The sequence below is a fragment of the Zosterops lateralis genome (assembly GCF_965231275.1).
Source record: "Zosterops lateralis genome assembly, chromosome: 3".
Classification (NCBI taxonomy): Eukaryota; Metazoa; Chordata; class Aves; order Passeriformes; family Zosteropidae; genus Zosterops; species Zosterops lateralis.
The window spans coordinates 27,166,611-27,237,235 of record NC_139764.1 but is presented as its reverse complement, the minus strand read 5'-3'; the positions used below and the strand labels follow the sequence as shown (position 1 = coordinate 27,237,235).

General features: G+C 39.9%; 1 protein-coding gene across 2 annotated transcripts; it reads left to right on the top strand.

Moving 5' to 3' along the window:
• The first annotated feature begins 27,245 nt into the window (after positions 1–27,245).
• On the top strand, positions 27,246–65,001 carry KCNK5 (potassium two pore domain channel subfamily K member 5). Of its 2 annotated transcripts, none has more exons than XM_083858419.1 (5): positions 27,246–27,369; positions 56,054–56,165; positions 57,570–57,736; positions 58,813–58,981; positions 59,805–65,001. In XM_083858419.1, exons 1-5 carry the CDS (start codon positions 27,367–27,369, stop codon positions 60,620–60,622), a joined length of 1,269 nt encoding a protein of 422 aa, XP_083714545.1. In that variant the 5' UTR covers positions 27,246–27,366; the 3' UTR covers positions 60,623–65,001. The 2 variants fall into 2 exon arrangements, with proteins under 2 accessions (XP_083714545.1, XP_083714544.1); XM_083858418.1 differs by lacking the exon at positions 27,246–27,369 and adding an exon at positions 29,756–30,185.
• The last annotated feature ends 5,624 nt before the right edge of the window (positions 65,002–70,625 follow it).

Below are 70,625 nucleotides of genomic sequence, written 5' to 3'. Positions count from 1 at the left end.
CAAACATATTTATAGGTATCTATCTGAGAATGACTTTGCTCAGTTTGACTGTATATTTTGGCTAGAAGAAATCCAATCTTTATGAAGTGCAAAACACCGAGAAATGAAAAAATGGACAGTAGAAAATCTGGAGGTATTCTGCACAGTTCCAGATTTGTGTAAAGATTGTTTACAGTTTTAGCTTCCAATCACATGTGAGAAATGGCAGGGTCTTGATCAGTACTGTGTATACTGCTTAAGTTCCTGCCTTGCAAGTTAAAACTAAATCTCTTGTCCCTACCACCTATTGCAGAGCTAGGGACCTTTAGCCAACACACTGAATTAGTGTTTCAATGGCCTTCCATAGAAGGAACTCAAACATCAAGCCTCAAGCCCTGTCTAAGAGGTAACAAAACACCTTTTCCATATGCATAACCCAGGATCATGATTAACTAACACAGTTAACTAACTGCTACTTGCCCCTTTGGACATTAAGAATGATGAGGCTGCAGTAGCATTTACTAATTGCACACTCCCATTGCCCAGATGCACTGAGTATCCTATCCTGGAGTTCATCTTCCAAACTTCTGGGCTTTTAAGCCCTTTTCAGACTGATAGCACAGAAGGACCACAGCTGCACTTGTAACAGGGTTAAAATCAGCCATATATATTGTCTTTGACAGTGTCTGGAAATATTTCCATATTATGGCTATGAACTTCAAATATACTTCACAATTTAAAATCAAAAGCACCTGATAGTATTCATTAATAAGAATGAGCCAGATAGTGACTCTTTAGGAAACATTTTCCTCAAAGATGAACAGTGATACCTGAAGGAAAAAAACAGAAATAAGAAAAAGTGGAAACTTATAAAGTACTCCATAAAGTGAAGCATCAAAAGAAAAATATGTTCTTATTTTTCCCTGTTGCTTTCCTCAGCCCAGGAACTGTTATTAGTGTGTGTGTGTGGTGCTCTGCAAGGCAAAAAGAGATAGTTCTGTGCCTGTTAAACAAGCTGATGCTGACCTGCCTTCCTGACCTCATTGTTCCAAAGATGGGCTATTTGAGCAGCCTGTGGTCTGCTACATGCACAGGTGCTGTCTGTTCAGAGACATTGCTGAGGGACAATTGCCCTTCAGAAAGCTCCCCCTGGCAAAGGGTAATTTAGGCATCCTTGGCTTTGAGTAAATTAGAGATGCTGAATTGGACTTGCTTTGGCTCCAGGTTTTGTCTTGCTTTAGGTTTGCTTGAGAGCTTGTGGCAACGTAAATAGGAGAAAAACAGGGATCAGTGGCAGATTAGGAACTTAAAAGGCTGAAGGAGAGGCTTTGAGACCCGTAATCCAAATCCCAGTTAGAAATTCTTCATGCAGTGTAATGCGGTAGCCAGCCTGAGTCTGGCTTTGTGGAAAAACTCTATCCTGACTGTTGGTTATTGCCTCCCTTGGGAGAGCTGTGCTGGGAAGCTTTCACCCTGCCTGGTCCCTGGGGGTGCTTTGGGGCTGGTTGGGCTGGCAAAGGTTAAATGACCGCTTTTATGAGCTAGAGAGGAGAGGAATGGGGAAACAAGCATCCAATAGCTGTGGAAAAGAACCGAGGACAAAACTGAGAGCAATGGGGAATGGCTGTGGCCAGAGCAATGGTTACTGTTCGAAAATCCGCAGAATGAACTGAGGGGTGCAGGGTGGGCTAAAGCAGAAATCTGACTTGGAAACAGACTAAAGAATAGAGTCACCATGGTGATCGCTTGCTGTAAAAATATGGTGCAATGCTGTTCTTATTAATGAAAACATGAAGAACAAGTCAGGAGGAGTCACAATCAGAGAAAATGTTAGGATCAGAGTGATTTCCAAAGAGCAAAATGACAAGGAATGGTGGCCATATACAATTTCATTCTTACCCAGTACAACTAATAGTAGTAGAGATACAGATCAAGTATTTGTGGATGGAAGTCAAACACCTAACTGCAGACAGCTTGCTTTCTTTGTCCTAGAAGCTTTGGTTTAGTGAATTTGGCCTGGTTGCCTGAACAGCACTCAGGCTGGACTTTGTGTGCAGGTACACATGCATGACACAGCAGTGCACCCACCAACCCCAGCACCTGAATCTCACAACAGTTATGCTAAGAATGATAATCAACTGGGGTATCTATTGACAATTTTTCCATCAGGGATAACATCAGAAAAACACATGGATTTTTACAAGAAATACAGTATAATATTAATGTCAGAAAGTCCATTCAGATAGGAAAGTAAAGAAACTGTTAATATAAAAATGCAGATTCAAAAGAGTAAGACCTCCAAGCAGGAGTGAATTGCCTTCATAGTGTATTTTAATACTGGTAGAGCCTTTTTCTCTCCCTCAGATCTCAGTAAAGAGCTACAGCTGATGAGGGTGGGTAGTGTCCACATCGCTTGAAGTTATGGCAGAACAGATTATTAGCTATGGCAAATAGGAAGGAAAAACAGTTAATTAAAAAAAAAATAAATAAGGCAAGCAGCTAAATAGTGACAATCAGACAGTTTTGCTAATATTGTCATGGATTTTCCCATGGATTTTCTCTGCAGTGATGACTACAAGAGCAAAGATGTTGTAAGATGGTCTTTAATTCATAGTATCTTGGTTCAAGCCAGGAAGTTTTAAATCCTTGCTCTCTCTCTTTTTTTTTTTTTTTTTTTTTTAATAAAAAAACAGACGCAGTTCTGGCTCTAGAGAAAGCCAGTAGAGGTTTGAGAACTCTTCCTTAAGTTTGATTTTAAGAAACAATAGGAGCTGAAAAGCAACAGCATTCTACCCAAAGGAGCTTCACATTGTGGGCTGGATCTGAAATGATACTCAAGTCAGTGGATTCATAATAGGTAATGTCTCCCTGTGTGCAAAGAGGAGCAAGACAAGGCAGACTCCAACATTAACACTCTCAAATGTGTTCTGAAAGAAAGGATAGTGCTCAGAACCACATAATTACTGACAAGTCAGGTAGGAAGGTACGTTTGAGTTTATACCCACTCTTGTTTATCTCCACTGAAATACTGGGTTTGCATGTGTGCCTTGTAGGAATATATCATGATCACCATAGCAAGCAAAGCCTTTTGTCCATGTGGAGTTTGAGTGTCACACAAGATCAGTTATATTCCTACTTCTTTGCAAACCGAAGTGATTGGTGTGGCTGGCACAGACATTATATGAGAATATCAGGTGGTGTAAACTGGAAATGAGATAGTGTCATTAAACAGGGTGAAAAAGGTGAGTGCTACAGGATGCTCTGTTGATATCCTGTTGATATCAGTTGATACTGGGCTACTATGTTCAAACCCACATAATATCAGGTCTAATCCAGGCATATATTCTCTGGAAACTTTGCCAAATATTTAGTAATAAAACCAGCCTTCCTTATATGTCAAATAAACATATAGACACCAGTGAAGCAAAAGTGTCTAGACATCAGTTTCTTTTTCTTCTCACAATATCTTTTTCTTTTCTGTTATACTTTCACACTCAATGTAGCCACTTAGAAGTGCCTATTAAGAAAAGGGATTTTTCTTTTCATTTCTATGCACAGATACAACTACAGCTCTTAATCCTTACTTAGTTACTAAGTTTCTAAAACTAGTGAAATCTCATGCCTGAAGGTGTCCTGTACATTTATCACACTTGGTGTCTAGCTGTGATCCCATGAGTTTAGGCATCCATTTTCAAAAGCAGGTGAAGCTTTCCTTGGTATTTGTGTCCAGCTTGAATGCCTATTGCACAGTGAGCAGGTGAAAGGGTAGTGACAGTGAAGTGAAGGCACTGCCTCAGGTATCAGGATATCTGGATATCTGGATATCTAGATATCTGGATTCTGTGCCTGGCTCTGCCAAGCCTTCTTTAAATAAGTTGCATCATTTTTGAGCTTCATTCTTTCCTATCTACAGAACAAGGAAAACAAATCCCAATTTACATTGGCATTGCTTGCATCACAAGAATTAATTAATTGCTGTCTGTAAAGGAGATCAATCCTCTGATAAAAGGTGCTAGAGGAATGCAAAGTATGTCTATAATACAAATATGAAAATGGGGATACTGTCAAGGTTTGCCTTGGCTAAATCAAAGGTTCCATTATCAGCTGCAGTCCCTCTGAGAGCTGAAACTGTCTGGTCTTTGGATATGTGGCAGTGAATTCTAATGAGGGCAGGAATAATATTTAACACTAGTGAAGATTGTCTTTAAAGGTGAAGTTGCTGTTTCTTGGTAACAGAGAGGACTTTATGGTCAAGCTTGTCATGGTTGTGTGATTTGTGTTGCAAAGAATGTGCTTCATCTCTGCACTGTATTCCTGCTGGCTTCTGTCAGCCAAGGGTACATCCAGGTACTCAAGGATCTGTAAGTGCTCCATCACAGTTCAATAGCTCCTTTTATTTCTTACTCTCAAGTCCCATAAGGTTCTAGTGACAGCCATTAAGTCTTTATGACATGTTATAGCAGCAACATGAAAGGAGCATTTAGGGAGAGACTGAGTGAAGCAAACAAATGTGAAGAGAAAATTTCTATTCAAAATTCACCTCAAATGAGGGTCAATGTAGGACACACAAGTGCACAAGCCAAATGTAAGTAATAATAAAGGGACTGTTTCACAGAAACAGAACATCCAACTTCTGGACAGTGGCTGGAGTCAGCTATACATCAGACATACATGATTCTTGGTGTATTAAACTAACCTGTATGGATTTGTAAATATTAGCAAATGCTGTTCTTAACTGCAAGAATGCAAATTTAGAGACAAAATTCCTCAAATGGTCTGCTCCCATGGGTGAAATAACCACTAATAAGCATATGAAGAACAGTAGTTCCTTATTCAGTGGAGTCAGGGGTAGGGTAAGGATTCTGAGCATGGTCTTGGCCAGCCTTTTGAGGCCTTTTACTGTCAACCTCACCACTTAGTCCTTCATCATCACACACTGTATTTCCAGTGTGTACCTCCCTTTTGGCATCAGCAATATTTTGTAATGATTCCAGACCGCAGGCAACAGAGACTATTTAAGCACCACAAACAGAATTGCTTCTTAACTTGGTTACAACTTTTTCCACAAAACACATTTTCCAGACAATAACACTTTTTCACTGGCAACTCCATAGCTACTTTTTAAAATTATTTTCCCTCTGGAGACACACTGGTACTTTGAAAGCTCTTGGCAGAAGTCTGTCAAGTTGGCTGCCTTGCTAAAGGTGTGACTGCCTGATGGACTCAGAATCTGGCTGAGCTTCTTGAGGAATCAGCCAAGTCCCTTGGCTTCCCTACTTACAAACGAGCAGGTATTTTGGCTGGCCAGTGGACTGAGTTGTTCCCATTTACTGGAAATTTGGCTGTTGGCATTTTGTCATAAGTACAATGTTAGCAGCCTGGATTTCTAGACAAAGCAGAAGCTGGTGTGGTTGGGTTTTTCCTTCCTGCTACCACTAGTCAACAGCACTAAGTGATGCTCTTTTATAACATATTGCATCCAAGTACAAAGGTCTTGATATAATTTCTGATACAAGTTTGTGTTTTAGCCCTTGCCTAACATTGGTGGCAGAAGACTGCAGTGTGTCTGCAGTGACCAGACCAGATCTCCAGTGTGGTCTACAATATGACTTGTTTTCATTAGCTGATTCATTTTTTCCAAGAGTAGCAAAGAAGATAAAAGCTGTTGTGTGCCCTCCTTTTTTCTACTCATCTTGTGATCTGTCAACATATTTTAGAAAGTCTCGTGGCTTAGGTCCTTGACCTTAAAAAAGTATTAGAATTTTTTCCTCATTCCTGCTACATGTGAGTGCATGTGATGGTCTTGTCTATTTTTGTTTACGTAATGAAACATCAGTGCCCCAAAGGCACTGGTCATTCATCTACTCATGCCAGCATTCTTGGCACTGTCTTGGCTTTTTCCAGGCACTCTTTCTGTGCATCAGCATCTGCACATGAGACAGCATGCCTTCTTACATCTTTTTCAAGGGGCCTCTTAAAAGCTTTCCTTATTTGTCTTCTCCATGCATTTTTTGAATTTGAATGTAGCTAACAGACAACCAATCTGACAAAGAATACAGATGTCATGTTTTTAGAGACTAGCTAGGATCACTATGTTTCCAATGAATTTGTATGAATATTTTTTTTAGGAGGTATAACTTTGTAGGTCTGAAGTGTAAAAATGTTTAATGGCAGCCAGTTTAATACACGTTACATTCAATTTTTCTTGTCCAGCCCAGCCCAGGAATATCTTTTCTATCTCATTAGTGTAACTCGTATATCCATGCAGACTATTGCATACTGCACACATTCAGTGCAATTACAATTAAACCTTTGGACCACAATCCATCTTCTCGGATCCTCTGAGTTTTCCCATGTCACACAAAGTATAAAACAAGCACGCCCTCCTCAAGAGTTTGCAAAGAAATGATTTGAGTTAGACAAATTTTGAGCAAAGTTTGTTTGCATTATTTGTCCCAGTGTTATTTATAAATCCAGTTTGAATTCAGTAGATACCTTTGTCTAGATCCTAGTCTTTCTCTTCTTTTACCACAAAGATAAAGGTAGATGTGACAGATACTGGATTTATGTGACAGCCTGGAAGTCGAGTGCTTTCTTGGGATGTGAGACACCCTGGGTTAGCACCACAACTCCACATTCCAGTATTACAAAAGAAAGACCACAGAAAAGTGTCCAGGAATGAGCCTCCACCTGTTGTGTGAGAAACTCCCTGGAGGGCTGGGGCTACAAATGTTTGTCCAAAGTGAAAGTGCATCAGCAGATAACTACAGGGTGGCTCTTTGACCACACGTGCTGATTATGTCAGTTTTCTGAAAGGTGAGCAATGGAGACAGAGAATAGAGTTGAATCTAGATAGTCCTTTGCAAGGGCCAGAGCTCTTGAGGTACTGAATAAAGGGGCAACTGTCTCTCCCAGAGCAGTTCTGAGAACTACTGCTGCTCTGTATGTGTATATTTGCGTTCTGTGAAAATTCTTGAAATGAAATATTTTGTATTAGCCAGAACATGACATGTCATATTAAATAATTTTCTAATAATTTGTTTGGCAAGAGGAGTCAGATTCCACTTTTTATTTGGCTTCCAAGGTAAAAAATCAATTATTTGACAGCCATCTGGTAGATGTGTCTGATGAAATTGCTCAGAACAAATTTTACTGAAAATTTTCTGTGTTTATGTAAACATAATTTTCTGTGTTTATGATAACCTCATTGCTAAGCAGATATTTTAACCATTTACCTTCCCTTTGGCTCCCCCATTTCTGGAAGGTTTTCAAGCACAACTAAAACATCCAAACACAGCTTATTCTTTTCTGTGAGGGTTTCCATGTTCAATATGTGGCACCCTTGAAAGACCTATGAGGAGAACAATCCATTTTTTTATGGATATTTTCTAAAAATGTATTTATTTTCTCATTATGTTGCACAGACCACTGAGGAGCAAGATATGTGCTATCCTTTTATTTTGTAAGTAAAGAAAATGAGACACAGGTAGGCAGATTGTTGGCTTGACTTTACCCAGAAGGGTTTCGGGTCAGAGGTTCTCTTATCTTTAGTGAATTGAAGGAGTTAGGTAAGGTACAGATAAGGGACAGTAACTGATCACAGTCATGGTCACAGCACTGCAAACTAAGGAGAAAGGTCTAGATGTTTTCTAGAAGGTGTCTAAAGCTGTCCACACTCAAATAGTTGTACTTATTCAGCTGAATATGCAGCAGCTGCTGTTAGTGGGGTGGTAGTTGGAAACTGAGCTGTGAAACTATTGTACAAATGCATGCACCCTAATGTCGGGTCTCAGATTCTATACTGTACTAGCAGAAGGAATTAATATGGTCACGTTATTACCAGGAGCACTGGCTGGAAACATCAGCTTTATCAATCCAATAACTGCAAGAAAAGTGGGTAATTCAAGCTTCTGTTGGAATGATATCTGCTTCCTCAAACCTATGGTGCTCCACCCACATTGTAAAGCTGACCATCTGTCCAATGTCCTTGTTTAAAAGACTGACCTCAGGAATTGTTTCAGATAGTTACACAGATTATCTGAGCAGATGGTTTTAAGTAAACATCCACCCAAGTGGTTAACATGTGCTTATCAACCCAGCAGAGCTAACAGTCATGTGCCTGCATCCAGAGTGATCAGAGGCTCCTCTGAGCAGTGCAATTCCTGCAGTGCCAGAAGAAGGTACCAACATAAACTCTGATTTAGCAAAACATTTAAACCTGTGTTTGAATAGCACCACAGCAATCACACTTGAATCTTGAATTAAGAACCTTGTTCAATTAGGGAAATACAGGAATTTCCATGAGAAATCAGACTGACCATCCAGCTAGTCCAAGCCTACCTGAGACTGTGGCCAGACAAATGGAAATCCATCCGTCCATCAAAAATGGAAATCTCCATTCTTGATTCCCACTGGTAAGCAGAGGGGTCAGGAAGAGACATGGAATTTCTCAGCCTTTTGTCACCATGTGTCATCTTGTTGCTGCAAGCTTTGAACTTGAGAACTGTTTGTAGTTAAATGTGTAACGGGTTTTTGAGTAAAGTGCACATCAGTGATGGATCACTAACTTGAGTAAAGTGTGCATTGAAGGGTGCTGGGACCCAGGGAAACGAATGAGGTTTTATTGGTGCAGTTACTAGAATTGCAGACAAGTCAGCTCAACAAGCATGTACAATTTCAGTTCATTTTGCATTGGTCTCAAAGCAAATACATGTCTTGAAGGCATATGCTGAAATTCTAGGTAGGGTTCCAGGCACCTTGAGCTAATTTAAATCTGGGCAGCCTTAATCTCACCTTCTCCTTTTCCTCCTTTCCAGCCTCATATTCCTTCCTTCTTCCTTGTGCCAAATCTAATATTTATATGTCTGCAACATGATCTTATTTGTGACATCACAGAATGGTTTGGGTTGACAGGGACCTTTAAAGGGCATCTAGTCCAAACTCCCTGCAATGGGCAGGGACATCTTCAGTGAGATCAGGTTGCTCAGAGCTCCAGCTCTTGAATGTTTCCAGGAATAGGGCATCTACCACATTTCCAGGAAACCTGTTCAAATGTTTTGCCACCATCACTGTAAATAATTCTTCCACATATCTAATCTAAATTGACCCTCCAGTTTAAAACCAGGACCCTTTTTCCTATTACGACGTTACGATGGGCTCTGGTAGAACATTTGTTCCCATCTTCTTATAGGCTCCCCTTGAGATGATCTGGTTTACAAAGGATGACTTTTTGAAGGTTTGGTGTTGTTTTGTTGTTTTTTTTTTTTTTCTTTTTTTTTTTCTAATTGCCACAGCCACTTCCAAGCCTGTGGACCATTTGCACCCTTTTCCCATGATAAATGGAATGTAGAAGTTTCATAGGCTTTGAATTCACCAGCCACAGACAGACATGTGCCTCTCATCTCTTCCACTCAGCTGTGGGAAGATTTAACCTTCTAAAATTCCCTTAGCAGTATATCTAAATTATTTTCTCTTAGTGTTTGGGAGCACTGTATCTGCAAAGCCAACGCCCATAGCCAGGATCAGACCATGCTTTTGGAGAGAGGCCACCAGAGCAGGAGAAGCAACAAACATATTTATAGCAAGTATTTTGTCCATCAGAAAAATGTCAACAGACAAATTACTACAACCTGCCTGAACCAGCTCAGCGCTCCTGCAAATGAAAGCCCAGATTGTATTGGGAATGTTTGTTTTGCCATTTTTCAGATACATGAAGAAATCAATGGTATATTCATGGCAGTCAGTAGAGCAAGTAGCTATTTTAGATGGACAATCCCCAAACCCTCACTGCTGGCACTAAGGGACTGCAGTTCTGGCTGGTATCAGCATTAATCCTAACTGGGTAAGCACAGATTTGCCTGAGTCACAAATTTAAGCTGTATTAGCTGCCATGCTTTCATCTATTAGTTTCAGGAATGTGGTTTTGAACCAGATCCATCTGGAAATTACCCCCTCAAGACAGATTGCTTGTCAGTATCTCCTTAGGACTTGTCTTCAGTGCTGAACTCTGCTTTTTCTATCTGTTGTTTTGGGGGTTTTTTTTAGCCTTGGGGTAGCTGATGTACATCAACTTTCTGAAGATAAAAAGAAAGATAAAGAATACCTGCAGCCACAAGAACAGTTGCAGTGGGACAGGAGAGAGATTCGGGTTGTGGGTTAGAACCTTAGTACAGTAGGACTTCACAATCTTAGGTACACCTGGGAGTTGTCTACCCTGTCATGTCATTCCTGCTGGCACACCTGCTGGGCAAGGGAGTTTGGGGATTGGACTGTGCAGTGTGCACAAGAAACACAGATTTTTTGTTTCTTTGTTTTAAATCTTGATTTTGGAGACCCGATTCTTCCATTCTATTAAAAAATTCAATTCTTTACTTTACACACTGTTTCACACACAGGTTAGTCTCTGTTTTCAACTACATTAAGGTCCTTCTGAACCTTCATTTTAGTCATTTTATTGGATGATAGTACTTTTTTATTGACAGGGAAGTAGGTTGTTGTTGTTTACATTTTCAAGGTGGTGCACTGGAGACCAGGGAAGCATTGCCCAGCTGTCCCAGACAGAGCCTGGAACAGAATCCCAAAACTTCACAGGCAGATATAAAGGGCTGGTGTGGTCAAGCCTCTAGGTCCATCTGCAAGCCCTAAAACATTTGGCTACACTCCCCTAGCAAGGCACAGAAAGAGGTTATTCTATGAGTTTCTTATGTACACATTTAGATGTTTTTCTGTTCAAATCATCTTCCCTCCTCATGGAAAATATTTGCCTCTTGAAAGCTAGGATTAATGCTAAAACTGTTGTTATTCACATTACAAGGCGAGGTCTTCAAGTTTAGCCAAGAATATATGATGATGATGATATACCTTCGTGTCTCAGATTTGGAAACTATGCCACCATGTCCAACAGAGGTAGAAGATTTAAGTATTCAATGTCCTTGGTTATATTAAATTATCAGATTGATGAAAGAGACAGGGAAGGAAAATTAGGATCATGAAGCTGTCTTAAGCCATGCTAACGTTTTGCTTACTTGGTGTACTGACACTGCCAGAAGCTACATCCTCATTCCTAACTTTTTATGAATCCACATATTATAGGATAGTTTAACAGCTGTGTTTTTCAGCCTGCATGTTTGCAGTTCTCTCTCTGACTTCAGTTTCACTTTGCATGCCTTCTTTCTCCCTTCCACACCCTGCTCTTTTCCCTCAGTAAGAGATGCAAATACCAGATAACTGACAGTTTAAGAGCTTGTGATCACCACTGGCTTTCATGATTGGAGATCATTATTAAATGAGACATGGGAAATCCTCAGGCATGGAAAAAGTGTAGCTAGCTTAGAGTTCAGAGTTCTCCAGGGAACTTATGTCTGGAGACCTAGGATGGCTTAAATGTTGAAGTTCCTGTCATTTCTGAATGTGAAGGTGACCTCACTGTTCCTAACTTGGAGCTGGGCAAGCTTAAACAGTCCTGGTCAGAAGCGTGAGTCCTCTCTTTGATCTCTCTGAACTGTTAATTGTTTATCCTCAATTAAATATTTACTTTGGACTTATTTTCTAATCTAGAGCTTTATGCTGCCTGATGCAGGTGGAGACTCTTGCCATTTTAAGATCGCTGATATAATTTTCAAGATAAGCTTAAGTTTTAGTGTCTTACAAAAAGTCTGAGGTTCCTGAACATACAAGTAATTTCTAAGAGGAGTCTTGAACTTATAAGTCACTTTACAGAAAAGAAAACTATAATGATTAGACAGAATATATCCTGATACATAGGAAGTTATGAGTAGATTTAAGGATTTAGCTTAAGTCAGTAGGCAATTACCTAAAGCTAAACCAACACAGAGAATTCTGTGTCCACTCAGATTATATCAGGTCAACATCAGTTTCTATACAAATATAAGACTTACTTGCCTAATACCTTTATGGCTGTGTGAGTGCAACTTTTCACAAGGAACTTCTCTGAGAAGCATGAACGTGTCTTTCAATGACTTCATTGCTTTAATGCCATACTGCACCCTAAATTAAATAGTGACTTGGTGTCATACATTTAGATGAGAATACTGATGTGGTACAAGATAATCACCCATCACCTCTGGGTATCCTGAAGTTGTTCCCACCAGAGAGACCTCATTTCACGCAAACTCCAACATTCCCAGCAATGGCACTCAGAGATAAGAAACAAGGAAACATTTGGACCACTGATTTTGAAACAACCCATATGGCAGGGCTGATGGCAGAGGTATCCTTGGAGGATAAATGTGAGACACCAAGTCAGCAGTGTGACACTGACACTGAGCTATGGACTTGGAAGCTCAAGCTCTTGGTTATGTCCAGACTTATAGGCTGGACTCAGAACAAGCTGCACATCCCCAGTGGATCCAGCCTGCATTTTATCAGAAGTGCACTGAAAATATTCTGATACATTTTGGGGTTTGAGTATGTATTTTTAAATAAAACCCTTTTAAATTGCAAGTTTCTCACTAGTCTCAACTGTTAAATTTTCACAATCACCTTTTGTCGTATTCACACAGTTTGTCCCAACATATTTGATTCATTTGACTCTGATAGTGTTTGGAGACTGTCTAAAAATTCATTTACAAGGAAAAATGACAAGAAAAAATCAGAAGAAACCTTCACAAATATTTTTCTTTTGAGGCCTAAGTAGATAAAATTATGTATGTTAATACACTCTTTTCTTCAGCATCACATCACCTCACAGTGATTTTATGATTAAAATACGCTATTTCTCTCCTCATTTTTCTTGTTTTCCTTCTGTTTTTGGACAATTGCTTTTCCAGAACAAGCATATTCTTTTTATGAATTCTGTTCATCTAACATATGGGGGGCATACAGTAATAATAGCTTAATATATTATTAATGTAATAAACATTTTTAAATAGTTTCTATTTTATATTTGTGTGGTAACATTTAACATATTTTCTGGCAAAAAAATAGTATAATAATCATTGTGCTGAAATAGCAGTAGTTCTTGAGCTTGAGAATGTGTAATCTAAATGAAGAACTTCTAAAAACCATGTAGCTATTCATTTACTCACTGGACTCTGATTCATCAGAACTCTTAAGCACTTAGCTAAATTCCTGTGCAGCAAAGCATTTAATCTTAGATTAACTTAATGTTTTAAATACATTTTCCCCAAGAAAACACTTTAACTAAATGCATCCGTTATATAACATTAATGAGGACAGCCAACTGGGTTTAAAGAGAACCATGGAATTCCTTTGGGCCATATTTCCACCCAGAAACTGTACTGTTCCAACTATGTTCTAAATTGAGGATGAAGATATATTGAGAGTCAAGTGTTTATAGGAGAGCAGTTCACTACCTTATGAGAAGCAGAACACTGTATCTGCTCTTTTCAGCTGCATTTCTCCTACAGGTTTCAGCTATACAGTTATTCTATAACAATAAAAGCCATACCTCAGACCAAAATGCTAAACAGTCCACACTGAAAATGACAAAGAAATTAATAACCTTGTCTGTCAAAGACATCTTTAGTTTGTGAAGATAGGGCTGGATGGAAAAATACCTGCTGTGCCTGAAAATGTGATCCTACTACTTAGTTAACCAAACAGTTCCCAGTTGATCAGGCTTTTTAAGAGGGTAAAGACAAACCCAGCATACCACTGTAATAAGATAAAATACATATTGAGGATAGTAAAGCCTGAAGTAGGACACTAAAAGAGGTTAGAGATTTATAACTTAATCTATATTGTCAATTTCTTTCATGCCTTGGTTTCTGTTTTCATTCACATGTTGCAAATGGCACAAACAGTGGACAGTAATTAAAGAAATGAGACAGGAAGACACTGGTAGGAAGCAGCAGCACTGTGACATAGCAGCCTCATATGATAAAGCTATATTCCAGCAGCAGGTGAGAACAAAGGCAGCAGCTAAAATGCAGCAAAGCACAGAGAATGCCTGTAACAGCACGTCTGCTGCAAAAGTTAGTGGCCAGCATTAATATTATTTTTGAAAATTTCTTTCTTAGGGTTGAAATTTTCAAGTAACATACCCTGATGTTAAAGTGACTTATAGAGAGAAAATAGTTTTTCTAATTCTCATGAGGCTCTGGAACTGAGAGGATTTCTCAGTACTATTTTTAAAACACCAGTTTACCTAAAGGACTCTCTGGATGTTTTATAGTAAGCTTTTTATTTCTATTTGATCTGCTGTCATCAGTGGCTGATTAAATGATATGAGAGCATAGGAAAGAAGGAAACATGAAGTCTTTAGCAAAGACTTTTTTCACCTACTAAGTCTTTATGGGACATTAGAATTGTAAATTTGCATAGTAGAAACTGAGTTTTAAGTAGGCAGAAAACAGCCCCTATCACTTCAGATGATCAGTTTCATTTTCCTAATTTGCTAACATCCTGTACCAGTGTTTGTTTACTGGTATGATACTTTTTCTAAATTTTTTATCATTCTTAAATTTCTATTAGTATTTTGTTCCTAAAAAATAAGCCAACAAGGTAGAGAATCCAGGTATTCAGAAGTATCCTTTTACTCTTTTTTTCTCCAAGAGGAAGAACTGCTGAAATATTTTTTTGTGTTATGACTTAAGAAGAGTATTACAGGTTTTGGGTTGTTTGCTTTTTTTTTTTCCTTTGTTTCCCAAAATTTCCTGGGAATCTTTGAGATTAAGACTTTAAAGGTGTTATGGAATAGAATTTAAGATAAACATATTTCATTTAATCCAAAAGCGGATCAGTATGAGGGAGATGTTCCCAGAGGATTACTCAAGAGATTTATCAATTCCTAACATCTTACATTGATTTATGTTCCTTTATCTGACAGGGAATATTCAATATACAAACCTATAATACTGTAATATAAATCTATGCCTACAGGCATGTAGGCAGAGTCCCATTCTTGGCTCTTAGTAGTAGCTCTGTGGTTCCTATGAGGAATTTGAGAAGTCTAAATGTGCCATTACTGTTACCCAAACTTTAATCTGATCCCTAAACGCGAAGTGTGGGACAACTTCTAAAATTACCTTTCTTGGAATTGCCACCCATTTAGAAACTAAAAATCATACTGGGAAACCGTTTTGTAAACATGCGAGTGAGAGATGTATTTTTAACTAATGAATATCTGGAAGATGTTTCTGTTTTCATCAAAAATTGATGAAAACTGAATTCTCTAAGGTTAAGTGAAGCATTGATCATTTTAACCACTCAATTCTTCCCTGGACTGATCATGCAAAAAAATACTTTCATTTTGTGTTATACTACAGAAACTGATAATACTGACAGAGCTGGTAGTTTTAAACTTTAAACCAGCTTATTTTTCTACATTCATTTGCGTAGGTCAGAACTGTGTTTGTCTATTCCCTAAAGAAAAAAAAAGATATTAAAAAAGGTCAGTGCCAGAAACTGAGCACTCAGACAACACTTTGTTAATGACTTGGTGCCAGTAAGTAGCCAGTGGGACTGGTGACACACTTCCTTTCTGAGTACTGACAATAAAGAATGTGAATAGTACATTGCATAACCTGAAGATTTGCATTCCAAAAAATAGAGCAAGAGTTGAAATGATCTACAAACTGAAATCCAAACACCCAGAGCACATGAAATCAGCTATTCTCAGAGGCCACCACAGTTTGAAAACAATTGCCAGTCTTGCTGTCCTGCTCACTTTCCCAAAATGTGACAAGCAAAGACAGCCTTGTATGAAGCTCTGCCATCACATTTTGAATTGGCTGAGCACTGCTACAGCTCCAGAAGTGAACACACAGAGATACATTCTGTGCATCTTTATATATAGATATATCTCAACATATAGATTTATAATTTGATGTGATAAAATCCCATTAGGGAAAATAAATACTATAGAAAAGTTTTCCAATTCCACTCTTAACTATCCATAATGCACATAGGAATCCATCTGTGAATGCTAAATTCATTTACACATGCAAATTGCATAACTGGTTGAACAGTTACCAGACTTGTGTGCTCAAGTGGGATTATTTTAAGATCTACCTCAAATTGTGTGGATGCAGTGTAGGTGTTCTGCCGAGTTTATGACTAATATCCCTCAGGGGGGACCTACGAAAGGGGGAATATAATCTGTCAAGAACATACTTAATTTGATTAGTTCGAGCTTAAATATTTGAGCAGCCTTTGAACCGGAGCAGAGATGGTTCCAGGAACCTTCTTTAAGACAAGCACCTCTGACTGCAGGTTCAAGATTGCATCTCTTCCGTATCAAAGGAACATATTGTACATAAAAGGGTATTATGCTGGATGTGGAAAATATTTTTCAGGCATGTACTAAGACTGTATTTCGGTACTTAAATACAACATGCACTACTTTCAGACACTACTGTGTATTTAGGGCATGACCCTGGCTCAGGAGATTACATATGGCAGGGTTTGTTTGGTTTTTGATTCCATTGCATTTTGTGTTTCTGCTCACCGCTTCTTATCTAATTGTTCCTCTTGCTTTACACATCCACTGACTGCGGTCTTCTTCTAAGAGACAGTCCATCTCCGTGCAAAGAAGTTCTAGCTGGTTTGTTGGGTTTTCAGGGTTTTTCTGAAGCTGCCTCTCCCCATATGTTCCTTCTTTCTATTTTAAAGTTGTTTCTGCCCATATGCTGGACCTTGAGAGAAGAACATACCTTCAGAAGTAACCAGCGCCCTTCAAATTCTTATCTAAAGAAATCCCACAGGAAACCTTGGAGCTTTTACAAAAATTTGGACTGTCTGTTATTTATCAGATTTACAAGGACACTAGTCTTTGGCTATCAAGCCCTCCTGAAGCCACTAACTGTTCTCTTCCCTTCTCCTTGCTTTTAACAGTAGGGGTAAACATTGACTTAAGTTTGCTTTGTGCCATCTATCTGTAATAAAAAGGTTAACTATAAATGCTGACAAGATCTTAGCTCAGTATTAGGACTTGAAGCCCTGACATCAGCACTATGTCAAGTTACAGGTTCTCTAGCAACTGACAACAAACATTTGGACCCAGCCTTTCCTGGGTGGGGAAACTCTAAGAACATCTTTCTCACAGTAACCAGTGGTCTGCCATCATTTCCCTGGTTTGTTAGTCAGAGACTTTAATGGGTGCACATCTCTCAACATCTTCTTAGTTACAAAGTTCCCAGTATTAATTTTCCCTCATGTGAAAAGGCCAATACTTTTCCTATATGGCTGGTACTTGTGACAAGTCAGAAACTGAAGTAACCTCACTTGAGTAACAACACAGAGACATATTATAAAACTATCTTTTAAAGTGTATTTCAATTGTGTCATTGCAATTATATGCACGTAAAGAACTGCACAAACACCCAATGCTTGGGAAAATTAAAAGGGATGGCTTGACAGATACAACCTGTTCTAATGTTCGAGGAGCAACTGGGTTTAGAAACTGTTCTGGGAGTGCAATAATACAGTTTGGGTTTCTCTGAGGGTAGACTTTATTATCCCTCCCTGATGAAACCTGATAAGTGATCAAAAAGGAAGTAAATAAAAAATGTCAAAAATAACATTGCATAGAATCATGACAGTGTGTAACTTGATATCCCATTGGTAGATAAATTAGTGAGAATGATGGTGACAGAATATATTGTTCAGCAGGAATAGGAGGCAAAAGTTTAATTCCAATCTGGATTGATTCCCTGGTCCTTTTCTTGCTTCCCTGCCCCTGGTTCCTTTTGTTTACTCTTTGTTTTTTGTTGTGTTTAAATTTTGTGAATCTGGGTAAATCACATAACCGTATCACAGCTGCCTGTGACAACACATTCCCACAACAGAGAGCTGTAGCTAGTGCTAAATAGTACTTAAAAGTGATTTGGAGACTATTAGGTAAAAGAAATAAAAGCACTATATTCTATTATTGCCTTAATTCAAAGAGATTATGATAATGCATTTTTTGGGCCAAATCCTGCTCTGCACCTCAGAACACAGCAAAAGCCTTTTCAGTCTATGATTGTTTTGTACTACTTCCAGCTTCCTGAATTATATTCTGTCGGCAGCTGAAGAGTTCCTGATGAATCCAGCTAGTTTAAATCTACGAGTGCTTGAGTTTATGGTGTGGTTATCTGTATAAATGTGCAGACCTACAAGGCTAAAGTTCAGTATTTTAAGCAGTATATCTTCACATGTAGTTGTCCTCAGCTTTCTTAAGCATAATATTTAAAGCATTTTAAACAAAAATTATTACAACCACTGCACTCAGAACTAATTTTTCTACATTTTCACCTAGAGGGATATCTTGAGCACACTATTTTGTAATAAACAATCCACAACAACAGAGGATAAGTGAGTTGACAACAGAGATGGGTCTGCTCCAAAACTCCAGTTCTGAACGCATCTGAACTTCAGCCAGTTCAAGTGCAATGAAACTCAGCCCATTGTAAAATATTTTTTTTCCTGACATTCTTTTTCTGTCACACCAGTTAGTTCTCACCTGTGGCATTTGCATTTACTTCTCTGAAAGACAATTTTAAATTGAAGCAGGGGCTGGGAGGAGCATCCTGCTAGCACAGAAAAGAGACCAGGCGGTTTAGAGACAGAGTTGGTGGTTCCTCTTTTCCTTGCTGGTTGAAGGGGCACTCTTCATGCCACTGCTGCTTCTTCCCTCAGCTGGAGCCATGAGACTTCCTCTCCTGTTCCACACTTCTGCAATTGCTGACACCCTTCTGAGAGTACAGAGTGCCGCAGTTTCTATCCTTGAGCAGATGTGCTTTTCAGAACTTTGCAAAACACAGGAACCCAAAGAACTTGTGTATTCTCTGACCTTCTTGCTATAATTTTTATTTTTTAGTTCCTTAACATATCCCTTGATAATTTCAATGTTTTTCTAGGGGAAAGGACACATTTGCTTTGTGAGGAAGCTACAAGGAGCTTATTAACCTCTATATAACATATTCTCTTAACAGAACCTCTCTAATCAAGCATGCACAAACTAATCTTTCAGCAATAAGATACAAGACACAGCATTTTTAGGCCTTGGGCTGACCTAGTAGAAAGAAACTGAAGGCTGACAGGTTAACGGCCATTTGGCAAACCAAATAACATCCAAGAAACACATAGTTCACTGGATGAAATTTCTCTATTTTTTAAAGGAAGTCAGCCTTCTTCAGTATTTCTGCAGTTATGAAGGCAGTGGCACAATCCTTTGGCAATGCCAAGAAGAGTCCTGCTGAGCCTGAGGCAGTTCGAGGGAAATTCCCTCTGCTGCCACTCCTCCACTTCCAGTAGCATCCTCCTGCACCCATCCCTGCAGTCATTCCTGCCAGTAGCACTGTCCTCCTACACTCATCCCTGTAGTAGCACCATTCTCCTGTGCCCATCCCTGTCAGTAGTTATCCCTAAGGCAGGAGGAATTACCAGCATTGTGGCTGTGGAGAGGAAGCTCTCCAGCCTGGGGCTGGAGCAGGTGGAGGAGAACCTGCAGGGGCCAGCACTCAAAGCAGCCTTGTTAGACAGCACACACCTGCCAGCTGTGGCATGCCCTGTGCATCTCCTCCATGCATGATTTGACATGCCCAGTGTCAGAGCAGGATTAAGAGCTGAGATGTGGGCATGCATTCTCAAGTGATGATTCCCCTCTGACCTCCTCCCCTCTCACGTGATGCAATCGCTCCAGTCTCGCTGTTCCAGGCTTTTGACAGTTCAGAGGTCTGCAAGGGGTTGAGCCAGACTTGTTTTGTATTGCAGCTGAAATACATCTGGGACAATGGCTAAAAGGAGACCTGTCTGTCTGCAAGAGTTGAAGGTTTTAGAGGCTTCTATCCATCTCCTACATAAATGGAATTTCTGAAAGAATAATTGGGCTGGAAAATCTCTTTTCCAATCAGAGGCCTGTTGCTTTTTATCTTATTTCAAGACTCTATCTTTAAAGCAACGTTTTTGGTTCAGCAAGTGCACTTGGGAGCCCTCACCCATGTCCTCACAGCCCCTGTGTTCAGCTGAGACCTTTCACAGCATAGCATTTCCCTGTGCCAGGCACCATCTATGACACAACACTCTGTTAACAAGGCAGACACTCAAGCAGGAATATTTCTGAATAGAAACTGCACTGTCCAAGCATGAACAATGTATGGAGGTGGACCACTCAAACAGGATAGAGCGGTGGTGTAAAACCTTTCCCTTTCCCCCATATTAGTTGTAATCTATATTCTTTGTTTTTAGAGTTCAGTAGGCAAAAGGGCTTCAGTGGTCCTTTCCAGAAAGAGAAGAAGAAAAAAAATACCCTCACTCTTCCCAAATAATCTTTCATTGTCTTTAAGCAAAATTTGGCTATGTGCAGAAGTGTAACAAGAGCTACTTCTCACTTAGAGCCAACCTGAGCATTAAATAGAAGTCAGGTGTTATAGAAACCATGTGCTGGCCCTGTACACAGGGTTGAAATTCACTCAGTGTTGTGCTGTGCACAGTCCTTCAAGGAGAAAGCCTGGAATTCTGAAAGCCTTTATTCAAGGAATAAAGAATATATAGTATTACTGTTGTTATCCTATATATGTGTCTGATTCCACTGTCTTCCCTGTTGGCCCAGCAAGTGTTGTTATTACAGCAGAGGCAGCTTATCCAGCTAGAAAACAAGCTGGCTGCAGGACTAGCCATAGAGAAGATACTGGGAGAAGAACCAAAGTATGAGAAACTGCCAGAGCTCAATAGGAATAAGTTATGTGCTTAAAACTACCCTCAGAAGAACAATAAATCTTTCAAGTTTGGAGGACTTTCTATTATAGAGGACTTCATAGCTCAGCTTTGTGAATGTGACTGTCTCAGCTGAGGGTTTTGCATGTCACAGGTGGCCTGTGTTGGCTTCGGTGGTTTTTTACAGGTGCCTAAAAGAGGATTTGTGAATTCTGATATATTGACTCCCATATGTGAGACAATACTTAGCGTTACAGAAAGATACAACTTTTTATGCCGTGCATTCCAGTTCATCTGTAACCTCCCACAGTTTTACCTACCTTACCGACACAGAATTTGCATAAGAAGCAGGGAAAGTTCTACTGACTTTCTGATCTATGGCTGTGTAATATCTGCCTTTCTGGGGAGCTGAGTTTAAAAGTTGGATCAGGTGTGCTGGAATCTCTTCTACTACCCAGTCTGTTTAAAAGCAGGCATAAATGGTGTAAAGAGACTGACCAAAAAAGGCAGAGAACTGGATATGCAGCTTTGAAATTAGTTCAGGAGAATATCAGAGTCATTTTTTCCATTGTTATTTGAACGCACTCATTACTGCACAGTACAGTGTATTCTTTGGAAAAGGAGCGCATATGGGGGAACAGATTGGACAGTGTTACGGTCTAAAGTTATTTGCTATTCACTCCGCAAGGTACAACTGAAAACATAATTCACTGCAGGGACTAACTGGAAGGTGCCTATTGCTTGTGTGTGCTTTGGCAAGCTGTCGAGGTGCTGCTGTGAGCTCTTCCCTACTCCTGCTCTTTGGTCCTGAGCTGGGTATACTCAACTGTCCTGAAAAGCCTATGCTGAACTGCAAAAGTCACAAATGAAAAGACCACAAGGTTATTTGATTTGCCCTCTTAGCAGTGCTAGATCTCATCTTTTATATTATTCAAGGCCTTTTTACTTTTTCCTTTCTTTCTCTCTCAGCACTACTCATTGAAGATATTCAATCCTTCTATCCACATAGGACCGAATTCAAGCTTTATGTCTAAACCACAATCAGTGTAAACTATATTAGATTTCTAATATGGAAAACTGCCAGACTCAGAGGAATTCTGCATACAGTGGGGACCATAAGGAAAGGTTCAGATTTGAATTGGATCTTAAAACTTGCAAGCTCTGTTCAAAAACAGACAAGGTTGCATCAGGGTTAATGGAGAAAAAAGTTTTGTTTAGTCACCCCATACAGGAAAGCCAACTTTTTTCTGGAAAATAAAAATGTGGAGTATGTGTTGCTGGAGTATCAGTGTGTCCCTGTTACCCCCAATATGGCCAACAAAGGCCTCCCATTGCAGCTAGCCTGCACAACTCTTCCCATAGGCTCCATCCCACCCTTCCTAACAATGCCCAGCTTATGGCACTGGCAGCCTCCCCTCTATGTCTTGCCAGTGAGGCACCACAGCAGCTTCTCCTGTTGTTTTGTACTAATGACAGGTATCAAAATCCCTTCCCTTCTTTACCTATGAACCCCAGCAATGTCCTTACCACACTGCTCTGCTAACAGCTGTCAGATTTCCATACATTATCACAATAATAGATAGCCCAGTTGTAATCTTCCCATGTTTACCAAGCAGCAAGCCCTACAAGCAGTCCAGGTATAAAGAGAGGCAAAGGAATTTAATCTCTCTAAATTTAATACAAGGCATTTGTACACTCTGACAGCTGCAAAATAACTCACTTCCCTCTGCTGAGAATAGTATTTGTCAGTTAAGGCATAATTGTGTAACTAGGGCTTTTCTCAGCATTAGAATGAAATTTGGGAGGCATGTCTTCAGTTGATACATGCAGGATTAATGATCTTGTCCAAAGTGCTTGTAAAGGACTAGTGTTGAAACAAGCCCAGAACTAAATGAGGCCACCTTTATTAAGTAAGGCTGCTGTATTTGCACTAGGCAGCACAGCAGAAGAAAGACCTCTCCAACAGCTCATTTATTTATCTGGCTTAGACATTACTTATTTGTCATGTTTTAATAGCTCTGTGTCGATTATCAGTTCCTTTAGTCAAAATGGAAGTTGCATTGCCATTTGTTTATAATAGACACACATTGAAAAAACATACAACACAGTTAATGTCAACTGGCAAGTTCTGGCCACTTCTGTCTAGTGAAAGCAGCACAATTTCCTTAACCAAGCTATGGAAAATGATGTTTCTGGTAGGGCAGAGACAGACGTTGTGTGATCTGTCGTAGACCTGGTACAATAATTTCAGCAAGGCAGCCCAAGCTTGTCTGTGTGATTGTGACACAGTGGCAGTAATGCAAGATTGTAAGCTCCAGAGTACTCTCAGACTTATCTTGGAAAAGGAGGAGTGAAGGGTTGGTGGAGTGTAGTTTCTGCAGGACACATTTCTGCATTCAGATATGGGCTGCCATAATAATCAAATCTCTCTTAGGAAAATTAAGGGCTTCAGGCTTCTTGGTATATTGCCAGGGTAATCTTTACTTGGACAAAATGCTGCTCCTCCTCCTTCCCCTGTGAAATTTCATCACAAAAGTGATGATGCAAATTGCTTTACAGGATCACAGACACACCTTTATTAACTCTGATTGTCACTGAATTGCAAAAGATTGGGGGTGAGAGTAGGGAGTAGCGAAGCAAGGGTAGAATATGGAGCAGACCTAAGAGCTGGGTTCCTCAGCCTGGAGTCTTTATTGTTACAGGCACCCACAGTCAGTGTGAGTTCATGGCTGCTGAGCTGAATGAGCATTTTCAGATTGGTCCCATTATTTGCATACACTTCCTTGTTCCAAAAAAATCTCACAAAAAAACACATGCAGGGAAAACACTGAATTTTCTGTCTTGACTGAAGCAATGCCATTTGCAGAGTTCACCCATCTGCTTATTGACTTGATCTTATAAATTAAATGAACTAGCTCATTTAGTTTTTATTTCCTCCTCCCTTTTTCACCTCTCTTTGGCAAAAGAAATAACTAATATTCAAAGGAAATGAGTTGTGAAACCTCTAACAGGCTGCTAACCATTAGTTTCTATAACCCATGCTGGCAATGCAGTATTCCCTGGGAATGTTCAGCCTCAGATGGTTCTCTTGAATGAACAAAAAAGTTTGGGATGTTCACATCTGTTTGGATGCCCTTAGAGAGCACCATAGCTCTTTATCTTAATGGCATCAGTGTTCCCTCCCCCATATTCTTCTCTCTCCCAACTGCTTCAGAGATTTTTGCAGATGCACAGGTATAATTAGGAGTTGTCTATTCCTATACTCTGTGCCTTCCCTCAACTCTGCTTCCTGTCAGGCCTCCCCCACACCTCATTGTTGGCACTACTGTGAGTCTGACCTGAGTTACCAGGACTTCCCCATGAGCTCCCAAAGGAGAGCAGCAACATGGGCAATTTGAGTCTGTTTCCATTCACTCATTGCTTCTTCACTTTCCCTGGACTGTGTTCCAGTTGTGAGATAAAATGATGAACAGAGAACTGCTGAAGTGCTAGACAACAGGGGGAAAATATCCAGCATCAGACTTGTTTTTCCACCTCAGTCATGGGTTATCTTGCAATTGACTGTGACAATGCACACACACATCCCTACAAAGGCACTGAGAGCCAAGAGCATGGTGTTCACTATGAGACCTGGAAGTTAAGGACTCGCAGGCAGCTTCTATGCTTAGAGCAATGTCAACAGTCCTGCTATTGACCAAAGCACCAGACCAGGTGGACTTTTATCTGATGCTCTAACCCAGTCACTTTTGTGCTGAATTACCTCCCAAGAGTCATATCTGCGAGTCACCTAGATTTGCTTGCCACTTTTACATTGTGTTTTGGCATGTGGGAGGCACCACTGGAAGGCAGTAACATTGAAATCCAAGTTCCTCCAAACTCTCTTAACACCTCTCTTGATGATGGCCTAGGAGAGTACAAAGCATAAGTTAAAAGCCACTAACAGCTTTGCAAGCCCTTCACTTGCAGAACAGCTGTGGGTGATATTGCTCAGCCCTTGTTGTCTTCTTTCCCAATCCCACATGTGATGGAGGAGGGATCACAAAGAACCATGTGACAGGCGAAGGGGCTGTGGAGGTTGACTATGCCAGGAACTCTTGTCTTCTTCCAAAACTCCTTTAAAAACATAGCGCAGAGGCACATGCAGCATGGGCCAGGACCCTTCTTTCATTCCAGGATACCAAGCACAAAAGCAACTCATGTGCACAGGAAAGAAAAATCTTAAAAATCCATACTCCTTTAACTGCATGTAGCTAACTCTCTCACTTACTCAATCTTTTCTTTCCCTAAATAAGACCCAATCTAACCTCACAGGCTGTTGCTGCAGGGTTTGGAACAGGAGAACAGATGATAAAAATATGATCCTTTCAATGTTTTTTTGGTGTATAGCTGTTTTCATTTTTATCCACGAGGCTCTATTCACCCAAGAGAGAAAAAAAAAGTCATCAACATTCCCTCTGCTTTCCCACTGCCAAAATTAATGGGCTGACTTTTTTTCTATAAAGGGAAGAGTTAGGTGGGAACAGCTCTTCCGGCACCTTGACTAACAAAACGTGAGTGCTACACACCGTGCATGGAAGGGAGCCCAGTTTGGATTTGGGAGCTGCCCAGTCACATACAAGGCCCTTCATTGCACAACCTGGCACACAGACATGCAGCTGTGCAATCCAGCTGGGAGACAGACAGGGGAGGCTCACAGCTCCTTGAACACCCCCCTGTAATCCAGCACTGTCACATTCAGGCAGTAACACTGGGGAAGGTATGCACTGCATGACACCAGACTGATAAAAGTTAAATTAAACTGGTTTGGGGAACAAGTTTCAGGACGATGTGCAAACATTCATCCATATTAGTATACACAAAATTTAATTCCTTCCTAATGACACGAAAGTAAGCTTGACAGTGATGTTTTATGTAACAAAATAACAGATTGTTGCATATTCACTGACTCTGTTACCATGGTGCTCAGCTATCCTTGAGCATATTATCTAGAAGAGTAATGTCCTCTGGGTATCATGGTAGTAAAAGCCAGTCCAGGACTGACATTGTACGAGTTGGTCTTTTTTTTTGTAGAGCTGTATTCTGAAATGCTTAGATCATTGACTTGAATGTCAGCATGAAGGACTGCCATAAAGCTTCTGGCACTACCAGTGAGGTCATGGTGGAACAGAAAGAGAAGGCCAGAGTATTTCTTTTTAAAATATTTTGAAGGAAAAATGTTTCATCATCCAGTGACTGCTATGGATGGCCGAGGAACAAGGCAGTCAAGGAAACAGATGCAGAAAAACTGTTGAAATACTTAGGCTTCTTCCTGATGAAGACATTTCTCTCAAGCACTGCAGGTACCTCAGTGAAAAACAGATGATCCAAATGCATATTTTTCCTTGAACATATTACAGCCATTTCACACAGGTATTGTACTCATCACCAGTTATTCATTAAGCAGCATGACTAACATCTGTCATGTGGTGTTTGTTCACTCATTATCTGTCCATGGGTGAAAAAGTCTGTTGCAGTGGTATGCAGGTTGTTTTGGTAAAGGTTTTTATTATTTCTATTATTTTTATTATGATTTACTATGTGTTACTGTACAGTCAGAGCATAAAATGTGCTTTTGTAAATACTTAAGCCAAAAGGTATGAACAATCCCAGGGAGAATTTCTGAACTTTCCACAAGCGTATACAAAATTCTGCCTCATATAAAATTCTGCATCATCTGCAGACCATCCTTACCCTCTCTGTGTGCATTGGACAGAATCAAAGAAGCAAAACTGCTCATGATAGTCACGACAGTGCACCGCTCAACTTAGTTATGGCTGGATGCATAACACTTGAAGGCAGTGTTGGAGGTGTCTAAATTTCAACAGTTAAAAAAAAATGAAAGATGCAGAGTTGACAGGGATTGAGAACCAGCCAAAAATAGACTTCTAAGTAAAAAATGGCAAAATGGCAGAGGCTTGAAGAGAAGCCCATAGTTCATACTCGGTATAACATGCAGTCTTTGCCACGATATGACAGGTTTCTTTTGCCCAAATAACATCTTTTTCTTGCTCCATCTAAAACATTTTCCGACATTTATTCATTCATTCCAGGCTGTCCTAGGAAACATCTGTACAGCAAATGTGTCTTAGACATACAGCTTGGATGAAAGAGATTTCCTTTTGGACTGGACAGTCTGAAATAACGTCCTATGCAAATAATACAAATGATTGATACTTGTGGTACTGCTCACCACAGTGCTTTCTGCTGTTTGTCCCTTGATTTTTAATGAGATTTAAAAGCCTGTGAGTGAATAAACCCAGCCTTTTGATTAACTTAGCTAGCATGAAAAGCTATGTGGGGCCTATGTGGCAGGTGCTGTGGGTTGACAATAGGGATACTGTTTAATCCAAGAGAAACAAAGAGAAGAAAAGGGCCATGAATAAAAGGATATGGGATCTTTTCTGAGGTCAGGAGAAGCATAGTAGATCAGGAGGTGCAAAGAGAGGCCAGCTACACAAAACATTCCTTCTTGCCACACTACTTGGACAGCAGCATGAAAGTATACCTTGTAATTTGTTCGGCAAAAGACAATGGAATCAAAGTAAAATATCTAAGTGCCTGAAGCTTGTTGATACTCAGTGGATCACCTCTACTTGCAGGAGTAGTTGGTTATCATTCCTTGGGGAATAAACTATTCTTCTGGATGCTGCTCCTTCCCAGGCTCACCTCTTTTAAACGCAGAGAAACACAAGGAGACAGTCTAACAAGTGCATTTCAACACAGGGGAAAATGGTATGTGATCTACAGCATGTGTTTGTTTTTCAAATACCGACTGACTCAGTTACTGAGAGTACTAATTATGCAATGAGTGATTGGGAGTTTAGAGTGGAAAGTAGAAATGTTGAATCAAAATCACAAACAAACTTTCTGTAAAATGCCTGAAAGTGCTTTTGCTCTTGTTTTGTGCTCTGTAACTGCAGTGGGTTGAGGGTCATTCGTGTCATTTCTAGCGCCTTTAAGATACTGTTTCAATGTATAAATGGGCCTTTAGAGACTTAAAGACAGATGGAGAAGAGTTTCAAAATTTAATCAAATACCTTCCAGTTACAAAGCACAGATGTTCAGGGTCAGGAACACACAAGTGCAGCATTGCTGTAACGTGTCAGGCTACCGCTGCTGCTGTCAGAATAACCTAACCACTTGCAGGTGACTCAGAAGTGCAAGAGTATCAAAAGGAAAATTATATAATAATTTGCCTACTGAATAGGCAATACATTTGGTCACTTGCCGTAAGTACTTACATACAATTTTTAACTTTATTTTTAAATTAGCGAGTGAGACAATGACAGATGCTCACACTATTAATTTATTTGGCCAATGGCTTTTCAAGTTTTGCAAAGGTCTTGGGCCAAGTGATAACACCTGGGAATAATTTTCATGGGGTAATTGTGCATCATGAAATTCTTTTCTTTTAATTAAAAGGAAATTACAGCCTTTAAACTTCATGAAACATGCCCCATTTTTGCCTTAATGAAAAAGATTAGCATAGTTTCTTTGTAACGTTTTAAAAATGTTTATTATGCTTTTTTCTTACTATTTTCTCTAGTATATATGTATATTTTTAAGTACTGCAGTTTGAAAATCCTTTTTTCTTTTTAATGTTTCCTTTAAATAACTGGGAAATCCCATGCAAAGACTGATCACTTAATGTGCTTGTGGATTTTGTGGTTTCTCCAGTCCTGCTTTTAAGCTGCTAGGAACCTCTTGCAGATGTATTTTATTGAGCACTATATACATTAGAAGGAAGGACTGCTTAAGGACCATGTGATTTCCTGGGGGCAATCTCACACGAGCATCCATTGGGCACGATTCAAAGTTTTATACTCAAAGGTATTCATATATTCAAAGGTATCTCCGTATACCTTCTAACCTATGCATGTTCCTCTGCCTTACGTGCACTCTCTTTTTTGTTTTCTCATACTCTCTTGCATATTTTCTACCTGTCTCCTTTGTCTTTCCCATTCTCCTCCATTGCCCCTCTTCCCATTTCAACTATGTCTGCAGGGGCTTACCTTAGCCCTTTAGTTTGTGTACTCCAACTGAGTACCTATACAAGTCTCTTAGTGTTGATGCAAACTACTCTACTTCTTGAGTGTTTACTTCCTGTTGAGGGGGCTGGAGGAGGAAGAAAATAAGTTTCCCCCACAAAAAAAAAAGTATGTAAGATGAACCGTGTCCACACCAGGAGCACTTTGCCAGCGTGCATAAAACAGCACTGTATCTCTCCCTGACCCACTTAACCCCATTTCCAGCCCAATTCCAACACGGAGGGGCGAGGGCTTGTGTGCAGCTCTAAGCGGCTCCTGGAGAAGGCTTCACAAACAGAGCGAGCTTCAGGAGAGCTGCACCCTGGAAGATGTTTGGAGCATCTTATGGAAAATCACTACCCGGTGTCTCTCCCTCCCTCCCAAACTCACAGACAGCACACAAAGCGATATTTATTGATGGCACCAAAGGCACGAAAGAAACGGAGATGCAGTTTCTGCTCCCAATGATCTCTAATGCCCACGTGTGGACGTCTCAGGGAAGAGGTGAACTCTGCATTCGGACACCTCCTTTTGTCCTCAGAGCTCCTGCTCACCTTCCCCTCAGGCTCCCACGCCTCCAGCAAAGCCACACACCTCGCTTCACAACCTCCCGGCGTCGAAAACGAGGAATTCCTCTGAACCTGCCGGCATGAGGAAAAAGTAAAACGAAGTAAAATGCCACAAGTAAAACAAAATTGAGCGAGGCTACCCCGAGTTACCCTGACTTTGGGGAGAACGCGGAGCGGGACGCAGGGACCGGCCGCGCTGAGGGGGCAGAGGCCGGGGCTGCGCTCTCGGCCCCACAGCGGCTCCGGGCAGGCAGGGCGGCCAGAACAGAGGTGGCGGCCCCGCTCCCCTTCCCCCGGGTGGCCCCTCGGGGGCGGTGGATGGCGGTGGCCAGAGCCCATGGCCGCCCCCCGCCCCTCAGGGACCGCCCGCGCCTGTCCGGGCCGCGGGCCGGGTCCGGCGGCCTCTCCCCGGCGGCAGCGCCGCATGCGCGGGCGGGGGGGCAGCAGGGGAAGCGGGAGAGCACCAGATTCAAATCGCCGCTTTGGAGGGAGGGGAGAAAAGCGGGGGAAGGAGACAGCCCGGGGGGAGTGGAGCGGTGCGGAGGAGGGAGGAGGAGAGAGTGGGAGGGGAGTGTGGAAGGGGAGTGTGGCAGAGTCTGAGGGAAGGCGGCAGAAGCCGGGAAAGGAGGCACGGCGCACGGCCAGGGCAGGCAGGGGTGTCAGGGGAAGGACAGGGCTTTGGGATTTGGGCTTTGGGCACCCACGGCCGCAGCGCGGGGCACCGGCCCGGCTCGCCCTCCCGCCCGCCCTGCCCAGCGCCGGCACCATGGTGGACAGGGGCCCCTTGCTGACCTCGGCCATCATCTTCTACCTGTCCATCGGCGCCGCGATCTTCGAGGTGCTGGAGGAGCCACACTGGCGCTCGGCCACCGACAACTACAAGCGGCAGAAGACGGAGCTGCTCAAGCAGTTCCCTTGCCTGGGCCAGGAGGGGCTGGACAGGATCCTGCAGGTACGGTGGGCTGGCCGGGCCGGGCTGGGGGTGCCGGCAGCAGCAGCAGCAGCAGCAGCAGGTGCTCCGGGCCCTGGAGCGGAAAGCCCCGCGGCCCGGGGAGGGCGGGCGAGCTGAGGAACCGCCGGGACCGGCCGTGTCTGCGCCCTCACAAAGCCCGGGGCCGAAAAACTGCCCCTCGAGCGGGAGCCTAGGGAAAACCTCCTAATAGTTCCTAACTACTTAATGATAGAGCCTTTAAATGCGTCCGCGGTGCCTTCTCTTTCCCCCCGAGTCCCAAAGGGGTTGATTTCAGCGTTAGCCCGGGGTGCGCTCCCGCCCGCCGCTCCACCCCGCGCTCTCAATGCGCCTCTTGTTCGGCGCCCGGGGTGGCTCCTTCTGCCTCCTCAAAAGATGTTGTGTTAAGGGGAAGGGAAGGTGAAGCCGAGTGTCTCGGTTCTCCTGTGTTTGGTCTGATTTTCTTCCCTTACTCTTTTATTTTTTATTATTATTTCTTCCCTTACTAAATGCTGGAGCGGTGCTGGGGGTCCCGGAGGTCACTCGGGGTAACCGGGGAAAAGGCTCGCACGGAGGGGGATGCTCGCACTCTTGCGCTGTTATAGTCCAGGAAACTGACTTTTTCCCGAGCCATAAGGAGTTGGTAATCGTCCTGTCTCGCTCATCTGGCAGAATGCCTCTTCAAAACTAACTATCATTACAGCTAATCGATACCGTGTATTAAATCCGAGAGGAATAGTTAGTGCCTTGTGGATGTAGATTCCGTTAAAATGCCGTGGTGGGCAATAGTGAACTGTGAAACACAGGCTGCCCGGGTATGTGGGGCTCCAGTGGTGAGAAATGAACCATTTGGGACTTATTTTTTTCAGATATGTTTATACTGACTAGATTTTTTGGTCATTATGTTTTGAATTTTTTGAAAATTATTTTATTTTCAAATTCACTAAAAGTATTAAAATGGTCAAATACAGAGGAATGGCAAAGTGGCTCATTAGTTTCTTGATGTAATCGATACTGTGCAAGCTTAGAAGAGTATAGGTTCTTTATCCTAAAAGTTTATGGTTTAAGTTCCCTTTCTTCAGTTGGTGACTTCCTTCTGTCTGCTTCAGATAGCAGAGCTTTCTGGTGGCAGTGTCCTTACATCTTAGTGCCCTGTTAAGTGTCTTTGTGGTATTTAGTGGAACAGGTGGATGGAGGCTTGAAACTATAAAGAAATGTTGGAAAATGAAAGACATGTGTTTGGAGCATGTTTTTGCTGTTCTGGAGTCTTAATGAAATCTTATTCAAGATTATATCTCAAACCTGTTTTAATGTCCTCAAGAAAAAAAACTTTCTTTGGATTAGGATGTGCCTGGCATGCTTAACTTGATGCAGACATAATGCAGAGTCTACATTCTGCCTCAATTTAGGATGAAAATTATGTTGGTATGAGGGAATCATTAGGGGGTTTTATGTTGGTTTTCTCCCGTGATTCGTATCACAATGAATCCTGAAGCAGCAGAAAGTTGGAGGTTTTTTGGTTTAGAGTTTTTTTCCTTAAAATACAAGATGACAGTGAAAAAAATGTGGAGGGCTTTCCTCTTCAATGCATTAGCCCCTGGTGATAGTCTCATACGTGGTTTGAGGCTTCCCTCTGCACTTCTTCCAGTCATATCCTACTTTCCATGTCCAGTCTTGCTGGTCTGATAGATATTCTGTTATCATCTTAAGCCCAGGTTAGCACAAATGTAAATGCCTTTATTTCACTTTGATTACCAACTGCAAACTTTACTGCCTGCTTTCTTTTAGACTTGTAGTTTTGTGCCTGTTCATATTCTTCTTCTATGTAAGAAGTGATGGGAAAGAGGGGAGTGTGTCACTTGTGACAGAGGACGATGGCAGGGTGAAATCTAACCCAGCAGATGCTAACTGTGATGAGGGAAATCATGTAAGGACATCAGGATTCTGTCCTGAGTAAGCTGTAAAGTGTATCAGAAACTGTCTTTGTAGTTGTCCTTTCTCAGCCACTCAGTGCTGCTTCTGTTGGGTTCTGCCAAATCTGTAAAGCATTGCTAGCATCTCTTTCACGAATCCTGATCATCCTCCTCTCTTATTAAACCTCCAAATTTATTCTTTTGTAATAAATCCAGAATGTTGTTGATTTGAAAAATGGGCTTTTAACATCTCCCCACCCATCCTCATCCCCACTTTGGTCTTTTTCCTCTGAGCCTCTTCCTCTAGCTTCTTCCATGGACTCCCTAAACTTCTTGGGATTTTGCATGGTTTAACTCGTTTTTCTGCTGTTGTCTCTGTTTTAAAAGGGTGATTTCATCTTGAATCCCTTTCTTTCACAGTTTTTGGTCCTCACTGATACTCATGTGACTTTACAGAGCCGTGTTGAGCTTTGCTGTTATTTCTCTGATGTTCTCTTTAAGACCCCTATTTAAAACATACTGGATAAAGTTCTTCAGCAAATATCACCAACTGTAGAATTTTAAATGGGTGTTGGTAAAATGAAAGGATGCCAAGAAATGTTCAAATTGAACTAACAATACCAATTTTGTTTCCAGAAGCAGCCTGAAAGGTGACAAGGACTGACTTATTCAGAGACCGGTCTCTCTGCTGCCCTTGTTCCCCACCCAGGTTAGCTCATGTGTTCCTTTGAGCTTAATGCTAGCTGTAAGTGCAATGGAAACTGTGTGGAATGACTACAAAGCTAGATCTGTAGCTTGAAAGGACACGTAGGTTATCAGCAGAGATTCTCAGCTCACATACAGACCAGGATCCCTGTACCAACAGTTCAGCTGATTATTAAGTGGGCTGTACTTGGTCAAATGCTGTCTAAAGTTTATTTTCCATAATAAAATTTCACAATGTATTACAGTAGAAATACACCACAATAAATGTTTATTGAAATCTGTTTAACACACTTGTGGAAATTTACAAGCTGAGTGTTGTAGGATATGCTAAAAAGAAAGCCTTTTTCCTCCATCCTGAGAAATGCCTAAAAATAGACTTGCTTAAAAGCAACTTTTAAGAGTCTCTCTTGTGAATAATCCATTTGCTTTTTATTGTCGAGAGTACCATATTACTTACCATAATTGTAAGAGGTAAAGAAAATACTTAAACACTTCTTGGAATAATGCTACGTGGACCCTGGTTTTAGAGGTGACTCACCTTGGGCAGTGTATAGGCTGGTTTCTGCCTGTCCATGTTCTTCTGGGTAGAGATGATTGTTCAAATATAAATGTGGTTGAGATGCCACGTTATTCACATTATTTAAGCCTCCAAAGACCCTTAACCACAACCGTGTATTGACACAAGGAACTGTGTAATCTCCCATTTCTATGTACAATTACTCTGGAAGAGAAATGTCTCATAACTCTTTGGAATATATGCAGAAATTAACATTGTTAGTACTAATGTCACTATACCATATTTATCATCATTGTAAAATCTTAAAAGTAGTGTAACAGCTTTGTCTGTTGATACAAGTCTATGGCTTGTCATTGCCACTTGTTTCAGTGGCTTTAAGTCCTGGGACTCTTTAGGAAGGGCAGCAAAACAGGGATCCAGTGATGACACCTTAATCTACCCTGCTGTAGGAGGGAGTTTGGAAGACTGAACCAAATATAAGGTGATTTAGTCATTTCCCTCTTTTCCAGTTCCTTACTTTTACTCTTTATTGCTCCATTGTGGTTGTGAAACATCAGCTTAATGATAAAGGAGCTATTCATGCAAGGAGGTGCCCTCTTGACCCTCATGTCTATTCACATGAGCAAAGGTTTGCCTACCCTGGACCATGTCTTATTTACCAGGAAATCTTTTGCTTGCCCACCAGAGTCATTGAAAAATTATATGCTTCCCATTGATAAACATCAGGGCTAGTGAAAAGAAAGGGAATTATTTGCAGATGAGTGAAAATGGTTACTTTCAAAACAGCAATAAAATGAAAAGAGAAACTGCTGGCTGTGTTTACGGGAAGCAGACAAACATACTGAGTATGAGAACAAATAGTTGATGTCTCCATTTGAAAAGCCTACAAGACTCTAAACAGGCCTGAGATATAACTTGAGAAACCTAAATGTTTAGAACTTAAAGCCCAGTGCTGTGAACAAACATTTTAGAAGACTTACAAGGATAGCTGCTGGAATATACATGGCATGTGGTTTATGCTAAAGGAGATACAAGTTAAGTAGATTAATAGTAATTTCTCCCTGTTTCTTGAAGCGTCTTCACTTTCCTCAAGTACCTACAGGTGCATTTCCATGATTTTGACTTGTGTTTGAAGATGGTGAAGCTTGCTTCTAGATTTGAAATTCTTGGAAATCTTCAATTGTGAAAATGTAAGAGTATCCTCTGATTTTCCGAACGCTGTTTCCCATGTTGCTTTACTTTCAAGCTTCTATTTCAAGGTTTAAATCTATGTGCAATACTTTTGAGAGAGTCTGCAAACTAGTTTTCTTAAAAACTTGAACTAGGTTTTCAGTATTTTGTTCAACATTTAACAGAGATGATGGCTTTTGCTTAGACTTTGTAGAGTGATTTGGTTTTCAATGTAAAGTTAATAGGGGCATCTTTTTCCTAATATTTTCCCTTTTTTGTGCTCTTCAGGAGATGCCTAAATGAGATTCTAGACTTACTTGGGTTTGTTTACTCTTTACCTTCCTGATCCCTTCCATTGAAGATATTGAAGGTGGGGTGGATAAATAGGGGACTGAATTAATTATCTGGAATACCAGTTGACTTGTCTCTTTCAAGGCTAAGCCTTTTTCATCGGCTGAACAAAGTAAAGCTGAGCATCTTTCAGACAAGTGACTGCCAATAAAACAAAGTTTGTTAACGTCTAATATCTTTCATATAAAAACTTGACAATGTAAATTAAGTCTTATACTTGTGAAATAGGTATTCCTAGATTTTTAAATTTTTATATATTTAATTATGCGTCCTCTAAATTCAGCAGGTATAAATTGAGATGAAAATGTAGGACCACTGTCCATGGCTGACTAAGAGTGTGAGTTATGTATATTGTCACTGCAACATTAGAAAATAATTGAGGACAGGCAGCACAGAATCATTTAGGTTGGAAAAGGCCTGTGAGATCATAGACACCAACCTTTGACCAGACACCAACTTGTCAAGTGGACCCTGGCACTGAGTGTCATGTTCAGTTGTTTCTTGAACACCTCCAGAGATGGTGACTCCACCACCTTCCTGGGCAGTCCATTCCAATGCTTAACAACCCTTTCTGCCAAGAAATTCCTCCCAATGCCCAGCTGCATTAACCCACAGCTTTTCTCTGTGTGTTTCTATACAGAAACCCAAATGTAAGCAGGCATGCCTTTCTGTTGTGTTTTCTTTTTTTTTTCTTTTTCTTTTTCCCTGTTTAACCATTAAATTGTTTGAACTTTCTTGGACCATAGTTAAACAAAGCTGATAGTGCATACACTGCAACTCTGCTGATGGAGCAATAGCAATCGATCAGAAGCTATAATTTTTCTGCTATGGGCTTTTCCTTTTTCCTGTTAGGAACTTAGTCCTTGAGTGTTCCTAGTATGCTGTCTTTTTGTTGCCTTGGAACTGAATGTTTGTGTTACCTTACATGTTGCCGTCTGCTACTAGGTGTGTTTTTGGCAAGCTCTGCTCTAGAGACCATGGCATGCAAGTAGTTTTGCAAGTTATCGACAGCTTGTTCTATGCTTTGGTTCATACTGTTTGTATGGTTTTTCAAGATACTTTCTGTAGCCAGTGAAGATACAGTGTTATGATGACTTTGTACAGATTTCCTTTTTAAAAACAAATTATTATTTTTGCTATTAATACTAATTAAAGACATTGAGTTGTTTTGCTTTTCTCTGAATGCTGTTGACTTTCAGAACCGTTGTATTCCTTGCTGGTAGTGCAAGTAGATGTCAACATGTAATATACAGCCCAGAAACAAGCTGGGTTACAAATGACAGTAAATAATCTGATCAACTGGGGAGCAAAGGAGAATGCTTTTGCACTTTGGTGCTGTGGATCTGCTGATCACAGTGCCTGTGATTTGCAGAGGTTTTATTTTGTCTTGGCATTTGTTTGATTCTATGGATTGAATACATATAAACGTGTAGTTAAATTTCTTCCAGGAGTAGGCTGGAGTAGTAGTCTGTTTTGGGGCTTTGTTTAGTCCAAACTGAGCTCAGATCACAAACTGAGTTTGCTCTTTAGTATGTAACAGTATGTGGTAACAGGACAAGTGGAAAAAGAGTTGCACCCTTCAGTTAAATTAAAATCCCACTTGTGGTCACACCTGAAGCACCTGTGGTGCTGCAGACATCCTCAGGAGAGCCACACTTTGAGGCAGATTCAACTTTTAAAATAAGTGTGCAATATGTACTCTGCATTTTTACTAGCTCTGTCTGCTGAGGATCTGCCTTGGGCTTGAAGGGACTTTGTTTTCCTTTATTTTCTGTCTTGATTCTGTCAGGTCCCTCATCACCACTGCTGGTTCTAGCATTACTAGATCTTTTCTTTAAAACACCAGGTTCTTTAGCAGGGAACTTCAAGCTGGATGTTTGTTTTTTGTGTCCTCCCATCTTATGTTATCATGTCTTCATATTGGAGTTTTTAGATTTTACTCAGTCAGTTATGTACTTAACAACACTTGAATTGTAGGCAGGAGAGATTGTTCCTAGGCATGTATTGCCCTAGTAGCTCTATTTACAGTCAAATCAGTAAGGAAGTTATTATTTCTTCTTTTTTTCCCCGCTGCATTGTGTTGTGTGAACTCAAGTGGATCAAAGACACACTTGGGTACAGAATAGCTCCTGAAATATTTTAAAATCAAACCTCATACACTGATTTTCTTAAGGGAAAGAAATGTGAGTGATAAAAAGGAAGTAGGAAACAAATAATAGGTTGTGTTTCCTTTTATAACCATATGTTTTTCTGTGGTGTTTCTTACAGTAGACCTATTTTTGTTAACCTCCATTGTGGGATCGATAGTACGGATCAGCTAGTCTGTAGGACTGTATTTCTGCCTTAGTGAAAAGGTGTAGACAGTTTGTGGCTGAGCAAACTGGCAAATACTAAACTGACTTTGTTCTGCGTCGGCGTCTTGCAAATTCTGTGTAAGCAGTTTCCAACTGCTGAAAAACAAAACCCAGACCTGTGTGTCTCTTTGAGGTTGCAAGAGGTGCAAAATGTCCCAAGTTGGACCTTATCACAGGTATCTGAATTCTGATACTTCCTAACAACAGTGATAGTTAACATTCATTTGGACTGTAAAGTAAGTCATAAGATTGTCAGATAATGGCAACGAGTGAGTAATAGCTGATGGAACTTCAAAATAATTCTGCAAAGGGTTGTGAAGGTCCCAAGGTAGAAAGTATCGTCAGATATGATGCAGCATTTTTGATGGCCTGGCTAAAATACTAAATTACAGTGATGACTTCTCTGTGTGACTGCCAAATGCTCATATTGCTGCTCCTCTTTGCTACTCCAGCCTACTCCAAAGGAGTAAAAAAAGCTTTGGGGGAAAGTTGCTCAAGAATCATGTTTGGTCCCTCACTAGAGTTTGTAAGTAGGTTAGTTCTGGCCTGTAATGGAAGTGAGGTTGATGAGTCTTCTCCAGGCACCAAAGAAACAGGAGAGGTGTTTGGAGCCAAGCAGCTGGACAAAGAGAAGGGGTCTAATCAAGCTCACTGTGATACCAACTTCTCCCTTAGCCTCTCTTGCATTAGTCTGGCTGGAACACTCCACCTACCATGTGCTCAGCTCTTACAGTTGCTGTTAACCAGCTACAGACTGTAATGCAAATATGTTAAAAATCAAGTTAAATAGTTGATCTATGATAACTTGTCAGTTAAGGCTTCAGGCCTGTCTAAGTGGTGTGTACGTGACTGCAGAATGACCAGAGGGCAGTCAACATTTGCCTTGTTGGCACAAGGGTTTTTGAAGGGCACTGGAGTTCATGCTTCACTCTTTCTTATTTTTATCAGTGCACTCTGAAAATTTTTCACCTGTGTCTCTATCAATTGTCCTTATAAAATACAACTTCCCCACTTCCAACTTTTTTAATGGCTTTTCAGGTGGAAGGGAAGGGAGAGAGAGAGAGCAAAAGATTTTGAAATTGCTTCTGTTCAGCAGCAAACCCAGTAGTCACCTTTATTGTGTCTCTATGTTATTTGTTACAGTAATAGTAGATTTTCAGGTAGTGTTTTAAGTGGAGTGTGACTATAGGATAACAATGCTTTTTCATGGCATTGTTACATAGTCTCTGCAAGGTCCTAAAGCTGTCAACTTGATTAATGAAATGAGAATAGATGTCTTTATATTTAGGGGAAGTAAAACCCCTAGTAGGTCGAACTCTGAGAGTGCCTTGGCTTTATTTGCATGTTTTAATAATGCTTGTTCAGCTCTGCTACAGTTAGACATTTGGTTATTTGAACAGATGTACTCATAGCTGACTGCTTCTTGTCTCCTAGTGGAGAAACACTGTCATGAAGTAGTCACACACTAGGTGGTTTCAGCTGAATTCTGTGTATCTTAGAAAAACTGTCTCACTTGTTTGAGGTAACTGCAGTTTTTCTGTAGTTTTGTGTCTTGTATGAGCAGCTTTTAAGCTTGAGGGTTCTGTACTTTGAAATGTACAAATGCTTCCTCTGTCTCAGCTTCTGAGAAGGTAATAGATGCTGCTGAACACTCACAGCTGTCAGTTGCAGGAAATCCGGGCTAGGAAGGAAAAGTGTAACAGAAGGCGGTAACTGTGGTACTCCTGCCAGTTGATCCCTCTTGCCTTTAATACAGTAGCAAGAAGATGACAAAGTGGTTTGGCTTTCATACACTCTCACGGATGGGACAGTTGAAAAGTGACGGGGCACAGAGTCTGTTAATTACCTGCCACACATCAGTGCTGTACGTTACTCTTTGCCTGCAGTTTGTCTGGTGGTAGCTGTTCAGGGGAAACCTGCAAACGTATGGGAGATTTTGTGAATCTGAAAGTGTGCGTGGTTGGGTTCCACTTTCCTTACGTGGAAAGATTTTTCAGTTGAGTAAGCTTACTTTTTCACTTACTTAAAATCCTTTCTACAGGATATGTGCAATTTCTAGTTTACCAGTGGTGTTTGACCTGGAACTAGATGAGGTACAGGACTGAAAAGATTATTGGAGAATTACTGAAGCAGTATCTGTTCTGCTTTCTGTCAATTAGTGGTTGGAAGCTCCCTTGTTAAGAAAGCCCCTTCTGTGTACTTATTAGTATAATGCCAAATGTATTAAAATAGCAGAAGATTGTGTTCCAGTGCACATGTTGTGTGTGTGGTTTTTAATATTATACAATTCCTGCAAAAAAAAAAAATGGAGTTTGTAAATAGATTGACACGACTGGGTTTAAGAAATACTCTAATGCACAGCCAGCTCTTAGCAGCAAACTGATGTTATTGCCAGTCTAATTCACTCACCCAGCAGAAGAAATAGACTAGGCAAACCAAGCTATTACAGGTCTGAGAGTGTCTGGGTCAGACTGTTTCCTAGTCTGTTATCTCAGTTACTGATCACACTTCATTCTAGCCTGGTGCCACTGTGCCACCAGATCTCTGTATTTGAAAACATTTGTCCCGAGCAGCCTCCACTGTTTCCCCAGTCCTCCTCAAAGATCAGTCTTGAGTTAATCTAGTGTTGAAGAGATTTATAGTAACATAAAAAAAAATATTTCAGGTTAAGCCCTGGATAAAGCTAAATACACAATAACAGAAATCTCACAGCTAAGAGCAGGTTTTTTGTGCCTGTTAGACCCCTTGAGATAAGCCCATCACCTTGCTATTCATACAAAGCATCCTGTCCCTGTTGACGTTGGAAGCGTGCCTTGCCTTGCCTCCTCCTCCTGCTGCCTGATACAGGAATGATATAGAGAGATAGACTGGTGTTGTTGAGGTTATGTAAAGTTTTTGGTTGACATTGGAAACCTACTTGTTTGTTTGGCTTAACAAGGTGGCTTAGTGAAGGTGCACAACCCTCAAGAGTTAATAGCCAGCAGTGTGTCTTTTTCTTGTTCCTGTTCTGTAGTTCAAAAGTCTACCTGATTAAAAATGTTGTTACAAGTAGTACTCTGCTCCACCCAAGTCTGATCACTTTCGGTTTTTTTATTTGATGCTGTTGGGACAAGCAAGATTTTTATTCTAGCATGTGTAAGCTCACTGAATTGTCAGAGAAGAGAAGTAAGTTGTTTTACCTTTTTTTTTTTTTTTTTTTAGCACCCATTTCTCCTTAAGATAGATTGTTAAATAGAAAATGAGGTATGTGATGCTACTAGCATGCTTTGGCAGCAGTGTCTAGCATGTGTTCAGAGAAACAAGATCTTTCAAGTTGTATTGAAATTTGGGGATGAAGTGAAAAAGTGTTGTGGAACCAAAAATCTATGACATTTTCCTCCTAGTGTTTAAGAAACTGAACAGTTTTTACAGTGTTCTAAACAAGTAGCTTTCTGTAAATTTCTTAATCTGAAGCAGATTTTAATGCGTGGCTATGAATGGGAGAGAATGTAGTGTTACTTTATGCTTCAGTTCATTCACTGAGTTGAAAATCTTATGGGCCTCTGTAAGCAAAGCTGTCAAGCTTGGGTTACTTGTGTTTTGACTTGTCCTAATTAACTATTCTTATACACTGAGAGCATGGCAGGTGGGGCAGAGGGGGGTGGTGGGAAACTTCATTTTAAACTCAGTTTCCTCTTCTACTTCTCCTGTGTGAAATCAACATTTTCTGTCCAACTACTCTGCATCTAGGAAATTCATCTTAATAAACTGTGTTTTTATTGACAATAGGACTGTTTTGGTTTCATTTAAATCTAGTTAAATCAATTGCAATTGAACTGAAATGTATTATTTTGGAAACAGACTGCTAGACTGCTGAATGGGTTACCATCTGCTTATGCAATCAGTACCAGCTCTGTTGCAAGAGACTCATGCAAACACTGTCTGGTTCTAACTCTGCCTGACACAGGTCACCAGCTGGTGTGAGGGCTTGATTAAACTCTTGACTCTTCTGCTTCCACTTTCTTATCTCTGAAATGGGGACAACAGCGTTCTCCAAAGCCCTTCTAAAGGGGAGTTGCCTACATTAGTCACCATGTATGTGTTCAGATAGGAAGGAAGCCTGATCTGGTATTATAGATTATTCCAATGTCTTAATTTCAGCTGATGCAACATGAAAGTTGTTGAAATACTTTTTTTTTTTTTTTTTCTTTTCCCCATCCGAGGCAAAGTGTGTTATAAGCATACTGGAACAGAAGCCCACAAAATTAAGCTATACCAATGAAAACTATGATATAGTCTGATAGGTTTTATTCCTGAATGAGAATGATTGTGGGCCAATGAAAAGCAGGGACACTCAGCATCTGTAGAACAGCTGCAGTTCTCATGCAGCAATAACCTTTATCTAATTTATCTTCAAAACATGTCTATGTGGAACTTGGGAAAGTGAAAAGGAAACATTTCTATTACTGCATTAATCAAAAGAGCAAGAGAATGCTGGTAAAGCACTGAATATGCTTTTCATCAAAATAGTTTATTAAGTAGTTCATAAAACTGGAATCTAGTCCTGAAATTAATAGGAAAAAAATTCATATAAACTGCTAAATTCTGTAGTCATCTGTCAAAAAAGCCAGATGCCTCTTCAAAACTGTTGGTATTTATATCCATTGCACATAAATTGAAAGGAAAAATAAAATTAAGCAACATTAGTTTGCTGAAGCATAGGATCTGCAAGTATCACAAATAGGGAAGCTTCAGTATTCAATTCTGCAATGACAGAATAGTTCCAGTTAACTTATTTGCTGAATTAAGAGTTTCACTTATTATTTAACTCTGCAGAAAGTCACAAAAAGGAAATAACCTTGTTGATCTCTTTCCATTAATATCCCTCACATTGTTTGTCCCATGAATTATGACTTATAGGAAAATTAACTGTCCATGCTATACATCATGCACAAGCAAGTCTTAAACACAGTGTATGCTGTAAAAATATTGTCATGCCTCCAGGAGGGTAATTTCCCTACAGATTAGACCTTTTTTTCCAAAGGAAACATTAACACCTATTTGTACTTCACAATAGAACTCCAGTTGTTGAAATTTTTTTTTATGGACTCTTACCACCTAAATCTCAATGATTTCATGTTTCACTCTAAAATAGAAACTACTCCAAAACTTGGGGGGCTATTGCAGAATTAGTTAATTCATCACAGTAGTTTACCCCTAGTTTTCTTTTTTACACATCTGGGCCAGGATTTTGTTAGCTAGTCATAATGTCAAAGAGAAATTAGCAGCAGGACAGCAGTGGTTGGTAGTGAGGGAAAGCTTTATTCCTTCAACTGTAATGGTTCGGTTTGCCAAAACCCCTCAAAATTCACCATGTAGCATCTTACAACTCCTCAGTTTCTGATCAGTGGTGTTAAGTTCACTTTCTCTTCAAGGCTTGATTGCATGTTTGATTTCATGGCATAGAAAGAGCAACAAATATTTCCTTTATTTTTATATAAAGACCTGACTACTCCATTTTTCTGTCAGTTCACGTGAGCAATGCTGGCTTGGCCTCAATTTGCCTTAGTGAGCAAGTGCGCTTAGGTCCAACCCTGTTTGGGCTGAACATCCTTCTGTGATTTTATTCTTGAATTTTACTGCATGAAAAATGAAGCCTCAGATTTGGGACATTCCTTTCAGTAAAGGTAGTTTGGCAGAGCAATGAGGATGCTTTCCGTGAGGATGGAGAAAGGCAAAACATAGAACTCGTTGCAGACCATGAAATCGATAAGCATTATCCAAATCATGTCTGGGCAGACTACAACAGGTTTCCATGAACACTCATGTACACAGTGTGAGGACTTTTTAGAAATCACATATGTGTGTTTTGACTGAAAATGCCTTATATGGCCTATTTTTAAAACACTGTTTTGTAAAATAGATGCTTGTGATGGAAATCTGCAAAGACAAATGTAACTCTTGCCTCGCTTCTTACAAAACAAAAGAACATAATTATAGAATGCTTTGGGTTGGAAGGAGCCTTAAAGATCATCCAGTTCCAACCCCCTTGCCATGGGCAGGGACACCTTTCACTAGACCATGTTGCTCAGATTTGTGTTCTGTTTCCATTGTGAGCTGGAATATTTTCGTGCAAAATTTGCTCAATCCAGAGAGGCCAGCTCTTGTGGTATGTCTGTAGCTGTAGACGTAACAGCCATCTGTAAACCTTCTGTTGAATAGCACTTGGTACAAATAAGGAGTGCAAATTATCATTACAAGATCAGTAATCTTGACTTGTACTTCTTTTCAGTGCGGCCTTAGATAAAGGCTTCACAAAGTCAGTAGGGAAATGCATCCACTTTGTAGAATGGCTAGTCTATTCAGTAAAGGAAATTAAATGTATTCTATATGGCTCAAACGTTACTTAAAGACCTTCTCGTTAGAAGTCTGTCAGGAGAAAAAAATAAATCAAGCTTGTGCTGCAAAAGTGTTAGTCTTCTATTCATCAGTAGAGTTGTTTCTTTCCAAATGATTTGGTTTGCTCTTAACCATTTATCTCTCAACACTTGGCATTGTGTCCATCCTTGAGGAAGAACTCCTGCCTGCCTTTGAATGGAGTCACAGAAAATGGTAAAAGAGTAAGCACTTTCTCCCAACACCTCTCTGAAAAAATCCATCTCTCTTACTAAGAGGATTTTACTAGAGGACAAAAATATGCTCCCCAGTGCTCTATAGTAGTAATAAGGATTCCAGATCCAAAATCTTACCTCTAACACTATATTGCAGAAATATTTACATTAGCTAAACTAATCACTATTAATCTGGTTTAGGCAGGGATGTTCTTATACACTGCCATGCTGAATGTTTTGATTAACAACTATTGCCTGGTTGAGAGCCTGTTTTAATCTGCAGCTTAGTTTCACTCAGGCTTATTTTTTTGTTGTTGTTTATTCTTATACCAAACTGCTTTTTTGTTTAAATGGCTTTTGTTTTGGTCTTGCATTATAGTTTCTGATACAGTACAAAGAAAGCAATGCTATCTCCTCTCACCCTTTATTTTTGCAGTACAACTTGCTTATCTTCTCTAAATAAAATTGATGACAAAACCTATGTTGTTCTCAAGGGCAATGAGGTCCAGTTTCAAGATCTGGAAGTTTTGGAACTCTCCTCTTACTGCAGGGTAATTCAAGGAGAATTTAAGTTCTCAGCATAGACTGAAGTGGGAAATTAAAGAAACTAGACAAATTTTAAAATGTATTTTGCTAGTCTGTTCTGTCTATAATCAAACTAAGTCAAGCAGTTTTTCAGTGGTTCTCTTCTACAGGCATGCACTTTCTGTTATTAAATTGAGAGCCTTTCCTGGAATTACTGTTTTTCTGTGAATTTTCAGATGTTGCAAAAGTTGGGGAGCTAAGAGGGTTAAGTTTGATCTCCACCCATTTGTTTGTCCCACAGGAGATAATTCTCTCATCATTTCAGTGGGGATTGTTTCCCAGGATATTTTCCATTAACTTTAAAACTCTCTGTCTTTGTTCTCCATGCCAAGTGACACATAAAGAATGTGCACTTGCATCTTAGGAAGCATCATATCCTCAGGAAAGCTCTCTTGATTAGGTTTATTACTCAGCTGTAACTTTCCCTGCAAAACTCGAGCATATCAATACAGTTTGTGATGTTTTTGTCCACCTTGGAGGGAAGGAAATGGTGGTGGTGCTAGTTACCAGCACTGATTAAGCAGCTAATCTTGCAGAACATTACACAGTACTAACACTGTTTCTCCAAGCTGAAGCAACCCTAAGGACTTTCTGTAGATAGAATTCATTGCAATGATCAGCATTTACATCTATATGAATTACTAAAATGGCCAACACATGCATGTCTGGTTTTAACTGGGAGGTAGGAGATGATGGGTGGAGTGTGTGCAGGGGAAAGTAGGAGAAAAGAATATTCAATATAGCAAATGCTGGCACTACAGAGCACCATAAAATTTTTATCCTCAAGTCTTACGTATTTTGATCACCTATTCAAGCAAGGAAAGCTGGCAAAATTATTTACCTTTTCTGTTTCCAAACAATGATGTAGAATTAATTTGTCCGTAAACTCACAGATTGTTTCCACTGGACTGTGTCTTGAAGTTTCCAGACTCATAAATATTATATTTAAACCACAATTAGAGTTTTATATGTCTTTCAGGTTCAGTCATGTAAAAAGATGGTTCTTTACATCTTCTCTAAATTCATGATTTATTGCATGGCCTTCAGATAACAAGCTAAAAACAGAGTAGAGCATTTATCTTCTAAATTTGTATGTGAAAACTTTCCTTTTCTTCTTGTGTCTGACTAATGAGAGCTATTTCTGGATAATAAATTGAGATTGTGCTTGAAGAGTCTGATTTCTGCTGTCTAATGTGGGTTAATTAACAGATTGCCTTTCGAAAGGAACACTTAGTCTGATTAAATTTTAATTGAAAAACAAGAAAACAGATGACCATTTAAAGACTGAAATAAGAAGTGTTTCCATCTGTGACAAATGTGCCTTCTCTACCCTCATTCATTTTGCCAACTATGAAGCATGTAGAGTGAGAGGACACAGAGACAAAAAGAGGTGCTTGTGCCTGTAGTACTGTAATGAGACTGCCCTTTGCATGTTAAATCAATTATTTCCTCTCTTCACTGGGTGGTCACTGTCAGCAGTTATGGATTAATGAAGCTCAGTGCTTGGTCGCTGTTACAAATTTATCATTTTAGCATTGTTCCCACAGACACTCTGCACTTGCAAAAACGTAAAACCCAGGAGAAAATATCCTGAAACACCCAGACAGAAATTTGTCACTCTTCCTTTTGAGACTCAGTCCACTGAAGAACTTTCTGCATTGTTTAACATGTGTGTAATTGGTGTTGTGTTAAAATAATGATGCTAAAGAGAGATGGTGGAAAAGTGCTATCTAGCCAAAGAGAAAGGGTGGAAAAGTGCCTGGGATAAGGTGTGGAAAACACCTATTAGTTAGAAAGCAGGTCTGTTCTGCAAAGTCAGGACAGATTTTTTAAGCTACTAGCCTTAATAAAGGTAGGGAGCTGTGACAGTGTTCTCTCTTATGTTTTATTTATAATGGCATTGTATCTAAACACAATGAAAAACTTCTTCACTCAAATTTTTTTGGAAGGTCCTTGGTCCTGTATGCAGTAGTAAATGGTGAGTTGGCACTGGCTGGATGCCAGGCACTCGCCAAATACTTTCTATCACTCCTCTCCACAAGTGAACAGGAGAAAGAAAATACAGAAAGGTTTCTGAGTTGAGATAAGGACAGGAAGAGATCACTCACCAATTACCATCATAGGTAAAACAGTTTCAATTTGGGGATATTAATCAGATTTATTATTAACAAAATCAGAACAGGATGATGAAAACTAAAATAAATCTTAAAAACGCCTTCCCCTCACCTGTCTCTCCTTCACAGGCTCTACCTGCTCCCACTCAGTGCCTCATGGATACAGGGAATGGGGGTTTATGGTCACATCACACATTGCTCCTGCCACTGCTCAAGGAGAGGAGTCAGTCGTTCCTCTGCTCTGCCATGGAGTCCCTCCCACAGGAGACAGTTCTCCATGACCTTCTCCAAAATGAGTCTGTCTCATGGGCAGCAGTTCTCTCTGATCTGCTGCAGTGTGGGTCACTCTTCTGTGGGGTTCTGTCCTTCAGGCACAGCCTGCTCCAACTTGGGTCCCCCGTGGGATCACAAATCCTACCAGGGAACCTGCTCCAGAGTGAGCTCTCTCCATGGCTCTGCATGCTCCTGTCAGGATCCTGCTCCAGCACAGGCCTCCCACAGGGTCACAGCCCCCTCTCTGGTTTGGGCCCCCTTCACAGGCTGCAGGTGGATCTCTGCACCCCAGGGACCTCCATGGGCTGAGGGGAGCAGCTGCCTCACCAAGGTCTGCACCACGGGCTGCAGGGGAATCTCAGCTCCAGAGCCTGGAGCACCCCCTGCCCCTCCTTCTGCACTGACCTTGGTGTCTGCAGGGCTGTTCTCTCACATTTTCACTCCTCTCTGCTCTGGTTGCAGTTACATTTGAGCAATAACTTTTTTTTTCCTGAACTCCATTATCATAGAGGTGTTACCATCATTTCTGATTGGCCAGGCCTTGGCACATCTCTCATGAAGCTGCCTGGCACTGGCTCTGCTGGACATGAAGGAAGCTTCAAGCAGATTCTCAAAGAAGCCACCCCCATAGTGCCCCAGCTACCAAAGCATGGCCACACAAACACAATAGATTCACTAACCCATAGCAAGGATGCTGTTGTTTAAATACTCTTTGTATTTAAATACAGATGATTCTGGGATTGGGTAGTGTGAATTTTAAGAACAGCTAATGAGATAGAACTAATGTGATAGAACTTCAGATGCAAATAGGAATTCACTGGCATATCCAACAAACTCTTTTGCAGAGAGATTTTGGAGCTCCTGGTGAGCAGTTCCAGTGTGCTTTGGGGTATGTCAGTGTTCTTCCTCAGTTCTGACCACCTAAATAAACCTTATAGAAGCTTCCTTAGAAATATACTAAATAGTGAATATTCTCAAGTGTAAAGGTATGTGTGTAGGATTAAAATGTAAATGTTTTCTAATCGTTCTTCAAACTCAGCTATGCCCTTTGAAGGATGTATAGAGGGCTGCTTTACAGCACAGTGATGCAATTATTTAGTCAACAGTATTTTCTCTCTAGTAAAGACCATTTCTGTGTTTCTCTTGTTTGGTAGTTTCTTTTTTTTGGTGTTCTTACTATTCTGCCTTTGGTGTTCTGCCTGTTCTGTGCTGGTTAATCCATAAATTAAAAGGGATGTTGAGCTCTAATCCACAGTTTTCTTCATAGCATGTATTTAATTACTTTCACTGGAATCTGCTTTCAAAGTCCACTAAAGGACAAGGTATCCCACTCTCTGCTTTCTCCATCTAAATGGAGATAATAAAATATTGCAATAAAAACTAGCAAGACTTCTTTAAAAGAAAAGAAGTGCCAGCCGCATTGAAGTCTCAGGAGTTTTCCCACTTAAACATAAATCAGTAATAGATTGGGACAAAATCACTTAAATAAGAAATCAAGAGCAAGATATGTAAAGAAACCTTCTGGGTGTTCTGTGTTCTAAACTGACAGCCAAAAATGATGTCTAGTTTGCTGTCTGTTGTATCACAAAACTATGCAGAGTGAAAACCAGGCATGTATTTACATGCATTCTTTAAATATCAGGCTTAGATGTAGGGACAGTTTTGTATGAAGTGGCATGTGCTGGAGGCTCAATTAGGTAAGAATTCTGCTTAGGTGAAGGCACAATTTCCTGACAGACCAAAGTAAAGAATAATGAAGGGAAACCAATAGAGGGTCTTGGTTCTGTAATTCATGTATGCATTGAGAAGCACCTTTGCATAAATAGAATGAAACACTAAGAAGCTGGCTGGGTAAATGAAGAATCAACAAGATTAGCCAAACTTTTCTGCAGAGCAAGTTCAATCTTGTTATATAACCTTTTGGATAAAGTGTGTTCTATACAATGCATTTGAACTCTACATATACCTTTCTATTTTGTATGCTGTAAAACACTGGTGGATCATTTAAAGTCACTTGTAGCAAATTTAAATAACTTTTATAATTGCCTTATTAAAACACACAAACAAGAACCACTGACATGTTGAAGCAGTTAAAAAGTACTTCTTTGAGATCTCCTTTCTCTGAAGGCTGTGGAAAAGTGAGAAGATAATATTTTATCTGCTGTATTGATAGAAGTGTGAAAATATCATCTCATTCTGGATTAAATCTTGCTGTTGTTGGAAAACACTTCTCCCTTTAAGTATGTTAATCCATATTTTGCCAGGATTTTTTTCCCCTACTGGGAATTTTCAAAACTTTGTCCTTTGATAAGAGAACTATATTTTAAGACTAAACTGTTGATTGAAAAATGCAAAATATGTATGTACTTGCAATAGCACTTGCACTGCATTTATAAAGTGATTGGTTATGACAGCAAGGGGAAAACTTATCCACTGCTATTTGTAGCTGATCTACAGAGGAATGTAAATCTGGAGAATAACATTTGTTTTCCAGTGTTCGTATTTTATTTTTTCTTCTATTTCAATTCGTAGATAAAAGTAAGGAATCCTGTATACTCACAGTGGTCTCTCCAGTTTTTTTGCATAATCTTCATGTATTCTTTTGGTTAAGTGTGTTATTTACATCTGTCAAGCATGAAGTTTGTGGAGTTTCTGTTCTTCTAGAAGTGAAAGTTACCATTATTCCATCAATGACTACTTCCTATTTTTTGCTTGAGTTTCAACTTTGACCTTGTGGTAGGTGGCTACCATCCACAACCCCACTGTCCTGTTAGAAACAAGCTGTTTCTGCCTTGGATTTTGTTTTTTAAAACAGATTATGCAAGTTCTAGGATTATCAAGAGTCTTGCAGAACCTAGTTTAATATAAGCCAGCTGGGGATTCACTCCTTTATGCTTGGTTGATCCGGAATCAGATTTGTGTAGTCAACTGATGTTCTCTTCACTTAATGTGGAATTTATTAATTCCCACCATCCTTCTATAATGCAGGTGCTGCTGACTCATATCCTGCACCTCTTGCCCCAACCACCTTCCAGCTCAACTCTCTGCATAGGTCAGTAAAAGACAGTAAAACTTTCACAGGTTACCAAGGCACAAGGGTGTTGCCTGTCAGACTGAGACAATGTGGTTCATTTGTCTTATTTTTCTTTCTCAGAAAAGGTCGCAAACCATTCCCCACAAAAGAGAAGTAGGAAATCCAGGACTCAGCTAAAAGACTTCTTTTTACATCTGGCATAGTTCTTGCCCTGACAAACATGAATTTCATACTGCACACACAGATAATGCTGAGAGGGAAATGAGAGGTCAGCTATCCTAAGTCCTGTTGGTTCGTGTAATCCTGCAGAGACTGTCAAGTGGCAAAGGCAGCCTCAAAGGCTTGTCCATTTGGCCCTGTGTGCTGGCCCTGGTCATATTGCCAGCGTGATTCAGCTGGGAACTCTTGAGTCCAAGCAAGCATAGGGTAGGTCTGTCATTAGGCTAGAGATGGGAGTAAAAAAAGATGGCAGGAACCACAATTGTGTGCTTTCCTGGTGGCTTTGAGCTGTTTAGAAGGGGAGGGTGGTTACTACCATCCTTCCCTGAGAACTCTTGCCTTGAACAGGTCACATATTAAAGTGCCAGGTGCCGAGTGGCAGAAACATGCGTGTCCAGATAGGGTGCTGCTCTTTTGTATTTCAGACTATGTTGGTTTTTTGTATTCTAATCCGTAATTTGTTTTTTTCCTTTCCATCAGAAGCAATGAGCTTCCACTTCTGTGCACAGACACGTGTATAGCAGCCGTTCTAAAGATGACATGGGAATAGCTGATCTTTCTGCTGCCTCGATTAAATAATTTCACCATATGTGAATTCTCTCAGCTTTCTGCAGCTCTGCCACGTTGTGTCTCTGGCTACCAGAGTAAGCAGAGTGGCACAGCAAGCTTTTCTTAGCAGTACCACATCTGTGTCTTTGAGGTTAGGAAAAGAGGTGAAAAAATACGTAGGTTAACATGAAGTCTTTAAAGAACTCAGACAGGAAATTTTAATAAAACATTACTTGTGTACACCTCATGTATGTAGACATGAAAAGTAATTGGGGGAAAAGAGTTTTTTATTCATTGGTAAAATCATTAGTTGCATAGTTGGCTTCATTTTCCCCTTCCTTACTCAAAACCCAAGCTGCCAAGGTATTCCAGAGAGGAAAAATTTTTTCTCTGATGGACAGTATCTTCCATTCAGTTGGGGTACATCAGGGGTGCAGAGTGAAAGCCAACCACCTTCAATATCTATCTTGTTTGCTTGTTGTTTTCTCTTTCTCCAGTGACTATAACTCAGAAAAATAGATTCTGGTGTTTAGTATTACCTTAGATATATGTTTGTTGTTTAACAACTAAACACACAAACTTACTTAGTAGTTGAGCTATGACAGCTGTAAGCCAGGATTAATATATTCTAGTTTGTGAGTCTGCAACTTGATCTAGCTATAAAGTACTTACAAAATTCACACTGTGCCTGTGAAATAGGTTCTGCTGCTTTTAATGTTCAAACAGACATCAAAGTGCAATATGCCAACAGGACAGGAAACTTCTGGCCATGGCCACTGTGCTGGCTCTCTGCATAATGAGTCTGAGGAAGCTGTCCTGTCAATCTAGCTGTGACCACCCACAGGCATTTTTCTTTCAAAAGGGTTACTGGCTGAGGGGATTTCTTTTCCCTTTACATACATGTAGTCAATCCTAAGACAATTTTATCCAGGTCAGCAGAACTTTGTGATGTATATCTGACCTGGGAGTCTTAACATGTGACTCATGTTTTTTATTATTGGAAAGATATTCGTTAACAATTAAACATGTTTTTATTGCATTTAAAAATATGATTATTATAAACAGCTGACTGCTACTGTAACTTTATATCTGGAGCCAGAAAATCTAAATCACTGTAAAACCCATGTGTGTGTGCAGTTTTCATGGCATGGATTTTAATTGTTTATGTAGTTTTAAAGTCACTACAAGTTATTTTAGGCTTTTTGTTCATACAGCCGCTTGTACCACTTCACCTATCTGTTTAGCCCTGCTGCTACTGGATTTGGTTAAAAGTGAAATCTGTTTAAAGACGAACAGCAGTATAGTGTTCATCTGATAGTTTAAATTTAAAATTTATTACCCTGGACAATTTTATTGTGATTGACTAAGTTGTCAGTATTTTGCCTACCTATGATTACATAACTACCGCGCTTTTCTGGCTTCCTCAAATTGTATAAAAGATTTAGATGTCAATGTGAAAAAAAAAAAGATTGTTCTTAAAGCTTTTACTCCTTGTAGGAAAGTCTCTAACATACTTGGTAGGTTTGAAATGCAGTGTTTTTCAGTGCAGTAAATCATTACATCCTCGATAAAAGAACTTGAGAAAGAAGCGAAATTACTCCTATGTTATTTTGGAGTCAGAAGTGAGGACAAAGCCTAGGAGTCCTCAAAGGATGTCAGTTATTGCTTTAATGGATTCAGCTTTTGGATCTAGTAGTGAGCTGTGATTGTCCATTACACTGTAATACTGTTGAGAGTAGAATTGTAGAATTAAAGCCATTGGGTCTAATTTCAGGCTTAATAGTTCAATTACATCTCCTTTCTTGTGGAAAAACAGCATTTGAAAAGACAATTGTTCATACCACTGGGAGAACCTTAAAGCTGTCATTAGACCTATACTTCAGATCCCCGGGGAATGCTTTGAATAACATGGGAGGCTTTAGCCTCTTCAAATGAGACCTGGCTCTGAGCAATATCTGGCTCTTCCGGTATGTAATAGGGTGCCTGTGGGGCAGGATCTGTTGCTCTAGTTTATGTATAGCTGGTTTACTGTCTTCTGTCTTCATTCTGGTGTATCTATCTGGCCACAAGTACCCCAGAAGTCCTTTTTTTCTCTTCCTACTGCTTATTATCAGACCTAGCTGTTCCTTACTAGAGTATCTTAAGATTTTCTTGCACTCCTTAACTCTTAGAATAAAATCAGTAATGATGTGTGACCTATATGGGCCAAGACTTCACCTTGCTATTTTTAAATCTTTTTTGAGAAGTTTCCAGCCCTACTCTTACTCACGTAGAGTTCAAGTGGCAGGTGACTAAAACATCTGAGAGAAATTCCTCCTTTCGATCTAAGGCAGTGATTTAACAACTATTTCCTGTGATACCTGGTGAAGCTGGAGTTCCCCTGGTCATCAGAGGGTTAATAAAAATGTCACCAAAGCCAGGAAACACAAGGCTATATTGGAGCAGTGCTGGGGTGGGAAGGTACCTTGCAAATGGAACATATTGTCTGCTTGATTACTTTCAAATTACATCCTTTTTTTCTACTTGTGTTAATGTCACCAGAAGAGCTGGTAGTTTTAAGTCTGTTTAACTTTCAACAATAACACCAGAGTCTCTAAAACTTCTTCCCCTTTTTCCTTAGCCAAGAAGCAGAACTGGAGTTGTAGAAAATGAGGGAGAAGAGGGGTTTTGATTCTGTGAGGCAAAAGACATTTGACTTAAAATACAGTCCTGCCTTTATCAGTACAAACTGTCTTGAGGTAAGACCTAGGGTGATGTATAAATTATGAGTTAGTTATTCTCAGCTTCTGCATTTGGGCATATTTGAAAAGGTATTTTAAAATTACATATTTCAAGATGCTAAAAACACTTGCACCATCTTCTTCCTCTTCTTCCTCGCCTCCTATTTTACAATCCAGAGACTTTTTGGAGGAAGTTTCCTGTAGTTTAAGAAATCAAGCCAACTTGGGGCATTCTATATCCTAGCATATGAAAACAAAGGCATCTCTGACATTGGAGCCTAACAGATTTGCCAATAAAAAAACCCACAAACAAATTTGCTGTTCAGTTGTATAGTGTCCACTCACACCTTTTTTTGTTTTAAGCCAAAACCTTTAATTATTTCAGTATGGGCAAAAGTTATGCTGTTTGGAAAGCAGCTACATATTTCCCATAGCACTAAAGCTATCTAAACATGTTTTGTGACCATCTTTGTTCCAGCAGCTGGGATGCATATAGAGCATTCAGACTTATTGTAGACATAAAATAACTTGAAAGACTGAACTGTAGATCATAGATAATTGTGTGCTAATAGCCAATAGCTGTGTGCAAATAAGGACAGGAAGAGGGTGTCAGGTATGTCTGGAGAATTATCTGTGGTTCACTATACGAAGAGCTGGCCATCTCCCCCAAAATGTTAGCTGCCTGGCTGTGAGGGGCAGCTGTGTGCCACTCAGTCCAGCAGCTTCTTCCCCTCAGATCTGAGCCCTCTTTAGACCTCCAGACCTCAAATCCTGGCAGGTCTTGATGTAATTGTATGTACTGGGAAACTGAGCTCATGGGGTCAGGACAAGGTGGATTAATGCAATGAGATAATGGCCTGTGACAATGGGAGTGGATAGTTCACTGTGTCTCTTGGAGAGCACTTGCTCTGTGAGGAAACAACAAATCCAAGTCTGCTTATGGAATGGAAAATGACTGGAAAACCAGCGCTCAGCGTAACATTTAGGCAGTGGAAGAAGTCAAGGCATCTTTTCAAGAATAATAGATAATAGATTGTGTTTTTCAGGTGATTTGAATGTCTTTTACATGGCAGAAATGAGTGATTGTACTTTGATTGGTATCTTATCAGATGAGCTTTTGGTTTTATTGGAAGAGGGGTGACACTGTGTGTTTTACTTGCCTATTCTCAACCTGCCTGTTTTAGGGCTGCTTTGCATTGGTACACCACTCTCTCATGACAAAGGAGTGCCTTGGTGAGAACTCTGTCCTCTTCAATCCAGAGCTTGTAGGCTATGGAAAGACACTGCATCCAGTTTTACACACACTTTAAGTTTACCAGGAGAAAAAAAAAATCTAGTTCTTTACCTTTATTCACTTTGAGTGTTTCTCCTTTTATCCTCTGGAACAGCCTGTGTGTTGAAAGTGCATTTTTAATTAAATAGTTTGCATTTTGTATATGAACAATACATTCACTTTGAGGGCATTTTTATTACAGTAGGAGGGTGGTGATATGTAATAAGTCTCAAGAATAATTAAAACCTGTGTTAACTTGTGTATGCTTTCAGTACTGATTGAACTTTGTGTTGAGTCTCTTCTGGGTCCAAGATCAGATCTTAATCAAATAGAAAGGAAGGAAGGGGTGATGGGGGAAGGAAGAGTTGGTTGTGGTTAACTTTATAAGCTCTTGCCAGTTTAAGATAAACATCACCTGTCATGTTTATTTCTAAAAAAAAAAAATAATTTTAAAAAAGTATATTGCTTCCAATTTTTTTGATTTTTAGATATTTAGCTGCAGATAATTTCTATATTCAACACTTATTGAGGGAGAAATGCAGGCAATGGGTAACATTATAAATCAGCATTTGGAGATACCTTCACCTTTTCTGTATATGGGTGTAGCCTCAGTTTTGTTCAGTGTTTACACTGAAGGGAAAAAAGCAGAGTAATCCAGTAAGTCTTTAACTGCATCATGATGTGGCAGGGCTAAGATTTAAATAACTAGAGATTTCCCAGAGAGAATGTAGTATATCTGTTTGTTTTGTTCCTTTTGCTTTGGGGAAGTAGAAGTGCATTCCAGAATCAGCAAGGTGCATGTTTTTGATCTGAAACTTTCACTTTCTTCACTAAATAAAAATTAGTGCTTTGCATTCATCATGGCATACCAGATTCCAGCGTGGGAGAAGAAAAGGGCCTGATTCAAGGACAATGATTGGAATCCTGTTGCATGAAATGCTGTGGAAAAAAATCTTAATTTCTCTGTCTTTGAAAAGTAGAGTTTTACTGTTTGCTTGTAGATGGTTTGCCTTTGGTAGAGACAGCAGGTGAATTAACATGAATCACATGAGCTTTGCCGAGGATTCTGTGACATTCATACCCAAGTCAAGCTGAGGCATGTAACAGTGTTTTGAAATGGATAGTAGTAGTTCTGAAGAAGTCCCTAATATTAAACCAAATTCAAGATCTGCACTGGAGGTTAAGTGCTAGTTCAGTCTGCAGGAGTGTTATTTGCTCTCTGGACGAGATCCATTTGGTTTAAACTTGTAAGTCAAGTAAAAATTTATCTATTTAAAACTCCCTATTGAAATGACAGAGCACCTGCATTATTTCTTCTTCTGTAAAACAAGTTTTTAGTATTTCATAAAATTATTGTTAATGAATATATTAGTCTGGCCTTCACAAAAAACTCAAAGATGATTTTGAAAGTATGAGCTAAGGGGAAAATCCTGAGAGGGACAGATAAATTTCTTTTTTAGGCTGCCGGAATTTTACAAGATCGATTATTACTTTTTCCTTACAGATTGTGTCAGATGCTGCTGGACAGGGGGTTGCCATCACTGGGAATAATACTTTCAACAACTGGAATTGGCCGAACGCTGTGATCTTTGCTGCTACCGTGATCACTACAATTGGTAAATATTTACTATGTCAACCTTCCTAGCTTTCTGTTTTCTGCAGGCTCTAGTGTGTTTGTACTTTCCCATTTCTGTGTCAAGGTAGCCACCAAATAAAGTCCCCATGGCTGGAGCTGCCTGAAGTTACGTGTTCACCTGCAGATTCGTAGAGGAAAAGACTGAGGGAGGGTTTTGGCACTCTCTCCATGTGTGTACAGAAGAGAAAAGTGTGCCTTTCCAATAAGTAAATGGATTAAAGGTGCTGTTGGAGTTGGCTGGTCTCATTCCAGTTCCACTGATTCATACACTTAAATTTCCAAATCATAAAATTCCAAAACAAAAACATAACAAAGCATTCCATTAAACTAATACCTAAAGCAAGTGCATATGAGGTTTTTGTATTGCTGTCTTGTTATACACGTGTCCTCCCCCTCACTAAATTATCAGTGTTCCTGGCTTGCAGAACTAACTAGATTTTTATCTACCTCTTAAAAAAAGGTGAAGCAGAACAAAGATTGCTTTTTAAATATTACTGTTGCTTTGTGCTTGTAAGACCCTCTGCACTGGAAGGCTTCTTCCTCCTGAACTCAACATCATTTGCCTTCTGCTTTTACAGAAAAATCTTTGCTACATGGTGTTGTTATAGACTTGTTGAACCCACAATTAAAAAAAAGAAAAAAAAGGAATGGAAAATAACCAGAGAGGACTGAATGTAGAAGTCATACTGTAAAACCATATGCAGTATTGTGGGTTTTTTTATTATTTAAAATTCACTATACCCAGCTGATATTCCAACTTATGAAAACGTTGAAGTCAGGAACACACCTAAATAAGAAAACTCTGTCAGAAGTTCAGAAAATAGGTTGCTGAATTTAGAGCCTGAATCTGTAATGTCCTGTTGAGTTCTTTTGACCAGCAAGGAACTAAATTCATATGAAATATTTTGCACTTGCCTTGCACTTAACTCACAAGCTCTTACCCTGCAAAGGTACCAGGTCACAAGTGAAATGTGTATAGTGGATCTTTCACCTGGGAGCTAGCTTCAGGATGAATTTTGAGTTTCATTCTGTAAAATTGAATTAGTCAAGTTTTAACTTTAAACTAGTGCTGTTTAAGATTGGGACAGCATATTAGAACTTTTGAGATGAGCTTTATTTTGTATTTACCCATCTCGTCCAGAAAAAGATAAACAAAATCTAGGGAGCACTACAGTTAGGGTTTTTTGCATGTTTGCTAGAGTAGAATTGGAAGGCATTGAGATTCAGAAGATGAGCAGCTGGAGTGAACTAAGTCCCTTTTAGACGGTGAAGTAAGGAGTGTCTGACACAGTAGGAGCCCACATAGTGTTGTTTTGTGCACAGGTAGAATTGGTTTGTGTTCTCTTCAACAAGAACAGAAGGAGGACATACTTATCTCTTTCAGGTTACGGAAATGTTTCCCCAAAGACGCACGCTGGGCGTCTCTTCTGCATATTTTATGGGCTTTTTGGCGTCCCTCTCTGCTTGACGTGGATCAGTGCTCTGGGGAAGTTCTTTGGAGGACGTGCCAAGAGGCTGGGCCAGTTTCTGACAAAAAGAGGAGTAAGCCTGGTAAGCCCTTACTTGTTTACCCTTGAACTGTGTAGTTTTGGTGCATGAATTAAGCTTATACTTCTTAACTTGCCTGCTTATCTCATAGCAAATGAACACTTGCACAAATATGAATTTTCACAAATGGTGTTGCATTGAAACTACTGAAAGATGGATAGCTTCTGATGTGCAAGAAGTTTAGCAAAATGAGATCTTATTTTAGTATCTTTGGTACTACTTCTTACATTAAAGACCTTTAGGACAAATGTACATGAGGTTCCATTTCACAGACATTTCATTCAAGCTCCTCAGGCACAGAAATGAAAATACACTGTCATGCTCGTCTCTCACCTGCCTGTGCAGTGAACCTACTGCAAAATAATATTTTGTTTTGAGTTACTTGTGGTTTTTGGTTTGTGGCACTGTTGGTTTTTTGGTGATGGTTTGTTTGGGTTTTTGTCCTTCTCCCTCCCTTCCCCACTGCAAGTGAATTTTCAGTTCTAACTCGGCACAGAGATGACAGGCAGTGCAGAGTCAATGCCTGGAGGGCACTGGGGCTGCTTTAGGTGCTGGTTTCAGAAATAGAGCAAGAATTTTCTTGGTTTGCACCTTAGAAGAAAGTACGGAAAATAATAGTGAAATACATGTGTATGTGCAGGTTTGTACAAAGGTTGCATGGGTGGCAAAGGGAAGGAGTCACAAATGGGAGAGAAAAGTCTTAAAACACTTCTGATCTTCTCTATTCAAATGAGTAAAAGGAAAGTTAGAGGTACTGGTGGCTTTTTAGACTAGAGTGCTATGTCCATATCCCATGCCAATTTATAAAATACCAGGGACTCCTTAAACTATTCCAAGAGTGTGAAGGAAAACTATGAGGAAATAATCCTTTTTGAGCAAATAGTTGTAAGAAGAGGGAGTTCTGCCTAAAGGAGAAAATAAAGTGTGATTACTTCAGTCACTTTTAGTGGCTTTTAATTATGGCAGCTAAATTGTTAGCACAAAACCGAAATATCTGATGCTGCCAGATAATTACTGGTGCTATGAGCAGGGGAAAAAAATTTGAGATCTTTCCCTAACTTTTTCTTTTTTCTTCACAGAGGAAAGCCCAAATTACATGCACGGCTATTTTCATTGTTTGGGGTGTCTTGGTCCATCTGGTTATTCCTCCCTTTGTCTTCATGATGACTGAAGGATGGAATTACATTGAAGGCCTCTATTTCTCATTCATCACTATCACCACCATAGGATTTGGAGATTTTGTTGCTGGTCAGTAATTGTATTTTATGTATTATTTCATTACACGCATAGTGTGGCAATTCTACTTCCAAACTCTTCATTTGAAAAGATGTTTTCTAAACTTTTCCAGCACATTTTGCAGGATAGAACATTTTCTTAAGGTTGGGTACTGAGCCAATGGACTAGACCTGGCTCTTCATTGTTTGTATAGACCTAAGGCCTTTATTGGGTTGATCTTGCAGACAAGTTCTAGAGTTCATAAGTCCTTCTGGTGACCCAGGTCTGTATTTCAGGCTCAGAGCTACCCTGCCCACCATGGTAGTTGTGCACCTTTGGATGGGATCCAGTATACTAAGCAGGATGTGCAGGCATTGGGCAATGCTTTCTACACCTGCCTAGAACTAGTCAATGGGGAATGCTGAGCATATTCCTCTCTCCCTCCTAAACCTCTTCTTTCTCTAAAACACACTGCTTTGTTCAGTGCATTGGTTCTCATAAGTGGAATTCTGAATCTTTTTCTCAAGGAAGGTACCTATATATACATACTTCAGTTGCAGGAGGAAGACCGGTAATTTTCAAACAGGAAAATGTTCACTTTTATATATTATAAGGAGAGGATAAATATGTTTGATTTTTATTTTGTTAGTCCAGTGGTCAAAATACATGTGGCCAAGGAGTGGAAAATGTGGGATCAATTTTTTCTTTCATTTCCCCACTTGCTACTTCTCTGACCAGTGTTCAAATAACAAGGCTCTTTTAGTGAGGAAGAGAGCAGTTCTCAGGGTCGTAACTTCAAAGGTTTATCAGCTGTGAGTCTTCTTTCAGTAATGTTTTTGTTCTTAATTTCCTGTAGGTGTAAATCCAGATGCAAACTATCATGCGCTTTACAGATACTTTGTGGAGTTATGGATCTATCTGGGACTAGCTTGGCTCTCACTCTTTGTTAACTGGAAGGTCAGTATGTTTGTGGAAGTCCACAAAGCAATCAAGAAACGGAGGAAAAAAAGAAAAGAGTCATTTGACAACCATCCTCGGTCTAAAAAACCCCTTCAAATGGGTAACTCAAAGGATGTCAACATTTTCAGCTTTCTTTCCAAGAAGGAAGAGACCTACAATGACCTTATAAAGCAAATTGGGAAGAAGGCCCTGAAGACAAGCAATGACAAAATGATTATAGTGGAAAATGCCAAACAAATGAATGCCAGTATAGATGTTCAGGTGACTTACACAAAGACAGAGTCATTTGAGTATGATGAGACTTCCCTGGACATTCAAAATGGTCATGTACTGAGACCCCTCCATGACAAACGTATTGGAGACAGCAGCCCTCTAGAAGGAACCATGTTTGTGAACCAGCTGGACAGGATTAGTGAAGAAGAAGGTGAAGTGTGGGATTCCAGAGACTATCGACCCTTAATATTTGAGAATGCCAATATAACATTTGTAAATGAAGATGAGGATGAAGAGGAAGATGTCTCAGATGATGAGGAAACATCAAAATCCTCTATGGATGATAATCTTGCAGAGGAATCTGAAACTGCAAAAAAATTGGTTAAATTCCCATCCTCTGATGAATCCACCTTTACCAATAATGAGCTAGAACTTTCTGTGCCTTATGAACAACTGATGAATGAATATAATACAGTAAGCAATGTGAAGGCTGCCACGTGAGCATGCTGGACAATGGTTTTCTGAAAGTGGTCAGTGCATATTGAACATAGAGCAAGGAGAAAAGTATGTTTGCAGCTTCTCCTGTCTCTTTGAAGACAAAAGCAAGTCCCAAACTAAGAATTCCAGTCTCCTTTTGCCATCCTAACTTGGCTTCTGAGCCCGTCAGCTTTGCTTTTCTGAAACACTTGTAAAATAACAGTTGAATTTGGAGTCCCACTCCTTCTTTAGATTTTATGGTTCTTGAACAAAATAGAAAAGACTAGTTAATACACTGGATCTGCTCTGAGTTCATGCATTTCATTGAAGAAATAGTTTGGGAGTGTAACTATACTGTTGCAAGACTGTTTTGGGCATCAAATGTGTTTGGTTACTCCATTACCCTTTCACCTCTGAAAACCTGGATTTGAATCCTGCTTTTATCGCAAATGTAATCAAGGGGATTGCCCATTATTGAGTTGTTACTGCCAAAAATATGGCACTAGCATGCTGTACTTAAAGAGAAACTTTGGATGGAATGCCAGGACATACAGATCTGAGCTGAGGTGTCTTGGTAAACTGAGAAGGAAGCTTCTGAAACATCTCTGTAGAATATGTCAGTGCTTGTCAAATTACAGTGAATTCTAATTCCATAAATAAAATATTAAAATTAAGAGTTCCAAAGGAATGGATCAAGAAGGAGCCCTCTAACAAGGAAGAATCATCTGGGATAAAGCTTGCCAGTTGGGCTGCTGAGCTGCACATCAGCCCCAGAACTGTCAAAGAGTAAAGTGACTGGAAGACTTATTGATCAAAGCGTGTATGAGCACAAGCAGGATGCAATTAACTTTTTTAGTGTTGAAAGTGTCCTTCCACTGTCCATTTCCTAAAGGAAATACTTGAATGAACCTTATACAGTATCTGTGTACAGGTGAAGTTTTATTGACACTGTTCTTCTTAGGAAAAAAAACACCTTGGGAAGCACAGATATCCTCCAAATGCTCTAATGCCTGTCAGAAGGGACCTGTAGCACTGCTGCTGTTATGAGCAGTGTGTTAGTCAGTATTGTTGTTTGATGTTCCTCCCTGCCCTGGTACTTCAGACATGACTTGAATGGGAGGTGATTTTTGAAACAGTTGATTACACTTTGTATATTTTTTGTTGTTATTTTTAGAGTTTGACCTATTTGCATATACAATGGTTATTCTATCCCACTTGATAGAAGGTTGGGCAGTATCAAATCTTGGGCAAACCAAAATGTGATCAAGTGACTTCAGGCCATTAGGCACTTTTTTTAGAAGGAACTTCAGCTCTAATCTTCCAAAAGTATTATCTTTTGACTTGGAGATGGGCTACTCACTAGAAGGAAGCATGTCTGTTCATAACATGTATACCCAAATTGTTTTGGCTACAAAGAAATTTTACCATGGTTTTATTTTTCTTTCTTTCTCTATATCTATGCATTAACCCTGACAACTCTTTCCAGTGAGGCTCTTGATTATATGCTGCCAAAAGGTACTGACTTCAGTTTTATCCAATATACTTGGAACAGAAAATAGCCAGGACCTTTAAACCTTAACATGCCAGATCGTGCTGATCTGTTTGGTTTTAGAGTATTCAAGCCATTCTAGTATGTCTGAAAGTTTCCAAAGTTCAGTGAACAGTTGAAAGTTTTCTCAGGCTCGTTTTCCGTGTAATGCTGGCAGACTCACTAGCTTTGTAAGAAGACCTTAAGGAACCTTGCAATGCTAATCTTAAAATACTGGCTGTTTCTGATAACTACAAATATTGGCTGCAGCTTCAGTTGCTGGCCTGTTTCACAGAAGAAGGAGGATATATGGGAAGCTGGCACTCTGGTTGGATAGCCTTTAGATGGGAAGTTTTGAAGTTACCTACTGTGAAACGAGGGACTGTCTTTACTATTCTGTTTCTTTCCTTGAATTTTCCATATATATGACATTTTTTTCAAATAGAATGTAAACACAATGGCTGAATTGTGGCCAACTCTTGTCCACTTCTGTTATACTAAACAACTGTGGAGTCAACATAATTTGATTTGTATTTAATCTGCAATTTATGATAGTATTGTGGAAGAGAGATTCTCATTTGTAGTCTAATTTTATTCTATTTACACTATTTGGAGCAGAGGTGGCTGGACAAATTTGTCAGATTTGCATCTGACAGGATAGAGGGAGAGGCCATATCAAGATGATTCTTATTTACTTCTAGTAAGATACCTTAATCCCCACTCTTCTAAGATTACTCCAAGCCCTTCAGGTTTTTGTATCTGAAGAGATGTGGTTGACAGCTGTACTTTATAACTGTAAGAAATGTTAGGTAGGATTATGTGCATATGCGCAGGATGTTTTTGTAGTCAGTTTAGTCTTCTCTCTTTTTTAAAAATATTTTTTGTTTTAAGAAGTTCACACTAACTTAAAAGAAAATGGGAAAGCACTCCATTTAGCTTTTGTTGTCCACCAACTTGTCTTCCATTATTGATGCAATGATCAAAGTTTTAGTAACAGTCAGAAAGCTACAAAGGACAACGAGGAGAGAAAAGACTTTAAGAAAGTGCGTGAAATGGAAAAGCATAGTCCAATCTTCATTTTAAAAAACAAGAAAAAAAGAAGGGAAAAATTCTCTTTAATACCAAAATAATACAACCCAGACACTTGGCTGGGCTGCTTTGATTGGGAGGGGATGTTGCACACTGGAACCCAGACTCTGTTCTGTGCAGTGAAGTGCACTTGTATGCCAGAGCTGAGAATAGACGAGATCTGTTTCGTATTATCAAGCTAGATGTGGCTCTCTGGCCTTTCCCAGTGTAGTCAGCATAGACTATAAGTCTGCATAATAAGTATCATGGGATTTAAAGTAATAGTTTAAATTTATTAAAACAAAGTACAATATTCCCAGTTTTTCGGGGAAACATGATCACACCTCACAAAACTGTTCTCAAGATATCCCACCATGTGCCTTAATGTAATCTTAACACTGGGAAAAAATTCCTCTTTACACAGGGGCCAGCAGAATTGGTCTCGTTAAGCCCTGCATGTTTCAGAGTTTTGGAGGGGTTTAGTTGATGCATAGCTTTCATAGTGGCTCTCCCCAAAAAGCTGAACCATTCCCAGGGTTTTTTAAAATTATGGTGCCATCTCAGAAGTGCCGAAGTGCTAAACAAGACAGCTTTTTGCCTGCCTGTCTTCCATGTCTTGAGGAAAGAAACTGCCTGGGGGATCTAAACTAATATATTTCTGCCTTCAGATTTACATGTAGTGACTTAGAGGGGTGTCAGGCTGGATTTTGTTCTCTTCAGCTCCAAATGTGTCTCTGAGTGAACTCCCTAGTGCTGCCTGGTTATGTCTTGTACTTATTTCAATTATTTGGTCAATCTGGAAACATTTTCTTTGGATGCCAGTTGAGTTCATTTGGCTAAGTAATAATGTTAACAGTTTTCTTAAAGCTGTGGAAATGGTTTTATAGGTGAGACAGATCTCTTCCTGAAAAGAGAGGAAAGGGGGATTTTTAAAGAAGGAAAAAACCTTAAAAGCATGTATAAGGAAGGGATGGAATAGCAGTGAAAACTCTTCTTTCTAGCTAATGCCTACAAATTGATGTTATTTCCACTCACATCACGTGAAGGATGGGTTCACTTACTAATTTTGCCTAGATGAGCCAGTATTTTCAGTTTTATTCTTTTTTCAAAAATAAAATCCTGAAATGTGACCATGGAAGTCTGTTCCTACAAAAGGCCTTTTAAGTGCTGTAAGACTGTGACCCCATTCTTCATGACATTGTTGCGATGCTTCTTGGGTTGTATTGGGCTGTTAAAGCCAATTTTTTCCAGAAGGGCATCGCTTTCAAATACCTGTCTCACATCAGGCAGCCTGACACATCTGATACACTGGTACGAAGCCACTGAGGAAATACAGAATCGGAGCATTAAATTTTTCTGAACTAATGATTTGTGAATCTGTTGCTGGCAATGGATATCACACAGCATGCAGAATTAAAACCAGACTGATAACAGATCCATGGTGACACAGCTGTGTATGCAAAGATTTTATTTTTCCTCCAGTTGATCTGGGAGAGTGTGTAGAGACAGACGAGGAGAGCAAAAAGCAATATGTCTGCTGACTAAACAAAAGAACTTTGTAGACGTGTAATTTTTGTGCCTCGTGGGATTCATTCCATTTGTGATGGATTTAACTTTTAAAAATTAGCTTGTCTTTCATATGGCTTTTGACATTTGTGCAGTTCTGACTCTTATCACTCCATAATATGCCTGTCTGTCTGTTCTTTGTTGCTGATTGTCACTGGAATCACACTGTATGTAAATATTTGCTAAGTCTTTGTAAAATGTAATTTATTTTAATATTTTGCAATAAAAAATTTACAATTTATCCTCTCTGTCATGAGAAGAATGGCAATGAATATTTGTTTTCACAACTACCTACACTTCTGATGCACCTTACAGATGAGACTGGTCCTGGCCCAAAGAGCTGGAGGGTAAAGAACCAAAAAAGCGAGTTGTTTTATGCAAGCAGATGCCTTAACTTGTATGGGGTATTGATGACATCAGTTCAATGGCATCTGGTCTTCAATTAGATACAGCATAGCAAAGTATTTTTCAATGTGGATTTTGGACAGCTGTTGAAAAATAAACTGAAGTTTATTTTAAGGGCTGTGTTTTATCAGTGGGCTGCTTTTAAAGAAGATGCACAGAGATGGGAAGTGTTAGAATTAATCAGTACTGTGATAAAATAAAATGGACATTTATGACTGGTATCTGAATCTCATGCCAGGGCTATTAAAATATCTGAGTACTGTTTATGAATTTCCACAATATTTCTAGTAGCAGTGCTCACCATTTTTCAGGCTAGAAGTATTTGCAGTCCTACAACTCCAGCAGTTTCCTTGGCAACACGCTGGAATATAGCTAACTACCTGCCTTAATGGGCAGCAAAATGTGACTTGGTGATACCCATGATAAAGATGGAGCTATCTGAAGAAATTGGGACAATCTCTGCCTGAGGAGGAAGAGACTGAACCTTGGCTTTTAGATAACTGAGGGGAATTTGCTAAGGCACGAGCTAGAAAAGTGGGGAGATGCATGGGCAGGGGAGCAAAGGGTAGATGCTGTCAGATTTGGGTGAGGGTAGCCAATCTCTGCTTTTCCTCCAGCCACACCACAGGAGCAGTGAAGGAGGAAGTGCCTGACTGGTGGCTGATGCCAAAAAGAGCCCAAGAGGGAGGTGGCAGCTCCTCATGGAGCTGAGGGCAGCACATAGCATGGAGTCTGGTAAGCACACAGTAGTATTTCTATCAGCTCCCAGCAGGTTGGAGACTGTTATCACCTTCTGCCCTCAGAATTTAGTAGTGTAAATAATTTATAGAGGGGAGGGTAGCAAGAAGTAAGAAAACAGGACAAACCTGTATCTGTTACACACCTGTTCTTATGGTCCGTGCCTGGCTGCGGGTTCTCTGAACACAATAGCTTAATAGATAGATAAAATCACAAGCCAGCTGACACTTAAAAAGCCTGAAATGTTTTCACTCAATGTGTATGGTAGGTCTTTACAGTGCCTGGTGCAACATGATGCCAGCAACCTGCAGCTTGTGGACATAGAGAACACCTTTAATTCTGAGAGATTAAAACAGTAAGAAAGCAGGACGAGCTGCATTACAGGACCATTTTAAACAAGGAAATGCTACTCCATTCAGGGCAATTTCACATAGCTGGACCCAGGTCCCAAAGAACCCATAAAATACCTCTCTCAGCTCTTACACAAGGAGGTGGTGGAGCTCTGTTACCTGTAGTTTGAAGAGTTTAAAGTTTTTTTAAATTCTTGACTTGGACCTTGTGCCTGTCAGCAAGGGTTATCTGGTTTTGGGGGGTTTTTGGTTAGTTGATTTTTACTTTTATTTTTAAAGTTATTTTTTGCATTATCTGCCCTTGGTAAGATAACTAATACTGTGATATATAAGAATAAAAGGTTATGCTGAGTACAATGTTCCTTAGATTCTTATTTATTTTTACTTTTTTGAGAACTCCCTTTGCCTGCACCCAGACTGGGCCTCCTCCATATACCCTGCTGCAGCCTGGGGTACTTGAAAGGGTTGGTGAGGGATAGTCACTTTGTTTTTGGCAAATATCTGCTTTTGTGATGCAGCTGATGTAACTGCTGCTGACTTGTGGCATGAGAGCAAAGACTTAGGGAAAAAGGGGTGCAATACTGCCCTTTAGTGCCTTGATTTTATTCCCAGCTCCCAAGGAAACAGACTCATTAGAGCTTGGGTTTTTTTGGGGGAGCGAAGGGGGTTGAAGTTTTGCGGACAGTAGGTGTCCAAGCAGGTGATGTGCATCTTGGGGTGAACAAAGCCAGCCACTGGTTATCTTGGACCACACAACCAGCCTAGCACACAAAGTGGTACCACAACTGATAGGAGCATTGAGGTCCAAAACAGAACACCCACAAATACTCATCTAACTGACCAAGGGAATTTACTATTTCATACCAGCAGGGCTTCTCTGGAAAGGGAGAGTTAATGTGGACTGGGATGCTGGAGGCATTATCCTGCACAGAGGCTTCCTAAAAGCCAGGTATCATTGGGAGGGCTTCCTCTGATAGCCATGATTACAAGTACAGCCCAGAGCCAGAACTCCTTCTGGTTAATAAAAAAATGAGTAGATGTATGGAAAATATATTAACATATGAGAAATATTCTGATTAAAATGTTCTGATAATAATTTTGGATTTTACAAGTTAAACTGAAACAACTGTGAAGTCAAAGGGTTTTGGTCTTCTATTTTTAGAATATTTTTTTATGGGATGCCAGAATTTCTCTCCCTCTTGTTACTCCTTGCTGCTCATAGGAAAGAGCAGAAGAATGATAACTCAGTCATCATATTTTGATGGTTATGTTGTTTCCTACAGGGAGAAAGTTGTGGAAAATATACCCTGTCCCCTCTTTCCTCCTTACTGGGGTGGGGCTGCAAATGACAAAGCAGAAAAAAAATTGAAAATATAAATTCTGAAAAATTTAAAGTCTCTGAAACTATGAATTTCTCCTCTGTGAGGAGATTAAAACACAAAATGTCATAAGTACAAGTCAGTATTTTTCCTATAGACATTCTTTGAAATTCTCCCATGCTAACTTTTAATAACATTCTTTTGGCTACTGTCCTAAATATGCTAAAAAAAAAGCACTGATGTTTTCAAATTAGATCTATTCATTATTAATTCAGCTGAAATGTAAATACTTAGACACACTTTTAATCTTATTTGATATAAAAGTATAGTGTGGCACCACAATATGCCTATAATTGTAAGGAGATTTAATGCACTCAGTATGAATGACCAAGAGCAAAAAATTCCTGTTTAAGGCCTGTCAACAGCTTCATGTCCTGTTCTGTGGACTTTTAGCTTTGGGCACTTGTTGATCACATTTCTGTTTATCTAGTTAAGCTTTTGGGTGTATAAGGAAGTATCATAATTCCTAATACCGCTAAGATCAGAGACAAAAATCCTCTTCTGTGCTGATTTGTGGGTTGGGCACCATCCATACTGATCAAAATAAACTGTGCAGAGGAGCACTTGTTCCTACATACTCCTGGTTGCTGGGCAGAACTGCAAAATATGTGCATACCAATGTGAAATAAATCTCTGTTCACATTGAAATAGAAGTCACAAGCTTCTGAAGCTAAAGTATAAGTGTTTATTCATAAAGCTCTGTTGTCCTTCCCTGGCAACTTTCATATTTGTGGCTTATGGGTTGTTGGCACTAGCGAAAAGTAAAGGAACAAATTAACACTTTCAAATGCAGACAGTCTCTGTTGATATACTCTATTCCTCACATCCTGGGACTTTTGCCAACTCATCTCTGGCACAGCTGGAAAGGAAGGAAAAATAGCAAGCTAATTGGCCTGCTTTTTAATTGCTGATTAGAATGGGAAACTAATACGAAAGCAGGAGTAAGGAACGCACCTTGGACACCGGAGGGGGACACTGCACTCTTTGGCTGTTTTTGTGGCTGTTAGTTTTTAATTAATGATGGAAAATGTGTGGCTTAAAGTGAGAAAGGCTTGCAAGGATGGCTTTCTTTCATACAATGAAGCAGACTCAAATTTTAAGGATTTTTTTCTGTGCTGCTTATCTTCTGAAAGTGAAAATCACTGATGTAAATTGTGAGACTAGACTCTGAGATATATGATAGAGACAGGTGAAGGCAAGGACATAAAGCAAATACAATTTAACCTTCAAGTTATCTTTAGTTTTGTGGTGTAAATTCTCTATCCTTCACAGCTGCTCAAATTGAGAGAGCCTGACATTTTGCCCCAACTCCGGTAATCTCAGCATGTCAGTCAGGAAAAGTTAAAGGGATGGGATGTTGAATTAGGAAATTTTTTTTTAGGACAAGAGATAAAATTTGTATCAAATACAGGAAGAAATTAGAACTACAGTAGCAGAGGAATCTGTTAATTGTGGGGAGATTTGCTCTAAAACATTAAGAAATTACTTGGGGAGATTTGCTCTAAAATACTAAGAAATTAGTTTTCTGGCAAATAATTTCAAGCAGTTTTCTGAAGATGTTGTCTGGCCGAGTGATATTGATGTCTCTGGAGGAGTTAAATTCTATGATGTTTGTCAGTAGATGCAAAGAATAATCTTATGGAGGCATAACAGCTGAAAGCTGCAAAATCTGCTGGAAAGAAATGGCAGCCTTTTAAAATGTGTAGGCTTGAGACAGGATTCTTTCAAAGAATGGAAGGGAAAAAAAAATGAGTTGGAGATGGATTGTAGCTCTAACTGGCTCTTATTTAAAAGCTTCTGCCCCCAAATATTACGTGCCTTCAAGTGCTATGTGGTTTTGGAAATGCATGGGATAAACTCTGGCACAGAGAGGGAGGAAGAGACTTTGGCATTGTAGAGTATATTTACTGTAAAATGACCATTCTTGAAAGCAATATTAGCATGACTCAGGGTGGGGAGAACTGTGGTTTCAAACACACATTCTAGTCAGACCTATGCAGTAATGACCCAACCAGTTTTTCAAGGAAGGATACCACTTCCAACCCTTTGGTCTATATCTTCTGGTTCCCATCCCTTCTTGCTTACATGTCTTAATTTCCCCTTCCCTCAGCTGTGTTGCATCTGTCCCATGCCCCCTAGGAACATCACAGCTGCCTGCAGGGAGGGCACAGCAGCCTCTTGGCATTTGAGGCTGATAGCCTGAAAATAAACTTGGCTTCTCCACTCAAAGAATGTCAGTCTGAAGTGCTTCAGCCACAGGGGGCAGACACTGGACAACCAAGGCACCCAGCTGAGTGGTCATGGCTTCCTTCAGTGAAAAACTCAAGCTTTTGCACACTTTCAGCCATGCTGTTTTTGTCTGCTGGGGGTTAAGATTTGCATGGATATGGTTCAGTACTGAGCAAGCCTACTGAAATATAAGGACTTTTTAGCGAGGGTCCAGTTCAAAATAGGTTTTGAAAGAGGCTATGCCTATTGTTAATTTTAGTTTTACCTTTTTCTAGCTCCATGTTCCTCCTCCCCTTCTTCCCAGTCCAGTTCTCGTTTACCGACACTCCTCCGCTCCTCCATCCCATTTCATAACCATAGTGGTCCCTACTGCTGCAGCCTCTGAACTGGGAAGATAAAGCTTAGCTCTTTCTAATCTGGAACTCTCCAGAAGGTTTAGACACACTTTAGCTTCTTGTGTGTTCAAATCTCCTGACATGACTACATTTGTCTTTGTTGATGTGACCTAAAATCATGTTACCAATGCACCAAGTAAGCAGCAAAGCTATCACCTGTTTAAATAAACCTTTGGCTCCTAATCAACAATTCACCAGGAGAAAAGAAATTGAATAGAACAAAATATGTTTGATTATTTACTGAAGACATAATGGCCAGGAGACTGAAAACAAAGAGTGGGACTGAAAACCAGATGGCAACCAATATAATCTAGACAGCCTACATATCGAATCTTTAGGGTACAGAAAACTCCCACAGTAGAATCATTT

Coding starts and splice junctions, on each gene's coding strand:
- KCNK5 (XM_083858418.1), top strand. CDS start 30,000: ATGGTGGACAGGGGCCCCTTGCTGACCTCGGCCATCATCTTCTACCTG. Junction 30,186..56,053: donor GGCTGGACAGGATCCTGCAG/GTACGGTGGGCT, acceptor TTTTCCTTACAG/ATTGTGTCAGATGCTGCTGG. Junction 56,166..57,569: donor TACCGTGATCACTACAATTG/GTAAATATTTAC, acceptor TATCTCTTTCAG/GTTACGGAAATGTTTCCCCA.